General features: G+C 41.4%; 1 protein-coding gene across 4 annotated transcripts; it reads left to right on the forward strand.

Moving 5' to 3' along the window:
* Window positions 1-4667: 4667 nt before the first annotated feature.
* On the forward strand, window positions 4668-58902 carry pcdh19 (protocadherin 19). Of its 4 annotated transcripts, none has more exons than XM_044363987.1 (5): window positions 4668-7928; window positions 10479-10611; window positions 34100-34158; window positions 35943-36115; window positions 56220-58902. In XM_044363987.1, the coding sequence occupies exons 1-5, from the start codon at window positions 5782-5784 to the stop codon at window positions 56777-56779; spliced, it is 3072 nt and encodes a 1023-aa protein (XP_044219922.1). In that variant the 5' UTR covers window positions 4668-5781; the 3' UTR covers window positions 56780-58902. The 4 variants fall into 4 exon arrangements, with proteins under 4 accessions (XP_044219922.1, XP_044219923.1, XP_044219920.1 ...); XM_044363988.1 differs by having other exon boundaries at window positions 10497-10611; XM_044363985.1 differs by having other exon boundaries at window positions 4669-7928; window positions 10479-10824.
* The last annotated feature ends 2289 nt before the right edge of the window (window positions 58903-61191 follow it).

Consider the following 61191-nt stretch of genomic DNA (forward strand, 5'->3'; position numbering starts at 1 on the left):
ACAGTATGTGTCAATGAAGAAATATATTATCATTGTAAGGCTGGAGGCTGTTCCTCCTGAATATAAGCCTGTGCTTATGGACAATAGACACACAGAACATCTCACTGTGTATGGATTTCAAAAAATTTGCCACTCATCTATTTTTTTGACTCTTTATCATCAACAACAACTGGAGGTAGCCTGAACAGATAAGATCACAGTTTTTCAATATTTTTTCCTATAATTTTAACAGTGTTACTGTTGTGTTGAAAGTGCATTTTCTAATCTAATGTAATGGACATTAATTAGCACTTCCAAACTCCACTTGATATATATTGTATTGATCTTTTTATGTGATTACTTTATAGATTGCCACCATCTTCTTTGATGGTAGCTATAATGGTGAAGAAACGCTGGTGAAAAGCAGAAATCAAGCCAGGACACAAAGTGTGGTCATTCAAATGCTTGCAAGCTTGATTGGCTGACAGTTTAATGAATCAGCAGACAAGTAAACACTTCAGTTTTCCTCTTTCTTTCAGCATCCAAATGATGGCGGTGAAAATAAACACTGATGCTAAACAGTCAATGCGCCACTACTCACAACAGAAAATTTAAGGATTTTAACATAGTGGTAAAATCAATAAAGGACACAAAGGAACACCAACAGCAGGAAGTATATTGAGGTGGATTGTAGCTCATAAATGAAATATGCCACCACTCTCTCAGAGAAAGAAATACATTGTGGCTAAATTACTGCGCTATAGTATATGATCAGCCCGGCTGCTTGAGGCAGCACTGTTGCCTTTTTTTTCACCCTGCGCTGAACTGCAGGGGTAAGAACATCTGCAACATTTTTAACCCTCTTAGCCCTCACCATGCACTGTAGCACTCCAAATTGGACAGAAACTTTCAGTTCACAGTTAGCCAAAGGATATTTAACATTGTTTGGCTGCCATGAACCAACTCAGTGCCATAACCCCTTAAAAAAATATGATAAGACAAGAATATTCAAATATAAATGGTACAATAACAAAAGTCCATATACCTATTTATTTTATACTATTGCTCATACAAGCAGTGTAGTCTACTGCACATTCACAACATAATGTAACAATAATATCACATTTTAAAGTACATTGTTCAGTACTTAATTTAACACTGTTACCAGGGAAAACTTGCACCTGCTCAATTGTAAATTGAGCAGGCAATGCAAGGCTCTGTAAGATTATCTCAGGCTGATAAAGATGCAAAACGTACTGTGCACTGTGTCGTATATACGGCCATTAAAAAGCCCCGAGGAAAAAGATAGTCCCCTGCCATTGCCTACGGTTGTTTAACTCGCTGACATTAAGAATTTATGAGTTTAAAGATTCTTCTGGCGCTCTCTTTATGCGGCTGCAACATGTCTCGAAAAGTGTTATGGAAGAGCAAACAAGTTGCTTTGTTGATACTTGCTTGTTTGTCAAGACGTGATTGCATTATGCCAGAGAAAAGAAAATATTCTCACTTCAAGAATATCACATCAGAGGCATTTAGCAGAGATAGTGTGCCTTCCATAACAGTATTATTTTGAGACAGTATTGAGTAATTCTAAACTTTTAAGAGAAATCACTTCCCTTGCTCTTGCAACCTGTAAGATATAATCACATAAATTGTTCATATACATATATTCTTAATTATATTTACAATTTTCTATCTACTAATTCAATCAGTTACAATTCAGTGAAGCTGCTACACTCACTCTCAAGTATTTATTAAACTAAGTTTTTATAATAAATACATATATAAATAAATAAGGTATAAGGTATAAATAAGATACATGTCCATGTTCCACAACATGACCTTATTCTACTTTGCATATACAATTCAATCATACCTTAATGATTAACAATGATTGGATATGACTCAGTACTAATTCACCTCTTGGACAGCATATTAATTGTGGTCAAACTGCCGACTTCTATTTCAATATAAAGAGGAAATTGATTTGCCTGCGTGTTTCATTGTTATTCTCGTGGCACGCTGTTGTTTTTTCCAGTGGGGTGAAATGGACGAGCTGGAATAACAGAATCGAGCGGCTGCTGCGGACGCTAGGTGTCACCCTTGCGACTTTGAAATCGGCCTGCCCGCCACAGGATGTGATGGCGGCTGTGCGCGCGAATGGTGAGAGGCAGGCAGACTGGCTGCATGAGGAGGTGGAGGTGTGTGTGTGTGCGTGCGTGCGTGTGAGTGAGTGAGAGAGAGGAAGAGAGAGAGAGAGAGTCAGAGACAGAGATTGAATGAGAAGAGTGAGATTTCGGGGGGGTTGATGAGAGTGAGCAATATGTGCAGGAGCCGCCAGTGGAAGTTGATATTTACACTTTTCATTGTTAGAGTAGTTTTATTACTTTAGTTGGCTGACGTATGACAGGACAGGAGTGACTTGTTCGCATCATAAGGAGCCTAAATATGATGTCTGTCTGAGTTATATGGAGAGAACAGGGAAGGGACGCACTGAATAATAGCCAATCATTGATTCGGTGTTCCTTATGATGATTAGCGACAGATAATATTAACCTTTATAAATGTGGACTTTGTAACTGAAAAACACGTTACTTAATAACAGTGAAGAGAATTTAAATATTTTCTTGATGATAAAAATTATTTTCTCTATATGTAAACACAGCCCATCATAGGCTGACGTCTATTGGTGACGTGTTCATCCAAAAATACTTAAAATTCAAATCATTAGATGCCATTTATAGTAACCAGCCACGAAACAATCTTTGACTATTGGCTGTGACCTTAAATAAACTGAAATCAATTACTGACCAACACGTGCTCTTGACATTTTAAAGAATAGGCTATGACATAAAGTATTTAACTCAATGTGTGTGTTTTGTGTAATTGATGGTGGGCTCAAGGGGGTTATTTACTCGGAAAACCTTTTGGATTTGTATTTTCTTGACATCCATGAAAATAAATAAAATAAAAAAAAACGTGAGTTATTAAGTATTGATTTAGCCTATGGCAAGATTTCCTCCCAGCATGTTGCAACATGGAAACCATAATCTAATGTTTGTTCATTATGGGGAATTGCCTCACCATGCTGCCTGAGGCCACATGCATAAAACTCTGTGCAGATTAATGACTAAAACTGTGTGTACGCACAAAGCCAGAAATATGCATACGCGTTCTTTTCATCAAAATTATAAAGCCGTGCTACGCATGGTTCTGTTTTATAAATCTCAGTCATTGTGGAGCTGGGTGCACGTGCACAAGCTTCATTCCCACTCCCACAATTAGCCTTATATGGATGAAGACACGCCCTGAACCAGCTGTTTTCATATCAATTCGCAGCCTGCTCCACCAGTCTGTACACCTGTCAATGAAACAAACGGGAAAGCAGAAGTGCAGTTTCACAGATTGTGTTGCACCGACGAGAACAGCTGTCATTGCGCGCGACCATTACGCACGGCTGTGCGGCTCTTTATATCGTCCCTATCATTAAATCATTACATGGACCCGTAAACCATCGTCGGGAGTGATATCTCAGAAATGTAATCAATGATTAGTTTGTGGCTCTCATATCTAAACGGACTTTACATAGTGTGACAGAACTAATGATGAAGTAAAAAAGAATATTAACAGCAAAATATTTTTTGACTTCCATGTTAATTAAAAGAATGATAAAAATGAATCACACAAAAATGATTAATCATCATTATGGTTGTACATGACTATGTAATCGCTGTGTAAATGCAAACAATCACACAAGCAGTGCAGCTGGTTATCAAAACAAACAAACAAACAATATTTTACTAAAAGATTCCTCACCTTATATTTCATCTCCATCTCATCGCTTCAACCTCAGGTCGCTTTAGAAAAACATGTGTATGCCTGGTCTGAAGATGTGTGAGGTGAGCAGATTCTCACCACTCATTCTGTGTTTATAAATACCAGCTTGTGGTGTATGTATGGTTGTTGTGTGTACGCATCGTTTATGAATCTAGCCCCTGCTGTTGCTCAAGTATACAGTGCACAGTAGACGCAGGAGAGCCACGTTAGACTATCAGTGATGTGACATAATGCGTACAGTTGTAACGGCTCTATAGATCAACAGACTTGTCTTTCATATACAGTAGATTTTAACTGGAAATGCTATTAATTCTACAGGGATGGTATCTGCTCTGGCACAGAGGTTACCAAACTTTGACATGATACTGAGGTTCAAACAGTCCACTGACAAAACCTCAGAGAGATTTTGTCCTCATGATCCCGCTAAAGAGAGGACCTTAACTGTAAAATATGACTTGTTACATATAATTGGCTACTGTAGCTGAAGAGAAAACAAGGACAAATCCGTGAAAAGTTACCCGTAGCATCATTTCTCTTGATCTGCTGGGGGAAATTAGTCTACTACTCTCTTTTTTCTCTGTGGGACCCATGGGACCCCTCTCACAGACCCCCATGGGTCCCCAGACCCCACTTTTGGAACCGCTGCTCTAACGATCATCTAATACACAGCTCCATGTTTCAACTTGTACGCTGTAATTGCCCGTTGAGTCGCCCATCTGCAAGAGGACAGGTAGTTGGCCGTGTTTCATTGCTGTACTTTGCCCCACCCACCAGCAGCTCCCAGCCCTCCTGTGTAACCCCTGATTGGCTGAGGGGATTGCGGGTCCTGAGACTGAGCGCTCGGCTCGGAGCTGCGCGTCCGCCAGTGTGCACCAGTGAAGCGAGAGGAGCGCTTGGAGTCAACTGGCAACGAGTGGTGATTTCTTTTTTCTGCCTCAACCAGGCTGGATATAGGCTACTGTGCTTCTAGTTTGCTGCAGCCCAACATCAAATACGTTTTGTATATACAGTAGGCTCTTGCATCGTTTCCTCCCACTGGCTCTACATTTTCAACGGATTTTTTTGTGTTGCATGGACTAATTGTCGGGATATTTGCTGCCTTTTCCAAGTGAGATAAGGGGAAATTAATTAGTAAGTAAAAGCTTCAAGACTTGCGGAGGGGATGTAAGACTAAATCTGCTGGAAATAAAGAGGTAATCGGGACTTCAGTGATGTGATGAGACATTCCTGCAATTGCACCCCTGTTCTTTAGGCAAAGATATCCGGACTTAAGCTGTTGAATAATTTTATGACTGCAGATCCTTTTAGCTTTTTTCATCAGATGTGCAGTTTGAAAGCGTAAAGCTGCCGACCGAGGAGGAAATTTTATCACTACTTGTAATATATTACACAAAGAAAGATATTTATCCAAAATGCGACTTAAATATTTGCTGGCATCAAGGCGGAGAATTTAAAACGGACTTTTGAACCCCATTACTTCATCTGCACGGAAAATATACATTTTTGTGGACTTGCTCGCGGGAATTGTCATTTTGTGTCTATGCAGTCAGAGCATTTTTTCCTCCTTTGAGCTCACTTCAAAATGGACAGTTTCTCTTATGAGCCATGTGTAAGACCAGTTTGCCGCTTGATGAGAGCTGCACGGATTTACACGGCTAAATCACGGTTGTGAGAAGATTCAGCATGTTTTCACAAATCTGTCGTCCCCAATGTTTCGTGCGCCGCAGTAGACCGGAGGATGTGCTCTGCCTGAGAAGAGTAAAATAGGCTAAGGCACTTGTTAGAATTATAGCTTTCACACCATGATATAATTTGCATACACACGAGCTATTCGTCATCCAAACACTTTACTGGACATTTTAATGAAATGATTCATTTGGAACATTTTTCCTGTTTTCTATGACATGCATTATTGTGCGTAATTATCAAGGTCTTTATTAGGCAGAGAAAAACTCAACAGGTACAATGCAAACCAAGCAGATGGAATTAATACAATTAATTGCTGTGTTCCTCTTATTCTGTGTCGGGGCTGAGGCTGTTATCAACCTTAAATATGGAATAAACGAGGAGATGAAGCCCGGGTCAGTGATTGGAAACGTGACAAAGGACGCACTAAAGCAAGGATTTCAGATCGCACCGCAGCCCCCTTACTTACGGGTTATTTCCAATTCTGAACCACGATGGGTTGAACTCAGTCCAGCCGGAATCCTTACAACCCAAATGAAAATAGATCGGGATGTAGTTTGTCGACAGAACCCAAAGTGCATTATTTCCCTAGAAGTGATGTCAAACTCTATGGAGATCTGTGTCATCAAAGTTGAAATTGAGGATTTGAACGACAACGCACCCAGATTCCCAACGAGCCATATTGACATTGAAATTTCAGAGAATGCCTCCCCTGGTACCAGGTTTCCCCTAGAGGGGGCAAGCGATCCGGACTCGGGGATCTTTGGAGTGCAATCATATTCCATCACCCCAAATGAGCTGTTCGGACTAGAAATAAAGACCAGAGGAGATGGGTCCAAAATTGCTGAGCTTGTTGTGCAAAAATCGTTAGACAGAGAGACCCAGTCCCATTATACATATGAAATCAGCGCAGAAGATGGAGGAGACCCTCCAAAGATAGGCGCGGTCCAGTTAAATATCAAGGTAATTGATTCTAATGACAACAACCCTGTTTTTGACGAGCCCGTGTATACAGTTAATGTGATGGAGAATTCCCCTATCAATACATTAGTCATTGACTTGAATGCAACGGATCCTGACGAGGGCACTAATGGAGAGGTTGTGTACTCGTTCAACAGTTACGTCACCGAGAAAACGAGGGATGCTTTCAAAATTGACCCCAAAACCGGGATCATCACTGTCAACGGTGTTTTGGATTATGAAACAACGCAAATATATGAGATCGACGTCCAGGCCAAAGATCTAGGTCCCAACTCTATCCCAGCTCATTGCAAAGTCACAGTGAATGTGATGGATACGAACGATAACCCACCTGTCATCAGTTTACTCTCACTGAACACAGAGATGGTCGAAGTTAGTGAAAACGCGCAGCGTGGATATGTCATTGCATTAGTGAGGGTGTCTGATAAGGATTCTGGGGCAAACGGCAAAGTGCAGTGTAGGCTCCAGGGCAACGTACCGTTCAGACTTCAAGAATATGAGAGCTTCTCCACTATACTTGTTGATGGCAGGCTGGACAGAGAGCAAAAGGACACATATAACCTGACCATCCAAGCGGAGGACAGTGGCATCCCTCCTTTACGCGCCACAAAATCTTTGGTAGTCAAAGTCACAGATGAAAATGACAACCCTCCCCACTTCCTCAAGCCACACTATCAAGAAATGGTGATGGAAAACAACCTCCCGGGCTCATGTCTGCTCGCAGTCTCAGCAGAAGACCCGGACCTGGGGATGAATGGCACCGTTTCATACTCCATAGTCCCCGGTGAGATTAAGCACATGGATGTAAACACATATGTCAGCATAAACCCATCAGGCCGCATTTACTCCATGAGATCATTTGACCATGAATACACCAGGACTTTTGATTTCAAAGTGTTGGCCAGAGACAATGGCAATCCCTCTTTATCAAGTAACGCGACTGTGCGTATTGTGGTGTTGGATGTCAACGACAACACACCTGTTATGACAAACCCTCCCCTTGTTAATGGCACCGCGGAGGTTTCCATCCCAAGAAATGCTGGGTTGGGTTACATGGTAACCCAGGTAAAAGCAGACGACTATGACGAGGGGGAGAACGGTCGGCTGACTTACACCATCTCAGAGGGGGACAGGCCTTTCTTTGAAATCGACCAGGTGAACGGTGAGGTGCGCTCCACCAGGATGTTTGGAGAAAACGCCAAATCCACTTATGAGATCACAGTGGTGGCGAGAGACCACGGCAAGCCCTCCCTGTCCGCCTCGGCCTACATTGTGGTGTACCTCTCACCAGACCTGAACGCGCAGGAGTCTATTGGACCTGTCAACCTCTCCCTCATCTTCATCATTGCCCTGGGCTCTATCGCAGCTATCCTGTTTGTCACCATGATTTTTGTGGCGGTCAAATGCAAGAGGGACAACAAGGAGATCCGGACGTACAACTGCAGGTACTGACTAAATCTTGTGTGTGTGTGTGTGTGTGTGTGTGTGTGTGTGTGTGTGTGTGTGTGTGTGTGTGTGTGTGTGTGTGTGTGTGTGCGTGTGCGTGCGTGCGTGCGTCCGTGCGTCTGTGTCAGTGCATTGCTTTTGTCGTGCAGCATGTAGTAGAGGCCCGATTGTGAGGACTGCAGATGTTTCCACAGCTGAAACTGAGGTAGACGATAAACCTGACTGCTTTAAATCAGACTCGTTGTGCTGAGGCCCACTGTTCCGTGGTACGGAAACGTGATTGATTGGTTTAATCCTCCCATTGTAACCAATTGACTCATAAATATGACGGTTCAACTGTCATGTTCAATTTGCGGGCGTGTTGCCGGACAATTAACGTCCCACTGGTTCAATAGTAGTACCAGACATTTATTATTTAACGTCCACCATGGCTGATTGGCTGTTATCAACTTTAATCTTGTGTGATTATGGACAGTCATGCAGATGTACCTCTCTTTTATTCTACACCAAGAAATACTAGGAGCAACTACAAAACGATCAGATTAAATAAAAAAATAAAATAAAATAAATACATGTAAAATGTAGTTTAGATGATATAAAAACATGTAAGTAACATCATTAACCAGTTTCTTGGAAAGTAGCAGATTATTAATTTTTAGGGATCTTGCATTTAACATTCTGTTTTGTTCATCAATCTGAACATCAGCTCTGGCTTTGATTTCCCTGTGCCATATTACCACTATAAATTTACATATAGATTGGATTTGAGACTTTAACCTGAAGCTATAATCATATTTTGCTCCAAACATAATTTTGTTGATTTGAAGTTAAGTTGGGCAATTTTTCAAGCATGTAGTCATGAAAAATATTCTAAAACGGACAATATTGGTCTGATTTTTTTTCTCAATATAGATCAGAAATTCAGATTTTGTTTTAATTCTTGTGTAGTGTTTGGTTGAAATGATCACAACTTTTAAGTGTTTTTCAATATTTAGCAAATTGTAGAGCTTGGATATTGAAATTAATTCCTGTTCTCTTTTCTAGTAGCTCTGAGGAGGATTCTTCCACAAATCTACATCAGTTTAAATCGAGGCCTCAACTCTAGATTAACAAGAAGAACTTTCATCTCTTTTCAGCGTATGAACAGTTAAACGGCTATACATTTGTTTTAATTCAATACCATCTTCATCAAAACAGCTACTTCACACAATGTCATATTTTTAATGTAAGTTATACATTTTGTTCAAACATGAAACAATGATAGACAACAACAAATTCAAAATTCAAAACTGCTCTCAGTACTTTACTCTCCTAGTGTGAGCCACTCTCCCTGCTGGGTGCTTTAATCAGCACTGATGTGCTCTGCTTCTCAGTCACCACCTCGAAGATGAGGAGCAGTTATCTCCAATTTATTGCTTGTCTTCTGTCAGTTTGTCTGACTCTAAAGATTTCCCCTCCCAGATTTCAATTTGGGCACAGAGTAGAGAGACATGTTAAAATGATAAATGAAAAAGAGATGGAGTATTTTCTACCCTTGCAGCTGCCCATTTTCTTTCCTCTGAATCAAGGGGGAGCAGAATGGGGGCGGGAGCTGTTTTCAAGATGCAATCTAAAAGAAAAATGAAAAAGACAAACTACAATGGTGCTTCTTAGCCTGTGTGATTTTAGAAGCGACAGAGGATTAGAGCTGAATTTTAGTTAGGAGCAGAGGCCAGTGAGGGCTGGTATAGCAGAGACGTTCCAGACAAGACAAGAGACAGGAACAGACACATTCCAGATATTGCAATTTCATGTGTAACTATAGTTTTGTCGTACGCTTTAACAGGAAATAAACCATATGCTCCATGCTGTGAGGTTAAAAATGGCCTCTTTCAGAATTTGAAGTAATGCAGATGGTAAAAAAACATCACAAATTATATGGAATATGTCTAGCAAAGTTTGTAGTCATCACTATAGAGTACGTAGCATCTGTTCTCCTGTGGAAAACTGCAAGGCTGTGCGAAGGATGGATATTTCCCCCAGTCTGAGGATCCTTTGATAAAACATAGCTGTGTTGCTCATTTGCTCTTATTAAAGTCAAAATCCATGGTTCAAGTTCGCAGCAGCCACTGAGAGCAGCTAAATGAATTTGAATCTGCAGTTCTCCTGCACTCCGTATTGCTAGTGGGCTCTCTTGATAATGAAAGAAAAAATGGAATTAGTGTGGGTTGTGTGCTTTGAATATGTCTGCATATACCGGTAGTGCTGCTGAGTACCAGTGTGTTCTTTTGCTTTGCTTCTGTGGTTTTGGCATGTTTGCATTGTGTCTGCCTGTTTGTGACATGTCGATCGTTGAGCATGCAAATGCAAACAAACAAGGGATGACAGCTCCATTGCAAGCCAGGAGTGGAAAGTCACTTAAGTGTGCTGATCCACCCCTGGACACGGGCAATGAGACTTTGTCTGGCACCCATGGTCGAACAGCGCCCTAGCTGGCATGGCGGGAGAGCTTTTTGACCGTGTGGACAGGGGAGGGGAAGACAGAACACTGCTTTATTGAGTCTGTTCAGTTTCTTCTACTTGCGCAGGGTGGCGGAGTACTCATATGGCAACCAGAAGAAGTCCAGCAAGAAGAAGAAGCTGAGCAAGAACGACATCCGCCTGGTGCCACGTGACGTCGAGGAGACAGACAAGATGAATGTGGTGAGTTGCTCATCTCTCACCTCCTCGCTCAACTACTTCGACTACCACCAGCAGAGCCTGCCGCTGGGCTGCAGGCGCTCCGAGAGCACCTTCCTCAACGTGGAGAACCAGAACTCACGCAATGCAGCTCCCAACCATGGCTATCAGCACCCGTTCACCGGGCAGGGGCACCAGCAGCCAGACCTCATCATCAACGGCATGCCACTGCCAGAGGTGAGATACAATCCACTGTGATCTGTCCTAAATCCTTGGCTGGGCTGCTTTGGGCAAGAGGGGTTGAAGAAAAAAGGTGGGAAAGGTTTCAGTACCAGAGAAGAAACAGTCAGCTTGGTTTGATTTCCTTCATTATTAATGTTATTAATAAGTCTCCTTGATCGTGGTAAATATTAAGAGTGAAATGTTTACATTGTTTACCACATTTTAACACATCTCAAGGTCCAGTGATATTTAGCATTCCATCATAACAAAGATTATGGTGTCAATGAAATGTCTGTCTCTCATTAAGCTATTTGAAATGGCCCGTGTGACGTTATGTCAGTCAATATGAGTGGAATCCTTCAAGGCATTTCAAGAGACACTGAAGCCGACCTGTGACTGAGAGCGCTTTGCCAAGCAGAATTTGGAAGCCTGACAAAGTGGATTATTTGGCCTCTCTTACTCAACTTGTTTTTTTTTTTTTTAATTTGTGTGTGCTGAGCTATTGCAAAAAGAACAGGAGTCTGAGCACCTGCCAGATATATTGACCCAGCTAATCAGCTCCACCACACATTTTTCAGGTGCTAGCAGAAAGAATAATCATTGCTTAAATGCTTTATCTGTGTGTCGTCCATTTGGCTGCAGTGTTACAGCATGGCCACTCTGCACAGCCAGCCACTGAATTACCCTGACATACCATGCATGGCTCCAGCAGAGCAGTGAAGGTTGACTAGAAAGACTATTCAAGTTGACAGAGTGTATGCCGACCAGCTGATCTTTAGTTTATAGATTTTTGTATGTATGAACTGGTCTATTGGATTCCTTGGGCAACCTCCCTCTTTCTCTTCATAACGCACCTCTCCTTGATCCCATGGGGGGAAAGGGACATTTATGTTTGTGTGTGCAAGAGAGAGAAAATGTGCATCAGCGTTTGTGTTTGTGTAAGAATGCGTATCATCCTATAGACAGCAGCAAATAAGCTCCAGCTTCACATACGCACACACACACACACAAACGCAGACAGTTGTAATTGATGACTCCAATCTCCGTTTGACATTCAGTGAGAAGAAGGTGGGGTGAGGGGTTGGGATTGGGGGTCTTAAAACAAGAAACACAAGATGGATATTGATGTATTGACTGGATGATCCAGAGAGATCCAGGCACCGATGGATCCTGAGAGGTCAATGAGACCTACTTACAGGCATGCTGATTTACTAGGCCTGTCTGGGCCGTTTCAGAGTGAGCGTGTGTGTGAATAACACAGGTAGAGAGCATGAGACATGTTGTGGAGGGGGGGTTGTCCTTTGGTGTTATCCGGTCAGTAGGGGCAGATGTGTGGAATTCAGCAGGTACATGCAGTGACCCGTATGCTGTGATTGTGATTTGCTGGTAGGTAGTGATACGCAGGCCGTCACCTTTTCCTCAGCCAAAAAACGTGGGCTTGGACACACGTAGAAGTCAGCCGAAAAATGCAAAAGCTCCAGCAGCATCCGGTCTCTGTGGCTTAACCATCCAATAAAAGCACATTTGCCGCAGGATTAGGAGAGCCTTTATTTGTTTCAGCTAATGAAAAAGTGGAGAGGGAGACAAATAGGGTTGGAGATTGATTTTGATGATTCCATATGCAAAGCATGGCGTTGTCTTGATAGAGCTGTGTGAGGGCAGATAGAGAGATAAGGAGGGAAGAAGTGAGCACGGGTGAATGAGTCTTAGTGCCAGGTGTCTGAGCCCTGATCCACGTTTTCTCATCTTCTTAGAGGCAGTTGATTGGCTTGATAGAGGCTGGGCCTGTTTAGCATGCAGCTTCCATCGCTCTCCGCCTTGCACATGATGTTGACAAACATCCCTTTGACCCAGCCTTTGCATATTTTCCCTGGACTGAGAAAAGAGTGTGTGTGTATGAGAAACTAAGTGAGAAATAGTGGTAGCGAGAGCATGCCTTACCCCAGCGCCACAACAGTTGTCATTGTTTTCTTTCCTCCCCATTGTGACATTTGCAAAATACAGACGCCCTACAGTATGTACAAATGTTGCTCTTAAATAAAAAATGTTTTCAGTCTAATTACAATGCCATTTATAGCGCACACAAACAGCAGTGAAATGACTGATAATTGCTTTGCTACAATGAGCAAGCTCAGGCTTGAAACTACTTGACTCCACAAGTCCTCAATCCATATCCATTTGACTGGCTAGGACACACGAGTGGTGGCACTGTTGTGATTACTAAAGCTGCTTTGTCCCCAAAAAAAATGTTTTCATCCTGAGGACAACCTCATCAGGGCACAATGATGTCTCTGTGTTTGTTTATTTTCCAAACATGTAGTTTAAAATTATCACATCCATCAGAATGTGATGGGCTCGTGTCTATTTGTAATTAATGTGTTTGATCGATGCGAGGTTCTTCTCCATTGTTATTGTATGTGGGGCAGTGAGCATCCAGCTTATGTCAGAGCAGCCGGAGTAGAGCTTTTCCTGCTCCACACAACGCATGCTGGCACACGCACACACACACACACAAATACACAGACACACAAACAGATCAGACTTGGCCAAGATAACAGTGACAGGTCTCCCCAAAGGCCTCATACCTGCAATTGCATTGTGTATATTGTATTCTCCCTTGTGAGAATATGTACCAGTATGTACGTCCCTGAACATCCCTGTCCATTGTTTTGAAAAGCATCAGCTGTGAGATGTTTGTTAGACCTGCCTGTGGTAGCACTAATATGAACGCTCACAGGAGAATAGAGCTGTCTTCCATGGCTTAATTATAGTGAATCACTTGGTGGGGGAGACAATTATACAGTAAAGGAATGGCCTTTGGCTAGAATGTGTTTTTGAATTTGTAATGTGTACTAAGGCTTCTCACACCTGTGATTCCAGATAATGAGCATAGCAGGAAAAATAAGTTATCTTACTTTATCGATTAGCCTTATTCGGGTAAGAGATTGCAGGTTTTGCTTTTACACAGGTGATAAATGAATCAGAAAAAGGTGATAAATTAGATAGAAAGAAGAGGTTGGTCTTGGCACTACACGGTGTAAAATGTTCAGTATGCGGTGGTGAGCGCGCTTCACAAGTTTAGTTAATTGATAATCAATGCAATCATCCTCCAGATGCTCTCTGCACCGTTTCCTTAAAGATACTGTAGCTACACAGGTTTCATCGATATTGTATTGTGATGTATGCCACCATGTTCAGGTTTAGATCCTGACAAATGAGAAATGGATGTACGTTTTGTGTTTGTTTACTCAGCTCTCACAGTCAATCAAAGGACCTTAAATGAGAAAATGAAAATTGAAACAAAACAACTGACAAGGTATCTCAGTGCACCAGTCGTTCTGTTTTTCCCTGTTAGTAAGGAAGACGTTTTGATATTGATGTAGGAGAGACAACAGGGAGTGGTTCCAGCGAGGCTGCACATCCCTCGCTATCACTTCACATCAGGACAATATGCATGGGAGCATTCAAACGTGTCATATTGAGCATGCAAAGTAGATGTTATGCTGTCAGCGCATGCTACACGTGTTGAAACTGCCAATCTCCCCCCACACACGTACTCATGAATACACACGCACACACAATATTTCCTTTGGAGTGTCACATTTATTTGAAATATGGACTGTGACATTATCATTTACATCATTATGACCGACTCAGAAATCTCAGAGAAGGAGAAATGAGAGGCATAACCCAACATTTTCGATAATCAAACGTGATTTTGCATTGAAAGTACTCTCTTAATGTTGTTTTGATATTGTCATCATTTCCTGGTGTTTAAGATTTGGTTAGCTATAAAGGCTAATCATATTTCCTAAATAAAAGAGTTTCTTTCATTTGAGTGTTAGATTTTATAGGACAGTTCTAGTGTTATTTGGAAATTTACATCAGATTTTTTTCCTCAATGTAGGCTTTTCAGTATTTTCCATCATCTTAGCACCTTTTCAAATTAAATTAATTGTTAATTAATTGTAAAAATGATTTGAAGGTCAAGAGCATAATGCAGATCTTTTACAAATGTGTAAAACAAAGCTTCTCTTTCCATTTATATTCACAGACAATAGCTGGTAGGAGCATTTATCTTTGGTGTGTTAGTTGATCTGAAAAGGCTGTGATTGACAGAAAGTAACCATGGAGATCATCATCTGTTGGTTGAAAGGAAAATTGGGAAAAGACAACATGGAAAGCAAAGAAGCAGAGCGTGGAAATAAAACTCTTGTCTCGTCTCAGCTCTCACGTCATCGCTGAATGCACACATGAATACAATTGGAAACACTTGGCCGAGACTTATTTTAAAATGTAAAAGTTCATTGCCTGATATTAATTTTTGCAGTGTATGACTATTGGCTTTCTATTCACAGTTTTCAATGCCATTTGAAAGTGAATAGTAGTGAATGAGAATTTCAGCAAAAACTAATTGAAAAATGTCCTCCGTCAGAGTCTACACATTTAAAACATGGTGAGCATTAAAATGACATAAATGGGAGAAATCAAATTACACTTTTTGGGAGGAAGAGTAGCAGTTCAAACCAATCCCTATTTACTCCCAGAGTATAAGAGCCATAATCACACTTTATGGCTAGATACCAATTGTCTCTATATTAAATATAGGCTAATTGTAATGATTGAATAACCAGTTTAATCATTCTGTCTTAACTATACAGTAAAAGACGTTAAGGGGCATATAGCCAATGTCTTGATAATAAGCTTTATGCTCCGATGATACAGAAACTTCAGCTCTGTGTCAAAAACGTAGAAAAGATTAATCATGATGGGAAAGGCACAACAGCTACACAGATATTGTGCAATAAGGGAAGGGATACATGACTGTTTGAACTTAAAAGTCAGTGTTTTATTTATTTATATTTTGATGCGTCGGAAGAGTGGGGGAGGTGTATGTTGCATTCTTTAAAGTCTCCTCCTTTCAAAGGATTTTGAGAACGAATCGTTTCATCTCCAAAAGCTTCAGATGCGCACTGATTGAGTGGCAGATGAACCTGTTAATTATTTAGAGAGGTTATTCGTAAGGCAGAGACTTCAGAAATGCTCCACTCTTCAAGTGTCAGTGTTTATAAGGTGAAATAAAGCCTTGTCTGTCAGAAATAAATTAACAGTGTGACAGTGATGTACTCGGTGCCCTCTTATAACATCTCTCATTTGGTCCCTCCTGTCGTGTTTAACACTCAGAATTCGTGGAGCTGTAGGGTGATTTAGTGACATTACTCAACAAGATGGTTTTCACTTCATGCACAAACAGTGCTAGTTTTACACTTGGTTGGGTTTTTATAGCCTTGACCCTAACCCGCACCACCCCATCACTACATGTCAGTCTCGATGTTGCAGAGGTACAATGAAATGACATAACAACCCCAGGCAGCCAGTCAGAACTGTCCGAGCCCGCCGGGTTGCCACCCTCTTGTTGGGATCAGAGCATCCAGCCAAAGAGCTTAAGAGTCAAAACACATGAGTGACGATGTCTGACGTTCACATGTCACTGTATGTGTCCTAAACACATGTGACTGCTAAGGAGCATACAGAGGGAGTAATACTGTAGAGAAACGGCAGGGCCTGGAAAAACAAGGAGAGACAGAGAGGGAGAGAAGAGGGGAGAGAGGTCTATTTATAGAATGCCAATGATTTTCCACAACCTATCGCTACTGCCTGAAACATGTTATTTTTCTCTGTAAAATGTGGTGTTAAGATGAGGAAGGGATTTTATTGCACAAACCATATCAACCCCCACAGAAAGCAATAATGTCACTTTTCTATGTTAGCACAATATATTTTGTTCTTTCTGAAAAAACAAATATTATGAGTATTTCAATGTACCTGCAAACATGGATGGTGGTATTACCAAAAGACAGTGATTCAAGTATAAGTTTTGAGTTTTGCACCGACTTCATTTCCTTAAAATTGTCAAATGGTTGAGCAAACCTGAGAACGTCAGCAAATGAAATATGTTACAACATGGCATCTGTAAGCAGTTTTAAGCACAGATTGCAACAGTAAAATCTTATGGTACCAATCTACTTAATCATTCATCCAGAGATAATTATACTTGGTTCAAGACGACAGACCCGAAAAGGAGAATATATTTTACTTGCATTTAAAGCTGTATCATGCAGAAAGAATTTGAGATTAAACATCAAAGGAAGGGGATTTTATGTGGATAAGTCAAAGATAGTCACATAGTGGTCTTTCAGCACTTTATGTTAAAAGATTTTTTACTCGGCACGTACCTAAATGCAAAAATGGTATAATGGCATTGGCCTTAGGTTGATAGGTCCACCCGTAAATGGGAGAAGGCTAAATGGAGTGAGGGAAATGGACATAGTGATGATGTTTATCGCTTGGGAAGGGGACATCATTACGCACCTTGTTAAGCCCTGCAAGCATTGCTGCGTGGACGTAATTACCCATTTAAATGAGTTTCCAGTGGCATTGTTTTTTTATTTCTTGAATTAAGCTCTCTGACACAAATATGCCGCATTGTGTTTTCTTTCATGGAAATCCTTGGACTCTCTCAAGTCCTAACCAAGAGCAAGTTAATGTGTGGAAATATACCATCAAGCAAATGATGGTAAGGCATTTGAAACAACCATTTACAGCTGTTCACACTTTTTTTTTTTTTTTTTGCTAAATGTGTTTGTCAAATTCAAACAAACACAATTTTAGTAAGGAGCAAAGTAAGTTACTGTTTTTAAGTTGTCTAATAAGACCAAATAAGTCTCAAGAAAAGTTACTGTATGTCAAGGGAAGGCTCCGGGAGAAGAAGAAAAAATAACCTCATCTCTCATTAATGCAGAATTTGCTGCCCATGGTCGAAAATGCCTGTAGTTACATTAATATAGGATAGAAAAGGTCAGCCTACATATTAAAAAACACAAACCCCAAGACTTGTTATGGCCAGGAGAGAAATCTATTTGCAGTGGAAGCTCACAATACTATTTGCTCTGTCATATCCAGTGAGGAATGTGTCCATCCCTGCCCCTCTGGCTTAGTGAATATTAAAACAGAAGCATTTCTACAACGTGTATCAGCATTCACTGTAAGAAAACATTGACACTTCTTCAATATATTTGTCAGGTCTTGCAGATAAGAACATTACACAATCAGTCTTTTTTTTTTTCTTTTACCTTTTCTGATTTGTTATGGAACAACAATATTTTTCACCAAGTAAACCAAGTGAGAAAAAAGTAATTACAAAAATCCAGTAATGACCATTATGATTTGCATGCTAATGTTATCCAAATATGGAGAGAAGAAAGCTATTAATTAAAATTCATGGATATCAGACATTTTTAACTTCCCTGTCTTTGTTGAACCTTGGGTCACCCGACTTGTTGCCACATTGCTGAGAGAGTTCCCAGGGCTTTCTCCTGAGTGCTGATCCTATGCTTTTTTTTTTTTGAATGACAGGGAAATGGGGGAGGGATTCTGTGAAACAACAATACTCGCTGTGAACAGAAACTTTTCCAAGCAGCCAGCTCTGACACCAGGGAAGAATGACCTTTCCAAGTGTCCTGTTTTTTGCCTAAAACAAAGAGGAAGCAGGAGGATGTTAGTTAGCATTTCCCCCATCAGATTAAATGTCAGCTTCTGCATGCATAATTGTAGAATGAAAAGGAGGGAGACTTGAAGTGAACCAATTTGCTGGTGGATAGATGAATCCTGAGCTTAGCTGCATTGCAGATATGTCACAGTACTTTTGGCGCTGTCTGATTACACTTCACTGTTTTAATTGTCCTTATATTTGGATCTATATGTTAAGCGCTCCACTTGGCTACACAGTAATTGTAACATCGGGTGAAACTTAATTTAGCTGGGAAAAAAAAAGACTTATGACTGTGCCACATGTCTACTTTTTTAAAGAGCAGAGAAAAGGAATTTAAGGAAGGCAGAGCAGACAAAAGGGGGCAAACGTCATTGTATTACACACACAAATACTGCATTATACCTTTGTTTTGTTTGCTTCAGTGGTAGAGCAGCCTTTCCTGTTTCTCCCCTCCTTTCATTTGAGCAAATTCATACGGCGCTTTTGTTTCTAGACATAAACCTGGATTTGCATTAGGGAGTGCATGTATGGGATGTTTGATGAGCGCAGAGGCTGTTGGCAGGCAAGCCACTATAGCAGCAATATCGGTCGCCTCAGAGGCATGCAGTAGTACGGCTAGAAGAGCAGCAGGGTAGCGTAATTGTGCATTGTTCATCCACAGAACAGAGACAGAGCATGTAATGAGCTGTAGCATTTTCACCCAGCCAGCCTAATGGGCTATGACCGAGTATAGGCCTCTCAGAGCCCTCGCATTCCCTCTGCCCTGTATGGTCAGTGTCTTTTCTCCCATTCTCCCCTTTTTCTATGCATCAACCATTCCTTCACCCCTGTTATCCCCCTCCTTTATCTCTGCTCCCTTACCCATTGTCCCCCTGTCTGAAGAGATGGTGGGACCCCTAATGTGTTCAGTGTGTGGCTCCTTTTCTCATTCATGATGTCTGTAAAGCTCTAAGCAGTCAGTCTGATTCGGCCTGACATAAATCAGAATAGCTCATTGATGGAGCGCCGTATGCAGTGTGATTACATTAAAAATCCAAACACAGCATACAAATAAAAGTTCAGGAGGAGAATTTGCTGATGTTAGGTGTAGGGGATTTGTTGTTAGAAGTCTGCTCATTTTTCTATCAAAGACTGTTTTGCATTTTGATTATCTAGGTTTCCTGAAAGCAATTCAGGTAGGCATGTTTTGCTCGGGTTTGTTTTCCTGGGATTAGGGCTTTTCAGAAAGGACCCAGGCATATTATTTACACCCATATCTAGTTTCCAGGGGGGCGGGAAACCATTTCTTTACTTGAGTGATACCAGTTCAAGTTGGGAAGACAAGAATGTGTGCCAGGGAATAGATTAGATATCTACTCTGGGCTGTGCACAGAGGACAAAAACACTACTAATGATAATAGTTATGATTGCCTTGCAAGGGAATTGATAACGACTTCACTCATCTCTTTGTGCTCTCTTACGGCATCAGAAAACAATATTCAGGGTTCAGTCTGTGTCTGGCTGCGGAGCACAAAGGGACGTCAGTTTTGACTTTCCCCTCACGCCCACCATTTGACATACCACAGCACAGGCGGCCAAGTTAATGAATGAAAAGCACTTGGCCTCTGTAGGACTGTTCCAAGTGCAGTACTTTCTCCAGTAACCTCCTTAGTTCAAGATTACTCTCCTGCACTATTTGAGAGCTGTTCCCAGTTCAGTCTTATGGGGAGCCAGTGAGTAGGGGAGGTAGCATGTCTATACTTGTTAAAAGGGAGATTACTTATAATCTTTAATAACAGGGGTTGGCTGCTCCTTTGGTGAGCACAGCAGGAAGGTCACTGTGGAGCTGAGTTGGAGTACTCTTATGTATGTGTAGGGACTGTAACATCAAAGCAAGCTGTAAGGACTGTTACTAATGTATTGCCATATATAATACTGTACATGCAAGCACATGCATGCACACATGGAGACATGAAGACACAGTTTTAGTTAAAATCATTCTTTGGAACCTTTTTCGTGGATCATCAAAAGAATATTAGTGTAGTGCTATTAGTGTTAAAAATACAATGAGAAAATATTTTGGAAAATTACCTTATTTGCATTCTCAACGAGAATTTGAGGAGAAGATTGCTCTGCGATATGTTTAGTCTAGCTGAAAGCAGAGGGAACAGTTAGTTTCCTAAAATGGTTGAATATTCCCCTAAAACAAACAGTTGAAAATTTGTTTAAAGTTTTTTGTTTTTACACTTTGGTTTTTGTACGGATTAATCAAACAAAATATAACGTTATAATTAGTGAGCTTTATCGATGCTGGAATGTATGTTTTATTTACCTTTGGACCGAGACGGGCTAGCTGTTTCCAGTCTCTGTGCTAAGCTAAGCTAATGGGCTGCTGGCTGTAGCCTTATATTTTGCATACAGACATGACAGTGGTATCAATATTTTCATCTAACTCTCAGCAAGAAAGTGAAGAAGCATGTATCCCAAATGTCAAACTATTCATTTACCTTGTTGTTGTGTATATTTGTATTTAAATTGTCTAACCCAGAAAAAAAAAGGAGAATCCAGTCTCAGTGGTACCCAGCAGTCTATGTTTTTCATTCTGGCCAAAATATTACCATCCTAAATGTTAATGTGAGGCTGGCCTCGTTTTGTTTTTGTATGATAGGACAGCGGACAAAATACCAAGAGTGGTGGGGGAGAACGGACATGGGAGTGGTGTTCTGACTTTTCATTTGTTCGCAACCCAGTAATGATTATTTTAGCCTCTAAGCCCCAGATTTGGCCTTGTTTTGCTGTGGGAAGCAGTGTCAATGGGGACAGGGCAGCCTTGCCCTGGCTGAGAAGCTTGTCTGTGGCTAAGCTGGTTGGCAGAGAGAGTCAGGTACACAGCATGGAAGACATTTTGAGCTCAGTCACAGGAGGTCAGCTCGGAAGGAGAAAGAGGAGCGAAGGGCAGAATAATCAGTTTAGGTAGGAGCAGATAGAGTTTGGCTACTGCTTTACCGTGTTTGCTCGCGTGGTGGCTAAGTGAGAGCGTTTTCTAATTATAGACCTCCATCGTTTGCCTTGTTAGTAGCGCTGGTAACAAGCCAGTCCCCAGCTTGCATGAGCAACCGCAGAAAGCTGACTTTTGGTTTAATTTGGAGGACTAGCTATAATCCAGACTAAGTCTTTTAAAGCTGAAGCCCCCTCCCTCCTCCCACCACTGTTGGATTACGGGAGTGTCTTTAAAAGGATAAGGACCTGCTTATCACTGCTTCCCTCAACACTTGTTTGGGACTTCAGATGTGGGGGAGGATGGTTTGTCATCACCCAATGTGGCCAGTGTGGATATGAGTCATAGAGATTAGGCATCTGACAACTGAGATCAATGATAATCACAATTTACGGTTTTTAAACCCCCACAGTCACAAAGGCATATGGATCTAAGCATATGCCTCCACTCCCGCCCCAGTGAATTTCATCAGTAAGTTGAATCTAACTGAATAAAGCAGCTAAATCAGATGTCCAGCCGAGCTTTATGAGTGCAGTGCTTGCTGCCTTTAATCACTTTCACTCAGACATTTATTAACTGTTTGACACAATAGCTCTAGCCTTTGTTGCGGAAAAAATATGAATTTAAAACTGCCGGAACATCAGAAATCATCTGAGCATAACTGATCAAAGCTGCAATGAAAAGGAATGTGCGGATTTGCTTATATCTAACATTATTTCCACGTTTACTATTTTCCACAAAATAAAAATAGTATTTACTTTGTAGACAGCTTGTCTTCTTCTTCATAAATATGGGCCATGCCAATTTCTAGTGCCAGTTGTGCTGATATCTGCTCCTCTAATTATCACTGAAATACTATTACAGCATCAAACTGATGTTTTTGCATGTTTTTTCCCCAATATATTTATTTATTAGGAAGACTAGTTGGCCATTTTGGAGTCGTGTCCTCACTGTGAGGTTGCCAGGTAACCAGCGGAGACTCAAGCAAGTCTTAACCCCCCGAAAACCTCAACTTAGTTTTTTCTACAGATTAAACAAATGAGATATAACATGTTGATTAGTGAGATTCAGAGGTGGTGAAAGGCAGATTTTTCTTTTACCTCTGTATGCTAAACTAACTGTCTCCTGGATCCAGGTTAATATTTAATGGACAGATATGACAGTGGTATGGACTTTGTCTTTTAACCCTCGCCAAGAAGGGAAGCAAATAAGCCCCCAAAATGTTGAACCATTTCTTTAATGTTATACTGAAATGAATATAAACTGTGAGCTACCTAGAGGACAGGAAAGGGCATCTGAAAACAAACACAAAAAAGGGGGGGGCGGTTGTTAACAGTAATGTGCAGAGCTTAATTTGTAACAAATGAGCTAAAACATGCAAAACACTGGTGCAATCTGTTCTGTCACCATTGCGTTATTCAGGAGATATTGACAGAGACAGGAGCTATAGGAATGATTTATCCCAGTTTAGGGCTGTTTTGTATCACTCAATGCTAATGAAGTGTTGGTTGGTTGGAAGTTGTGGGAGAGGGGGGGGGGCAGGCATCAGTGTTGCAACAGGGAATAAAGACCAATCTAGCACACATAAGCATATGTGTTGTTTGCGATGCTATATTTGAGTGTGAGGCTGTTACTTATCTCATCGGGGTGTGATGGTGACTAGGTGAGGGAGTGCAGCAAATTCCTTGTGGATCCAGGCTGTGAACCCTGAGCTCTCAGCTTAGGAGCAGTCTGGGAGTTACAGAGAGAGCCAAACCACATGGGGGGAGCGTAGAAATAGAAGTACCTCAGTGTGAATACTTGTTTACCTCAGTGTCAACATTTTTGACTCAGCTCATTAACCTGTGCACTTGAGTGGAGCAACACTCTCTGTCTCACTCTTTCTGGCTTTCACAATTAATAACAATAACTAAGAGTAAGCATAAACACATTAAACTCAAGCTAATGAACAGACGAAACGACAGGGTGACGGGGAGGCTATCACACCTCAAAGGCAGCGAATCGATACGCAGTTCACAGATACACCCTGTAGCACTTTCCTCAAATCTAATCATGGATCCATTTAAACTATGTTAGTTGGGAGTCTACTTGCTGTTAAAATGGGTTTTCAGTTTCTATTATTTTGAGAGCATTGGTTGAAAATGAACCAAGTGCAGCGGCAAAGTAACAACCATACGTCTTGCATCTCTGAAAGATGGAAAAGAAGAGGAGTCTCCTCATTCATCCCAGCCCTCCCCTCTCTTTCCATTACCCATGCAGCCAGCATCCTCTCTAAATTGTTTTGCGTGACCTTTGCTACAGTAGCTCTAATTATTACCATCACACAGGCCCTGTAAGGCACACAGCTAATTATACTGGATTTATCTGAAGGGACATTGGTGCCATTCTTCATAGGCATGTCTTGGCTACCGTCAGTGCGGGTGATCTAAACCCAGAATAAGGTTAATTTGGGTAATACAGTAATAGTAATTAGAGTCACAATAATTACAAGCATAGCTGTAATAACAATGAAGACCAGGCTATTAGTAATCGGGATCCATATTAACTTGCTACATGTATGCACCTTATGTAATTGAGAAGAACAGCATTGCCAAAAAAAAGTGAGGGTGAGAAGTGCGGTGCAATATGCATAATGACATTATTACACAGGCAGATTGTTGCTGTTTCCTTTCCATTGCTCTGAATTGATGTTTGACACTGGTAGTTGAAAGATATATTTTCAAAGGCATTGTGGGATTACCTGTTAATGTAGGTACCAGGACCTCTAGTCATTGCATCTCATAAAGAGTTGTTACTAGAGGAAGCAATATTTTTCAAAGCTCCAACATGAATGAAGAGGGGCAGTTGGAGCCGTCTTTTGGCTGGCGGGCAACTCATGTAATGAGCCTAAGAGGGTTCCAATTATTCCACTTGCGATCAAAAAGGAGAAGGAGATTACTTCTCTTGCCTCTTTTTTCTTTGACATTTTACACAGTAACATCTTTTGATAGGGGCTGGGGGAGAGAAGGAAAAAACGATTGCTAGTGAGCGCCTGATTGTCTTGAACAGGCTCCAGTAGTACAGTCCTCTCTGTCGAGCAGAGACAAAGCAATGCTTTTGCAGCTCACACTTTTATGTTTTTTGGGTGGTTTGGATGTGTTTGTAATAAAACTACTTTTTCCAGTGCATGGTACATTAGCTTTCTCTCAGTCTCTGTCACCTGCACAAGACAAAAAGGAAGCTTTCATATGACCACAGGCTGTGGCTACATCAGACCTGATGGCTGATCACTGCCATATTTTTCCACAGAGCTATTGTAAATTGTGAGGACGCATGTTGGGTACTCACTCACTCACTGCAGTTGTTTTCCTCTTCTGCCTAACAATGTAAGTCGTGTTCCACAGAATACAAAAGGGAGTTGAATTATTCGATTGTGTACAGATTTTTTTTCTCTCCTTTTCATCTATTAAATTCCCAGATTACAAGTAAAAGCACATTAGATGCCTGGGGGTAACTAAAAGGATTTCTCCACTATAGGATATCAAACTATATCAGCCTAGGAGAAATAAATGATGAAAAAAACAAGACAAATAATATTATGTACCACTGCACCGAGACAAAGAGAACTCCTCCAATCTGCATCAGCCGAGATAAACATCCACCCCTAAGATATGTTCTTGGTAGATAACAGCTTAGTACACACACACATACACACAAACACACACACAAGTGTGCAGAGCTGTTGTTTATGGTGGCAGAACAAAAGGATTCAAGGTCTTCATTTGAAGAAATCAAGCTGTGGAAAGGTGGATGCAGAGTCGAAGATGTATTTTGATTGGATAGATTTGACTTTGTAATAGACATAACTATGGGGAAACAAGATATGTGCTCGATTGTGTGTATGTTTGTGTGTATGTGTGCCTGCGGTCTGGGAATACAGTGCCTTGCCTTCCCCTGTGGATCCACTGCAGGGGTAGGAGGCAGAGATCCACCGTCTGTTGCTGTTTTCCGTGACCCCGTATATCCCCCCACAGTGAAAAACGATGTTTGCCCCCAAAGACGGCCCTAATACAAATTAAATTAAATGAAGTCAGTGCGGCTAATCCCTGTGTGTTTCAGCTGCTGAACACCCCCCCCTCACGAATGAGTGGGTCAAGCCCGCTGCATCTGGCCCCCTCTTCACTAGTCCTGCTCTCAAGCTGCTAGGCTCCCAGTCCCCGACGGAGACGACAGCAGGCCCCGCTCCGACTTTTCTGCCCCACTGCGATTGCATGTGTGTGTTTGTGTATGAACACGTGTGTTTCACTGTAAATTTATGCTGCGCTGTTCCCTCTCCGACTCCCCGGGAATGCACAGTGTTTATTCCCCTTTGCTTGTTTTGCATTTGTGACTGTGTGTCTGCATGTGTGCATTTCTTCAAGAGAGATGTATCATTGTTTGTGACTGGCTTACACATTTCACACATTTCTTGCTGTTGTTGAAGGTTCGATTTTTTTTTTCTAAATTTCCAGTTGAACATGAGATATAAAAGATTCACATGTTCATATACAGTATGTCAGATAATGTACTAAACAGTAGTGTAACAGAAGGATCGGACCACATAGCGCTGGATGTTGATTTGTTCTTCCTGTGCCCCGATGGCAGCCTGTCACAGTCCTGTTAACAAGCTGGATTTACAGATGCAGTGGTGATGTGCAAGCAGCTAATACTCTCCTGTCAATCCCAGTGCTGACAGCTGCCTAGAAAGACCATCCCAAATATTAGCACCAGATGTGCTTCACATTGAAGCACCAGCAAACAGGATCAAAAAGCAAACTAGACTTCCATAGCTGGATCACTGATAGGCGTAGCCTTGTTGTGACGTGAGCTAAAGATCTCGTCTGCCCATCTGTTTAATAAAAAGCCCCTTTCTATGATACGTACTTTGGCATCAAGCCCGATCGTCCAAGCCTGATTTGAGCACCAGCTCTGATTTGTGAGACAAAGTGCATCAACTGAGTTTTAGCAGCTGGTGCACACAGATATTGTGTTTAGGGGGTTGTGGGTTTGGAGGGCGGGCAGGTTTTGATGAGCTTGAGTCTGGAGTACATGTTTGTATGTGTGTGTGTGTGTGTGTGTGTGGTGACAGTATGCTCATTTGTGTGTGTGTGTGTGTGCGTTGCGGATCTGAGCACCTGCACACATGCCCTTTGAAAAGCTCCATCACCCCTCCATCCAGCCAACACACAGTGTAAACATGGTTTGTTTGAGCGAGTGGCCTGGGGTAGTTGGATTAATGAGCGCTGATGAAGTTCCACTTGTATCCTGGGTGCTGCCTCCCTATTTGCTGGAGTGGCTGTGATGTGGTAGTGTGTCTGGAGGCGGTGACTCATTCCCTTTACCCAGTGTCAGATTAAGGAATGTCAATAAACAGACCCACTCAATCCATCTCCGAGTGACTGCATCCGCTCACAGAGCCTCCCAGTCTGTAATGAGCTGCTGCAAATCTCCATCCAACTAAAATGTCTGGAAAGATGCCTTGTCACAGTGAGCGAGAGAAAAAGAGAGAGGGAGGGAGGAAGAGAGAGAGACAGAGAGACTACAGCAGCACCGATGTGACTGGCAGCCACCTTTAAGCTGCTAAGAGAAAATTTATGAAGCCGCGCTCTACCATGTTGTAGACTGCAAGTTGATCAGTTTTCATCACAGATGCACAGATTTCTAATTTCTGTCGTCCTCATGTGCATTGAGTTAATTAAAAATTAATTTGATTTGAGTCACTTTTGAATTGCTGAATTCAAAAGTTATGCTGTTTATTCAGTCACCGCTCTCATGTAAGCATTTATGGGGAATGTGTTTACATAATCTGCAGTGCTTCTGAATGTTTATTTTTAAGGCCCAGCCCAGGGGAGGTGGGAGAAACCTTTGGGAATTCCTTGTGCACTAAATTAGTGTGCCTCCCTTCTCCCTCTACATTGGCTAATATAGGGCACAACTGAGAAGAGAAAATGCTATCTAGTAATTCTCTCAGAAAAAAAAAAATTGACTGCTAAAAACATACGTTTGTAATGCTTGTCCCCAGATAGCCCGGAAACCACAAAATCTACCTAGATTAGATGTTTCCCCTGAATGTCTCCGGAGTCTGTTCAGAAAATCACCACCTACCTCACTCATGTGGTGCCATACACACATTAACGGATTTCTGGATGAGAGGAGTGTGAAAACTTTTTGGTCTGACATCCAAATTAAAGAAAATCCCTCAAGACTTGCCCAAAGGGGAAGTTCCTGCTTTTTGAGTTTGATTAGGCTCCACAGGCTTTAAGAAAAGTAAGCGGATTTCTTTTAGGAAACAGCGTAGATAGTCAAGTCTTTTTCCGCCCTCCCCCCTTTTTACTATGTAAAACCATAAATCTTAATCTCATAGAGATACTCAGGTTTTCTTTCTGACTTGAAGAGAGAATAAGTCTGAAAGCACATGCAGACATAAGCACTGAACAGGTGTTAAATGAAACCTTATCCAGCCTTATGTGTTTGGTGACGCGGTAGACCCCTATTCATTGACACAGTCTGAGTGGACACTATAACTCCATCTGAAAGGCTTAAAAGCACCAGCTATGTCTCTTAAGACAAAGACAAAACAAAAACACCGACCCAGGAAGCCACATGGCCACCAAAGTTTTCAAACATGTTGGGTCAGAGCAGTGATTCCCTGGTAAGACAACAGCTCTGACTTAAGCCTCTTAAGCGTCAGTTGACTACACTGGAATGCAGACGTCTGCAAAGGGCCTATTATTTAAAATCTTTTCATCATGCTGAAAGGGAGGGAAATAGCTTTGACGTTGAGAAGCTCATGAATAATGAATGTTGTTTCTATCAATGTATGTATAATTAATCACATCTCTACTAAGTGGACTTCTGTGGAGCCTGTAGGCCTGAGTGACATGGAGACTGGTCTGGACTATTGTCTCTGTTTCAGAATAAAAAGACATCCGCACAATCTGCAGTTTCCTATGTGGGGGTGATACACAGGTGGAACAAGGCAATAGCCCAAGCACTTTGGCCTTTTTCCTGACTTTATGAGGGTAAGGGGTGATTGTTTTGGTCCGAATGGGCAAATATTTGCTCGATTTCACACGGGAAGGCAAGAAAAATGAAAAGGAAACACAAGCAGGAAGTGGTGTTGTGTTTACGTATCTGTTTCATTGTGTTTGAGAGAGGCTGTTATTTAGTTTGCTTGAACAATACTTGACACGTAAAACATATGGTCAAGGAAACAAGTGACCTAACAATAGCAGTTTACTTCTTTTTTTTTTTCTTTCTGTCCTGCACAAAACACGAGAGCACATCCAGTCACAAAGACAGCAGAAGTGTACAAATTACAGTGAAGCAAGGAAGCTTTTTAAAACATTCTCTCCCCGGAATCATTCACTTTCGTGACGTGATTGATCGGGTTTGGGTTGAATTGATGGAGGATGAAGTAAAATGATGCAGAGAATGTGGCAGGTTATTTGTCACATGTGTACCCCTCTGTCACAATTGATTGTGTATAATTTGAGTTTGCAGGGGAGCCAGTTGATATTAAATGGTAACAACTCTCTGTATTCATCACGGCAGGCCCCCTTTAGCAGGCAGAAATAGAAAATGTAATCTCATCCACAACCATAGCTGTGCCTCAGGCACTCTTTCACCCTTTTTACCACTGATCCTCCCTTAGGGGCCCTGCCCTCTCTAAAGGAAGAGGGAAATCTATAATCTAGCAGATGGCAGAGGATCTATGGAAAATTCTATAATCGGGAAGACAGTGGTGATGATGGTCGTTGGGGTAGAGGGCAGAGGGGTGGTGGTGGTGGAGGGTTATGGCAGCAGAGTGGAAGATGGTCTCTTCCCTTGTGCAAGGTAAAGAAATACAGTGTAAACTCCGAACAAGTGCGTTGGTGGTCTGTGTCTTTGTCATGGGCGTCACACAAACTGAACGTTAGCTGCTTAGAGGTGCCGCTGGGTGCCGACCCAGAGGCGAGGCGAGGTGGTTGGCTGCCAGCACATCCCTGCAAGTCAGGGAATGTCAAAGCACTGTTTTCTGAGAAAAGCAGAGAGTCTGTGTTTGCAAAAATGTAAATGTGCAAGGGGCTCAAAGTGAAGCATTTCTTTTCATAGTCACAGTGTATAGGATGAAAAAGTCTCCTGCAGCCCCGTCTTACCCACACACACACACACACACACATACAGTCCTCTGCGTCACTGCAAAATTACATGAGGGGAATACATTCATCTGTAAACAGGCAGTTTTAGACACTGACCATCCTTCAGCCGCTGGAGTTTTTACTCCAATTTCCTCCTCTCTCTTCCCTTTTTCCCCATCACTACTCTTATAGCTTCGTCACAACCAAATCTCACTGGATTTTATTCCTTAATTGCTGTTGGCTTGCCCTGTAAACCCCCCGGATCTCTTTCTCCCCATCCCTTCCTTTAGCAATGGGATATCAATAACAAGGAACATTATGTGTAACATTTCCTTCCGGGACCAAGGAGAGTCCATGGGCAAGCTGCAGCAACAATAAACAACAATAAACAAAGACTGAGACTCAGGCTGCTCAAACACAGAATGAAGCAGCAAAATTTGATGTGACAATTTTAATTGATTCTGTCTAGTCTTTTGTTCTGTATGTTTAAAGTGTGCATTTTAGTGAAGCAGTACAACCATTTTATGTCCAAAACAAGCGTGACTGGATGTTTTTTGTCAGCTAAATTGACGACATTAAAGAGTTGCATCCATGACAGACATGAAACACTCACTTCTCTAATTGATAATTGATTCCTCTTTTAGATGCTCGGTTTTTTGAGACACAACCTGCCCCACCCTGATTAAATATCTTCTATTTTAAAGCAATTTCACTCATTTTAAATAGATGCACTTTATTTAAAAAATGTAGCTTTTCTTTAAAAGATTGATCACATGCATCTGTGTTTAAGCAAAGTTTAATCTTGTCATTTGATCAATGGCAATCTTTAAATATGTTAACATTTTTTTCAGACAAAAATACAGCCTGGTAAAGGACTTTTTTTTATCAACATCACAGTATTCTGATTTCCTGTCAGTCCTATTTTTAAGCTGTAATTTGTCATTTGACAACGGGAACAACAGATCTCATTACCTATCAATTTAATTGTTGAACAGATTGATGATGACGCTATTTTATGCATCCTTTTTTTTCAAAATAGCATCTTATTTATGCATGTTGCTGCATCTACCCATATTTCCTTTTCTTGCTTCCCTGCTTAAATGTTGTACTTTGCTGTATCAGCCTCGAGAATACATACAGTGGGGCAGCTGTGTGACATTTTTTCTCTCTCTTTTTCTCTCCTATCTGTGTGACATCTGCTGAACTTGTCGGGTGTTTACTGGTGTAACAACTGGTGTCTCCACTCCCCCACCCCTCCTCTTCTCTGTGGTGCTCCCCATGCCCCCACACAATGAATACACTTGCATCCAGACTACAGAACCAATTGTCACGCTGGGAGGAAGGCAAATCAAATCTTACAGCAGCAACTAGGCGAGGAGATTGCTTTTCCTCTCAGTGGCAGAGGAGCGAGCCCATCGTCCCTGTGCCTCAGGTTTTACTGGAGAGAAAGAAGCAAAGGGTGAAAAGGGGAAAGCTACTGGGCTGCAGCTGGACCGCAAGACTCAGGTCAAGTCTTACCCATTTCCTCCCATCTTCACCCTCTCTTTCCACTTCCCTCCCCACTCATCCTGACACTACCTATCAGTCACTCTGCAACACCAGGGACTACATTCCTCCCTCCAGTCCTCCAGATGAAACGGAACAATAATTATGGGGATAGAGTGGCTCTGGCCGCCAAACTGGGGCCGCTCAGATCACAACAACACATTGTCCAACCTGATTAAGTAGCCATTTGTGGCGTCCTCGCTGTAGTTAAGCAGTCCTCATCCTCTTGCTTGAAACTTGACCTCCCAGCAAGATATATTGACATGTCCTACAATTTGAGGTTGGTCAGAAAAGTGGAGACATTACATTTCTTTACAGGAAACCAGGGCTAATGCATCCGATTCTTCCTCAGAATACGCACTCTTGAGTGACTCATCAGTGCCCAAGGTTATACCTTCTATTGATGGTTGTTTGTTTATTTCCATTGGCAATTTGATAAATAGGGGAAATGTGGTCATCTCCTCCGTATCATTTGATTTATAAGTAACCACTGTTGAAGATGGAGTGGGATAGATGGTGAAGTAAAAACACTGCATGGTTGAATACTATGAAGGGTCTCCTTTGCTTCTGCCTACTACACACTTAAGGGGCTCTATGTAAAAACCTTGAGAGAATTGCATTATGGAAAGTACAGTTCCATTTCAGGACTGGAACAGCTTGAGAGCTGGGGCACGCTGCCTTCCTCTCCAGGCCATGCTCACACAGAACCTGCCATCCAAACCAATTATAGGCTGCAGCAAGAGTGACATTCACAAGAAATTTTCTATCTTGTCTTTTAAATGAAGTTTTCCCCTTGTTACTCATGCCTTGCATTTTCATTAGTCTCTCACTGGATGCGCAGCTACTGTAGAAGATGAGGCAGTTTAATTTGTGTTCACTGGGACCAAAGTGGAGCACAGGTAGAACACAAAACATATGCATATGCAGCAGATGTTTATAATAGTATAGAAACATTATTGATCTGTAATTCTGTAAAGGTTAAGATATTAACCTTTGATAAAACACCGCATTCTAGAATGTGGCATAATTTATAAATTCATTAAATGATATGTTAATATTTAATTTATGATTAATCTGAGTTGCATTGCCTGTGCCGTTACCTTTGATACTGTATTTAATGGAGTCAAGCTGAACAGGAACAAAAGGAGTCAGGGGTGACACAAGAGAACAAACATGGTGTGCTCCAAATTAAGGGCTAATAATAAAATGTTAATTAAATTCCTTTTCATGAATTATCTCCTCTATAGTAATGAGTTAAAGTTTAATTAGGGGTAAATGGTAAAAAGGAGACAGAATGATGCTAACCTTCAGCGCAAACACATTGCATCATAATTTAGCAAACCCCAATCAGAGGCCTGGCCTTGCATTGTTGCTTATCGTTATATAATTTTCCTGCAAAAATAATTAGGATTAAAAGAGGTGAGATGGCAAACAACAGTTTATCTCCTGAAGATTGAAGGAAGACCTATGCCCTTTTGAGAATACTGGAAGATAACTACATTTCTGAGACACACTCAAGTTCTTTAAAGTTTACAGAAACAAAAGATACAAGAACAGCGACAGCATCAGTCAGATGATGCTGCACAGTGTATATGCAATGCAAGGGCATGCATTTGGTAGCATTAATGAGTTATTACATTTTTGATAGCCTGCAAACAGTTAATGGGAGCTATTTGTTGGAGGTAAACTCCACACATTGGCTGTCTGATCTGCCAGCAGCACTTTTATTTATTCATGTATTTATTTCAAAAAAAAGATCCAAGAAGACTGGAACTAATATTTGACATTTCCTCTCTGTCCTCACTGCTCAGATTCCTCAGCATTATGGTTTCACTTCCATGCAGACATTGAAGGAGTTCAAAATGTTCAACTCCATTAACATCTAATAAGGAGAGTGTGCGCACAGTCACACACTATGTTTTAATCCAAATCTGTTTGGTCACCATGTATGACAGCTGTGCAGGGCTGCTGCTACCTCAACAGCAGGGCTGTGTCAAATGTGTAGCTCACTTAATAATCAGCAACTGTGCTCCAGCGCCTGCATTAACCTTTCTTATCATACGGGTGACTTTTTTTCAACAGGGCTTTGATATTGGTATTGTAGACTTCCCTCGGAAGTCAGCCATTGACTCACAGCTTTTATCAAGATACAGTATCTGCGTACTGGAATTTTAAGTGAGGGCTCTGCTTTCTCTCTGCAGAAAACACCTGCATCTTATCAAACTTTGTCGAAAGGGTCGTATCCTGGCTTTTCGCAGGACTGGGAAAGTCCTTTGAGAGGCTTTGATACCCTTTGGCCCGCTGACAACTTACCTAGTGTGAGTAGATGCTTGGCAGATGCAGGAGGGGCTACCTGCTCAGTGTACATTGACTCCTCTGTCCATGTGCTCTTACTCGTCAGACATTCTCCTTGCTAAATAAATGTTGAAAAAAATGAATGTAGGATGCCTTTGAACTGTGTTCTCTAATGTGGGTCAGAGATCTATCGTATGCATATTCTGAAAGTCTTTTCATCTGCAATTGCGGAGTTAAGATTCCCCTGGTACACTCTTAATTTCATCTACTTCTCTTGCAGTTATTTATTTAATATTTCTACATTAATGTCTTCTCAAACATGGTAAAAGTGAAGAGTTCAGAGAAGAAAAAAGGGAAACTTTTCTTCTCCCTCTGTCTGCATGATAGTCCGTCCTCCCTAATGACTCCATTTTAAAGACGGTGGGCTGACTGGCAGTGGAGGGAGGGTGCAAAGGATCGAGAGCGGGAGGGTGAAGAAGAGAAGAGAGGCTGCGCTCACTGCAGCACTCTCCTCAGCTCTCAACTCCCAGTCAGCCTCTCTGTGTGTGTGCTTTGAAAGAGAATAGGATTCAGCCCTTTGAAAGCTGAGGCTGCTCACCGGGGCCTTTGTGTAAAATAACATTTCTACTGAAAGCCAATTACTGCTAACATTATTTTGGTTGCTTCAGTTATTAAAAGTACCTCTCTCTGTTGCCCCCCCATCATCCCTCAACCACAACCCCCACCCCACCCATTCACCCTCCAACCCCCACCTCCCTTCCCCCCTGCATCGCTCTGTTACAGACGGAGAATTATTCCATTGACTCCAGTTATGTGAACAGCAGAGCCCACCTCATTAAAAGGTATGTCTTGATTAGAAATTGTTACCAGCGCCTTGTTACCATTGTTATCTGTAATTGTTTTATCTAATGAGAGCACAGCTACCTTTGCAGCAGTTTGCATGTATTCTTGCATGCTAGTGTAATTGCGATGGGAGGATAGAATTTAGGGGATAAAAAGCATTACTCCAAAATGCATTTAGTAGACACTTGTTGAAATGAGCCGCAAAATCATACTTTCAGATAATTAGATTAAACAGAGCAACAGAATCTGCAAGTAATTATTTTCATATTTACAGGTAATCTTATTACTCATCTGTAATTCAATTCATTAGGAACACATGTGGCTCGAATTGCATCAGGTTATGGTTTAAAACAACTATACAATGATTAAATTATATCTCCAACTGTTTTTCTTAAACTGTTTTTCAAGACAAATGTTTCATGAGATGTCAATAATTGTGTTCGTTATTTTAGTGTGGCCAAAGAAGTGAAAAAAAATGTTTTCATTGTGTAGATGAAGGTTATTGGGTGTTTCAGTCCACCTGGATATTAGATAGGGTTGTGAGAATGCAGGGTTAAGGGGTGGGATGGGGGTCATATAATAATTCCCTCCAGCCATAGCGGTTTTTGGAACCAGGCTTACTTCGAAACTACAATCCTCCCTTTTTACCTGGAGCAGTGGAACATTCTGGGCTTTCTTTTGTTTGAGGCCATCCTGGCCTTTTGAAAACCCATTATGGCAATTTCCCCCCAAAAGATTCCCTGCATTAATGTAAACAAAGAGCATTCAAGTGTGGGCCTCTGCAGCACACTACAAAGAAATCCCCTCAGGAGCCAGTGAGCCTATGGTCTGGGACAGGTGCAATTACAGTGATAACATCAGAGAGCCAGCATTACCCTCCACTGCAGTCCTCTCTCCCAGGCTGGAGAATGTTAGGCCGGGGTTGGGAGAATGCAGCTACCTTGTACTGTCCTTCACTTCTTCTACCTTTCTTTTTGTTTGCACACTTTTCTTTACTCTCATCTCCTCTTAAGTGTATTCTTTCTCCTCTCTCTAACCTCTTTTCTCCCCTTACAAGAGCTCATTCATATATATTCCTCTCCTGCAAGAACACATGTTCATATATTCACCCCTATTTAGTCTTGTTTGTGAAGCGGAATTTGTTCCAGTGGGATGGAAATCAAATGAAGGGAAATCACGCTGTTACTGTGCAGCTGTTGATTGTGCCCCCCACCCCACCCTCTTTATTGACTGTGAGCCCCAGACAAGACAGATGCTCAGTTTGTATGCTTCCAGCATTTCCTACATCCATCTTCCTTCCAGGAATTCCTGATTACTGCAGTATTTGTTTGATTGTAGTGAGTGAGTGCCTCCTGTTTGTTCAATGCGATGTCCTTGAAGTCAGTGCATCCAAAAATGTCCCTGTCTGAAACACCCCATAGCTGCCGTGCTATCTGTAAAGTTGAAACATGTCTATATAAACCAAAAGGGCTTTCAATTTGCTATTTATTTCATGTTTACCGCAAGCATAGAGGCTGGAGTGAGACTTTGCTCCTTCCAAAAGTGTAGTGTTTAACTAAGATTTGGCTTAAAACAAATGACTATTCATTTGTCCTGAACACAGCAAAATGGACCACATAAAAAGGCAAAGAATACACTGGAAGGACATGAAAAGGGACAGAGAGAGAAAGACAGACAGCTCGTCACAAACCATCAGAGACAAGCAAAGAAGGAGAGCGTGTGAGAGAAGGTGATGTGACAGTTAATCAACATTTCCCTCTCCTCCCTCCTGGCCCCCATGTAGCACATCGACATTCAAAGACCTGGAGGGGAACAGTCTGAAGGACAGTGGCCACGAGGAGAGCGACCAGACCGACAGTGAACATGATGTCCAGAGAGGACACTATGTTGACACGGCTGTCAATGACGTGCTGAACATGACTGTCCCTCCCAATGTTTGCCAGCTGCCTGACCAAGGTAAGACAGTGTGTGCTTGTGTGTGTGTCCTGTGTTGTGTTTTGCCAGTTTCAAGATAAGACCAATGTGTATTTGAGTGTGTGCCTGAGTCTGTTAGAGCATCTTTTAAGGTGCATTATGCCCATTGCAGGCTTCAGATGTGCAAGTATGAATAACATAACAGTTTTTTTTTGTCTTTGATGTCCTGCTAGAGCAGCTAATGTGAGGGATCTGTGACAGCTAAGGCTACCCTTTGATACAGGCTTAGGCAACATTATTGACTGATAGTAGCTATGTCTGTTCTTGATGGCAGGCTGACTTAAGATGTGCTTGAATGGCAGCAATTAGGCTCAAAAAGGTAGAAGGTGGAAATCTACATATCTCCACGTGCCCTCATCCATTATTCAGTGGGATCATTTAGCAGGGAATTAATGTTGATGTTTCATTTCTGACTCACCGTTTAAAAAGACATCCACTTGGTTGGCAGAAGTCAGTGTAAGGGTCATGTTCATTCTTAACTACTGCCAGTCAGACTGAGGAGAGAGTGGGTCAGTACAAGGGAGAGAGAGAGAGAGAGAGAGAGAGAGAGAGAGAGAGCAGGATAAAGCTGTTTGGAGCAGACCTGAATGTTATATGCACCTGAGGGTATTTACAAAGCTCTGAGGAAACACTGCATGCACAGGTGCAACGGCTCAGTAGAGCACGAGCATCTCTGTGTGTGTGCGTGCGTGTGTGTGAAAATCACAAACATTTTAAGATGAGTCACATTAGCAATTTTTATTCTGAGTCAGGAGGAAACACTGGACATTTCACTTTGCAAGCACACTCTTGAGAACGGCACTTAACAATATCACTCGCAGTTTACATTTGCCCTGTGCTCCAGTTTGGGAACTTGTGCCAAATTTAGGTTTTTCTTCCCTCAGTTAACATCGACATTATTTTGGTCCCTTTTTACTAACGCTGCCCTAGTAAGGCTGTCTACTTTCTCACCACTCTACTTTTTTTCCTCCTCAGCTCATATAGGAAAGAAATTTTAATGAGTAAGAGATGAGGAAAATGAATCCTACTTTATAAAAATGCATGAAGGAATGATGTGTGTGATTTTTTTTTTTTTAATTATTTATCCACTTATTCTTATCAGTGGACTGTGAAGTGTGTGTGTGGTTGAAGAAGCAGTAATAGATGTGTGTGGGTCCTTACTTGTCTGTTCCTCGGAATATTTAGCTAACCTCACTTGGAGAAATTTTGTTGTAGATGTTGTTTGACTGGGGAATGATAACATGACAACATATACTTCATGTTATTAGAGAGTAAAGTCGTACAAATGGATCCGCCTCTATGGCCAGTAGCCCGTTGTAATAACGTGGCTGAGAAGGGTCAGGAAGTATGGTGACCATTAGAATCAACTTGTACTGGGTGTCCTCTTTGTGGCATCAGACGATAATGAACAATGAAAAGCGGATTTGCTGACTATTGGCTGCCAGCTGTAATTACCGCGCAACCCGCAAAAATTCCTGTACCGCTAAAAAATGCATGCTGACAGGTCGTCTAGTAGTGGGATCTCATTATTGGAGACAATTAGAAATGATGTACATGAAGAATATTACAAGTGGGAAGAGCTCTCTGAGGCAGTTCTTTTTTCATTAACACCACCAATGATTGTATCTGTTTCAGCAAAATGGATGCATGCCTCCTGAATGTGTAATGCAGCACCACAATGCTGGTAAACAGAACAAGAGGCTATTTCACAGTTTTGTCCGTTCTTTTGACCAGAACGAATAGATGATAACAAAGTATCTGTTTGGAATTACAATTAGGTGGTTTGTTATTGGCTTTTTAAAAAATTATTATTAATACTGTGGTCGTCTCCAGACCCACTTTTGGGCAACAATTTTCTTCACAAAATAAAATGGCTTCACTGAAATTTCTCCTCCCTTTGTTTAGAAAGTCAGTCAGCAGCAGTGGTCACACCAGAGAGTAATTATTAAATGAATTGACCAAAGATCCTTACACATGCAGAAATGTAATGGGATAGCAAATGAAATCGTCCCTCTATTACCATCTCAACAGTCTAATTACATAGTTAAAGGGCATGGTGGGCTGATAGAGATGGGCAGATTCAGCATGACACAGTTGAATCTGTCTCTCCCGTTGTATAAGAATTTTACATCGTCAATTTTTTTTTTTTTTTTTTTTTTTTTTGTGGCTCCTCTGGAGAACACTAGCTTCCTCATTTCCCTGCTTCATTTTCCTCTGTGCAAACTGACTTGAGCACAAAGGCAGAAATAGAACAGTTGAGGTTGATATAATATGAGAGCCACAGTGGTTACAGTCATGTGATGATGTGGTTTTACTTTGAGCTCATCTGTCTTAATTGACAAAAATGGACACTCTGCGCTTGTTATATTGAGTGAATGGAGGGAATTGTCAGAAAACGAATAGGCATGTTCGCTAAACACCCTGCTGCTCGGATGTCTTCTGGGAGTAACTCTGTTGTATGGTGTGCCTCTCCTGCCAGCTAAAGCAGAAAACAAGTTGAGAGACTGCAATTGCCAAAGGACAACAACACACGCAAGCCGAGGATAGAAGAGCCTTGTTTTTTGTGTGTTTTTATTGTTCTGTTTTCTTGTGTTGATAACTGCTGAGAACAAAAGGAAGCTGGAAGGAGGAAAGAGGAAGGGTTAAACTCTTGGGCTTTTACAGTGCAAATGTTTACCCTTCCCAGTGCCATGTAAAGGTGTTGTTTGCCCAGGAGACAAGCTGTTACCTTTACACAAAGACCCTGCGTCCCCATCATCTTGCAGGCTTTCATGTGGGAATTCATTTGTGTGACAAGATTCAGCTGCTAACTAACCCGGCTCTGTATTACAGTGGGCATTTTCTTCTTTCTGTTTCAATTTAGGAGTTTGATATTTGGCTTTTGTCCATGACTGTTTTATGCATTCATTAATCCTGCTCCAGCCACGACCAAGGTAACTTTCAGCGAAGTGCCTGTGAAAAGATTTTAGACTTAAATCTGAGCGAATGCCTCTGTTTTGGATCCCTGCCAAGAATCTAAAGAGGAGTGTGTGCTCTTTTTGAGAACCTGACCTGAAATATCCTCACCCACTGGATTAGATTAGAGAAGTATCTGAAGAACAAATTACATTAAATCTCTTAAAATCTATAAAGGAAGGGCTATCTTTAACATGTAATGGCTCCCTCATATCTGCCAATAGAATATGAATGGATGATATCGCTGTAACTATAAACTGAGAAGAAGAGCTATATAAAATGAATTCTTCTTTATCTTTATAGGCATGTCTGTGAAGTTAGGGGGATTTGGTGGAAATGTGCGACATGCTAGCTTTGCCTCTGTAGAACCATTAGTGTCAAGGGAGAAGGAAGGGAACAGACTCCGAGGGGGCTGGTGACAAAGGGAGCTAAATCTATTTTTTTCAACTTCCTTTGATTGTCATAGCTCACATTTAATTCCTCCCGGATATGGATGAGCCATGGTTTTTAAGGATTAAGATTCATGTATTGTTAAATCGCTCGAGTTATCTCCGCAGGAGGGGATGAGAGAGCATGATGTCTTTTTACAGTGTCCGATTTGTGGGTTTAGAGGTTCATGGTCTTGGTTTTGGAATTATTTTCAGGTCAATGTGTAAGTGTTCATCAAAAAAAAAGCCTTTCCTCTTGGCTTATTAGACTCAAAGGGATCCAAGACTGCTCAATTAGCTAGAGCAGGGAACAGGCCTCTTTTATTTCTGACATTCCTTGGCTTCCACCTCTGGAGAATATATCTCATCTATCTGTTAGCTCCCTATGGGTGTGTGCCTGAAGCTGGAGCCCAGGAATGGAAGCCCCCTCCGTGGGCCACAGACTTCTCCATATTCCCTTCTTCCATCAGCAGATCCGCAGGGTTTCACTGTTCCTAATTGATTTCAGCTCCCCCTCCCACCCACCTCTTCTCTCTCTTTCTCACTCTCTCCATATGTCTTGCTTGTTCTGTCTCTCCTCTCTGTTCCCATCTACTGACTGAAACATCTCCACCCCACATCTCCAACTCTCTAACTTTGTGCCAGTCAAGCAGTTCCCTTCCCCTGTTGAATTAAAGAAAGAGTAAAAGCACCTTACATGTTTCTGCTGCAAACTTGCCCTAAATTCAACACGGGAACATTTCTAGTTTGCAGTTCTCTGATCTACTAACGAAAATGCTGACAGGTGTCAGAATCAGGAAGGCAACAGGAACAGGGCTGTGCTGACAACACAAGAGGGGGAGAGCGAGTCTGTGTGTGAGGGAGACAGAGATGGAGAGATGAGCCGAGAGTCTAGTAAGCAGTCTTAGTGAGGGAAAATAAAAAGAGGAAACAATCTCTCTGACAGGTAGGAGTGATTCTTTTTTTTTCTTTCTCTCACTCATAGATAACTCTGTGAATGTGCCAGAGGATTTGACTGATTCTCAAACAACATTTGATTGAATTAAGCATCAAAACTCGTCTTGTGATTCGGGCTGGCAACAACACGTGTTGCGTTATGATATTTTATGATTAGATTAACATACAAACTCTATACTGGGACCATCCATTTTGATTTGGATTTGCCTAATCTAATGTGGAACCCGTGGAGGTAAAATGGCTGACAGTGACAAAGAGCTCAGTGCAATACAAGCATTAAGGAAGATAGAGTGCACACACTGCATGCTCAAACACACCAGAGAGTGCTTGCAAGCAGGTGTAGTGAAATCTCTAATGAACAACCAAGATACAGATTTTGCCTCCGAGATGTGAGGAAATTTAAGGAAATAAAATGTCATTTCAAGCTGTGTCCATCTGTGCCCATCTTTTTTATCGTGCTTACATTGCTGAATTAAATCGCGTGAGTCAGTGAGGTCTCTGGCTCGATCTTATTGAAATTACACCTAATATAATAAAACAGAGCTGACCAATATTGATTTTGCCCTTGCTAAAATAGATGAGACCACTATCACTTAAAGGGAAGATGTGATTTTTTTTTCACACTGTGTGAAGCAAGTCTGTACACTGATTTTTATGTGTGCTCTAATTTTTTTAAAATTGGCTGTGGTCTCTCGGTAGTATTTGTTTGCAGTACTCTCATAATAAAACAACAGATTCTTTAAAACTCGTGTGTGAGCCCGTCCCTTTAGATCTGTACTTAATTCCAAGAGGGAATAAGTTAGGAGATGTGAAGAAGGATTTAAACAAACTTGACATGTTTTGATTCTCTGTTAAGTTTTTACAAGCAGCTCCTCTAGCTGCTCTTTCTCAACCGCTTGCGCAGACACAAACAAAAACACAGGCAAAAGGGCTTCATCTTCAGCCAAGATGCAAAACGTATAGTAATGTTAATACTATAATGGCATCCCCTGAACCCTCATTCTGCCAAAGCTCTCCTGAATATACCCCGTGTATTTAATCAGCTCAAGAGGGGACTGCTTATCTCTCTGCACTTGTCATGGATAGCGTATTGAACATATCAGAGAGAGAAATGGGAATAGTTCATTATTTTCTAGGGCTCACTATGAGCCTGATGTATCTCATTGCAGGCCCTCCACTGACAGCTCATTTTCTAGACAATCCTGGCATTCAGTTCACAACGCGGCAGGGCAAGAGCGAGGGAGAGAGAGGCAGAGGGAGAGGGAGGAAACACAGAGAATGAGAGAAAATAGGGCTCCGGATCTCCATTGCTTATTCATGACGCTGTGGCATGCTAGGTGTGTTAATAATCTCCGCAGAAACCAAGTGAATCACAGTTGTTTGTTGAACACCTAGAAAAGCTGGGCCCCAATCGACAGCAGATGGGAAAACAGGGGGATCAGGATGATCCCAGACAGAGGGAGGGAGATTAAGAACAGGTAATGTGCTGAAGTTGATGGGGGCCGAGTATGTATTAAAGAGAGAGGAAAGGAGAGAGTACCTGAATTTTAAATCTGTCTGAGAGTGTGTATACTCTATATGGAATGTGTGTGTGTGTGTGTGTGTGTGTGCGCGCGTGTGCGTGTGTCTTTAAAGGTTAATCAGCGATGGGGGTGGGGGGTGGGGGTGGGGATACTATGGGCAGGGTGAAATAGAGTGAAATTCAAGAAGCAGAGCCATGGCATTCTCCAGGCTACCAGCCTATTGTGGCTCCAATTGATTCTAGTTGTTGTCTGAGGAACTGAGGCAGCAGCCATTTTTCCTAAACGCACCATTGTGTTTTTAATTCTTTGAGGCCACTGCGTGGGCACAACCCTTTCTCCACTGCAATATACAGCAAACAGTAATAAGACTGTGGGGTAAAACAGAGGGCTTCAGGCTGGAGGGACTGCAGCCTCATTTGTACTTGTATCACACACGTTTAATAGACCTGTGTTAGGAAAGTTACCCAGAAAAGGTAACATTACTAATTACTGATTAGTCTTAATAATGAGATTATTTTACTCGCTAATTAAGGAGGGACATGGTCACACTTAACAGTTACCCTCTAGAAGTCCCTGTTCTGTTCTGTCCACGGACCACAGGCACAAATTATTTCCTACACTACATCACCACCCCCCTGTGATACTTGCTGCCCACTTTCTCACAGATTTATCTTTGCCTAGCAGGGGTTGAGACATTTTGACCATCACTGTATCTATAATGGGACAAGGTTCTTGTGCCACCAGCTTGCTGCTGTGGACAGGCGATTCTAATCTCAACACAATTTACATTTGCAATGATAATCTTATCTTCATGTGATGTAAATTCAACATAATGAGAGGTTAACAAAGTAGCCTCTGCCATGGCGTTCTTTATTTACCTCCCACCCACAAACAGAGCAGAGCTTTCTGCACGCACCTGTATTGTGACATTGACAGAGACAATAAGCCTAACCAAATTATTTTTCCTTCAGAGATATGGCTACAGGTTTTAATTCAGTGAATTGTAGCCAGTAACTATAATACTGTATAATAAAAATGACACAGTTGTCTGTTGCGTTACTGTTCCTGGGAACAGTAATGTCTTGACACTAAAATGGTATCTCTCCTGACATTCTAATCCAAAGAGTTTTGTAGACTGAATGTAATTATTAACTTCACTCATTCTCTGTTCTCTTGATAACTGCAGATCATCTGAGAGGATGATTGTTGTGGCACTCCCGGGGGAATGCATCCCCAACTGATTAGCCATTGTTGTCCATCATGTCAGGCATGGAATTTATGTGCATAACAGTAAAGTTGACCACCTGCCCTCAGGAAAGAAAACAGCAAAATGTTGAACTCCAGACAAGATCCAGATCATCTGTTGATGACTTAAGTTCCTCTCAAGAGTCCGTAACACACCTTTACAATAAAATGATATACCACAGCCTTGTTACTGAAATGGTACGACTCTACTGATACCATGAGGAGTAAACAACCTGATGAGGACATACTATACACATAGACTAACTCAAAGGAGACTCAGTGTGTGGCTGGAAGTGGGCAGGATAGTCACAGAGTGACTGCCAAAGCAAAGCAAGGCTTGTATTACAGGGATCCCAGGATATCAGACACCAGGCGGCTTGTGCTCCCTCCAGGCAGGGCAGAGTCTGGCAGCTGGCCCGAAGCCCAGATAGCTATAATCAGCTCCATTACCTGTAGCACCGACTCCCATTTAGGAGCCCTCATAGTGGAACCATGGCTATACTGCGAGGATTCAGAACGCTGTGGAATTTATGAAAGGTACAAATAGCACGCAGTTGCACATGCTATAGTTACACCTGCTGCAGAAACATAGATTGTACACACAGGAGCACTTTCATAGCTGCACGCCACACTAGCGTATAGTGAATGGGGAGAGATTTTCTGGGCATTATGTGTCTTGGCACAAGGCATTTGTTTTATCTTCTCCCTCAGTGAAAGGAAAGATTAAGAATATACTCTGCTCTGTTTAAGGGGAAAATCAGCTGTCTTCTGACAAGTACATTGTAGCCCGCAGTTTTCTGTCCAGAATACAAAGAGACATTTATCACTGCAGCTGGGGTAAGGGAGGAAGAGAAAGAGGGGGGGGGGGGGTCTCCTGTGCTGCGGCAATGTGCATTTATTTTAACCCCTATTACTTCCTTTCTGTGGGAAAACACTATACCTCCATCCTCTTTAATCCATTTGAGATTTCCTACGTTCTATTTTTGTTTCATTTGACTGTCTTTGCCGATGCCTTTGTCATCTCCATCCTGGTTTTTATCTTGGTTCTCATCACCTTGTTTCGCATGACAACATTACAACTCAGATGGAGGATGTAGAAGGAATATGTTAAGTTATGTCGTCCTCCTCAGTTGTGGCAACAAAAGGTTACTACCTCAGGCATACTGCTATAATATTTCCATATTTTGCTCTTCTCATGTATATTCAGCAAGAATGATTTATTCTCTTAACATTTTATTGCAGTTGAAATGCAGATTTTTTTTTTCTCACAGAGACCTTGCATATACTGTAAAACACAGCATGACAGAACTTGTGCTTTGGATTTCTACTCAGCAGAACTTTAACAGAGGTTAAAGAGAAGTCATCCAAACCACGTCTATCATTACTATCTTTCATTCACCAATTAGTGTTAGTGTTACCCTCGCTGTCCCCTAGATGACCTTGCAGAGATGAGCTCACTATGTTGTAATTCAACATTTTGAGTAGGTCTCAATAGTGGGAGGCTGCTAGTGACCCAGATTATAAACTATTGATGAGAGAGTGAAGGCATAGTAACAGAGAAGAGGGACCCGCAGAGGTTTATGTGGACCCAGGGAGACCATCCCTGACCTTTTCTTGGCCACCAGTCTCTGGATTTTGTCTCTCAACACGTCTTTATTTTCAAGAGCCTCACAGACTTTTATGTAAACCTGTGAGCTCATTTTTCTCTCATTCAGTGAATTAGCATGCATGGCAAAACATATTGCTTCTGAGCATAACATGATTATCTTAGATTCAATTAAGTTATTGAATTGATCAGAATTGTCAGAATTGTAATCTGAGCACCACCTAGATCACCAGTCATTCTGAATCGCTGTGCCATACTCACTGTAGTCATATTTCTGTCTGTTCATGTGTGGAAAAGGTCAACGGCTGAACAGGAAGCAGAGTGGTGTTTCTACATTTGGCGTGGCTGGCGGTGGTGGATAATCAAATTAAAGTACATTCATCAACATTAAAAACATTATTCACAAAGGCCTGCTGTTTTTGTATTGCACTACTAATAAGATGTTTCCTTTAGGCTATCACAAATCTTTCTGGGCATTAACCTAATTATCATATCACATTAACATATTATGTAAAATCAAGTTAATGTGAACCATGTAAATACTACAGTAACTGTAGCATTAATCTGGTTATTTACAAAATTAGGTTTATAGCATATAAAAAAATACTTATGCTACATTCCAGGAGGCTCTGTTGTTGTTCCTTTCATGTACATTTGACTGAGAGACACAATTCACTCAATAGATGCATCTTGACAGCCAAATGTGACTTTTCAAACCCCGTCGTCCCCTACCTCCTTAAAGGCGAGGATAAAAGGTAATGGGAGAGGTCGGCTGTTAAGTTTTATGGCAGACAGGAAAGTCTCTGAATGGCTCTTTTTAATGATGTGCCTGTTCTCATGCAGTCCTCGTTAAAGATGAGGCCAGAATGCATGCGGAGGACAGGGAGGGAACTGTGGCCAGACTGCGCACTACCCCCAACATCTAGGATCTGCAGTGGGGGTCTCGGGCTCTTTTGTGTGTTCTCTAGCACATCATAGAAACCCTGTGTTCCTTCTGTATTCAGCTCACATTAGCATCAGAAAATAAATAAAGCAAGCAATCAGGCCGTGACCTCTTATATCCACAGTGCTTCCAATCCCCCCCCCCAACCTGCCCTCCTCCTCCTCTTCCTTCACTGCACTCTACATACAGTAGGTTTAACTAGCTTGGATTTGAAAATGAATGTCAAGATTGGTGTTTGGCTGTACCACGGGGCAGGTTGTTCCTCAGCTGTCTCCAGAGAAAAGGAATTCAAGAATCTAGAGGAGCGAGGGAATTGGATCTTTGACACCTGTCACTTCCACTCTGCTGCACCTTGCTCCCTTGCCACACATAAGGACTTTTCATGTCACAGCTCAGCATGTTATCATGAGTGGGCACAGGGCCTGAGAAATCCAATTACTACCACTGTGTCAGACCCCTGCCATCATCCTTATGTATGCTATAGTCATGTTCCTCAAATCAGAAAAGATGTGCCTATTAGTTCCTTCTCCTTTCCTTTCTCCATTTCAATCTGTGTGTCTTAGATACAAGCTGTAGCTCTTCTCATGGACTTGCTCACTGCTGACAATCCCCTATATAGTGTAGCACTGGCTGGTGGGTGGCTAATGCTACACACATTGGTTCTGACTGTCTGATATTAAGTGGTATCATGGTGCAGGCCTCACTGTGGTGAATAATGGAGAACCTGGGAGAGAATCAAAATGCCTTCCAGATGCCAAACAGAATGGCCTTTGTGACAGGGAAATATATAGTGTTAGAAAGGCCTCCATCTTACTTTTCCTCTGCCCAGTAGGTGTAAATCTAATGCATCTTCACACAGCATGGGCCTCGCTGTTTTTTCCTTGTTTCTTTTATTTGCTGCTCGTTCCTGAGTGACATTGCCAGTCTGGTTCAGTAGGAAACAAGGGGACTGTCTTTTCAAACCATGATCCGTGTCCCAGTTGGCCCACCCCCTCTTATTGTATATATCTCTGCATGCTGAGCTTAACCTGCCCCTCATACTTCATACCACCACAATCACCATGTTACAGTGTCCTACTTCCAGAGGTTGTTAAAATTGTCGGGGAAAGGGACAAGTGGAATTTCTTTTTCAAATGAAGAAAAAAAAAAAAACAGACGAAAGAGAGAAATGAGAGAAAGTAAGAACCATGCTGGTGCTTTTGCGACAAGATAAAATGGAATATAAAACGCATAGTCCTGCCTGACACAAAGTGAACATGACTGAATGAGAAGGCACATTATATTAATTATGTAAGGCCACTCTTTTGAGGCAAAGCTGAAGCTCAGAGAGGGAAAGGAAATCCTAAGATATTGGTATGTTGCCCCAGTGTGCCGTCTCCAGTTATTTGAACATAGACACATTGACAGACGTTGAAGTATTGTGTTTATTTCATACAGCTAATAGAAATATCACTTGAGAGAAGGAAAAAAATATTCAAAAAGGAAAAACTATGAGAAATGTCTCTTGATGGCAAGTATGTGAGGATAAAATGATTTCTTATTATTTATGGATTATGCATTATAGATTGTTCAAAACCATTAAATCACAAATTAATTTCCCCAAACATGATCATCTGTGTTTTCTGACTACAGGGAAGAATACATGGGTTGACAAATAGAAATCCTGGTGACAGTGAACCATATTTAATTGGCTTCCTAATTGTTTGGAATTCTTATTTATTATCCATACAAAGACTCCACTGTTTTCTCCATCATTAGGTGTTAGGCGTTAGTTTCTCTGACATTTTGTATTTTCTCTCATTCCCATTAGAATTGCTGAAACCCTTACAGTTGCAGAATAGTGATTTATTTTAGTCGATAACACACCCATAGATTGAATTTAGGAATGTCTACTTGTCACTCATGGTTTAGGAATTAGATAAATTGACCTGAGCAACTCACTTCACATAAGCAATGTTTTTTTCTCACAGTTTTTTCATCAGTGATCTTGCCACCATCCCCAATCCAAAACTCTTTTCCTCTTTATCCCCACTCCCTTTATAGCTTTCATCTACCCCCCACAACCCCATTCACAGATGTAATTTAAGAGTCTGTTTCTGTCCCCCTTGCTTCTCTCAGACTCAAGGGTTTAGGAGCAAATTAGCTTGCTAGCTCGGTCAAGCTTAAACACAGAAATGCTGCATTTGTTCCAGTGTATTTAAAGATGTCCTCTGCCGATGCATTGTGGAGGAAACGAGCCAAGCAGACAGAGGCAGGCGGTTTGGCTGGCTGGCATGGCGGAGTGGGCAGGTCTGCACCTGGGACGCCAGCAGCCTGCTGTGCTGAGTTTTGGGAGCGCATTGTACTATTGTTGTGGGCCTGCAGTGCCAGAACACAGGTTAATTTGAAGCCCATCATTAGAAGGGCAATTTGGAAGCTGGGAATTGACAAGGGTGACATTTGCTGTGTCATTATGGTGAAGCAGATCACAGTACAACACAATACTTGAACTACTACCTTGATCAAATACTAATACAAAGCTGGAAAGTTAGTAGTAGGTGCTGAATTAAATTTAGCACCTGCTACTTATTGTTGTTTTTGTTTTGACATTTACTATCCCGGACCATTTTATATCTGTGTCTCACAGATAGTAACTGCACACCATGAAACCCCAATTCAAACTAATGAATTCAGTCAAATAAAATTGCCATTCTCTCCCATTTGTCTTTTGAATGATTCCTCCCTGCATGATGTTTCACCACAATGTCCTATTTTAACTGGAAATACATCAAATTATGTGATGATCTCAAGTTACAGTCTCATTCTGACTTTAATTGCATTATTTTTTTATTCTGTGTCTTCAATATTTTGGGATAATTATCTCTTTAAAACAACTCAAAAATGAATTTCATCAGATGAAATTCATTACAGAATTACATGCCTGATTAGTTTGTCTCAGAAATGTTATATATGGTCACAGAATTATCTAATTTATTGAAATTATTTCTGGTTCCTCTGACAGTAATATGATGCTCACCATTATCTCATAGCAGAAGGAAGCACAGATATATTAGAAGTTCTTTGAACAAAGCACACTTAATGACCTCCTCTCATCATCATAACACATTGGCTCAAAAAATATATGTTATTACCAATACCATTTACTCAGTGGTTTTTGGTCATTTATGTAGATATGTCTTGACATCTCATGCCAACATTACATGTGAAATAAAAGTGTAACTTGAGCAATTTGTAACCCAAATGCTTCATTTTTGATAGTTACACAGCATACAACAACCAGCTGCATAGCCATATCACTGTAAAATAACTTAAAATGCTCTCTTTGTGGACAGAATGGTACAAAAATTATGCAGGCAACAATATATGTAGTTTACTCAGCATAGTGGAATCACACCTGAACAGAATCTGTTTATTTCCATCAACATGATCTGTATTACAGTGTCCAATAAGGGAGGAATGGTTTCTCTCCAAAGTCTCTGCATGTTGCTTCATTGGCAGTGTGGTTGAACAGTTGAGTTCTGTTCAGGCAGATATGATACCCATCCAAGGATGCCTTCCCAGAGGCTTCCTGGTATCTTGTGGACTCATACATGTGTTGTATTGGTACTGTTGCGTATTTGGAACCTCTTTTAACCTCCTTTTTTTTTTGTTTGACCCAGCTTAGCCCCTTATCAGTCATACTTGTCTGTCTAGGTTAAATCAGTTCAGAGTTTTTTGAGAGAGCTAACAAGGTCATGTAATGTATGAACACCATAGCATGAATTATGGTTTTTGGCTGGTCTAAAAAACCTACAGATCACACAGTCATCGTTCAAGGAACATCATTCTAGGAACAATTGTTCCTAGAGGTGGAAAAGACTACTGCTGAGGCATTGCGACCTCTAGGTGACACAGATGGTAGGAGCAGGGCACAATAAGGTGAGAGAATCCTCTCAGCAAAATAGTATTTGTTGCCAGGGCAATGAAACCAGCCCACCCACGTATGTCATCATGACAAGCAGCTCGCATCGTTTCCACTACATCAAGCAGTCCATTGGCTAGTGGTCCTGGTTTTGAGCAAAACAGAGCTCTGCGATGACATAGTGATTTATAAAACAGCATAGCGATTGCTTTTTTTCCTCCCGCTGCTGTTACACAGCTGTTAAACAGATGCTGTTTGTACCAATTTAGAAGCTAGTGCATTGTTTGTCAACACCAGTTTGGAAATTCATTCTTTATACCAGGACCTGCTATAGAATGCTCACGCTGGGCTGGACGGGCCAGCAGCGAGGGAGGGAGCAGAGACAGTGGAAGAAAATATTTGCTGAATGTGCCTTGAACTGTTGTAATCTTTTAAAACAATGACAAGATCATGTATAGAATAGCAAGTGTAAGACTAGCGCAAAATTAAGTTAACGTGACATTTTGTATTAGCTTTTGGGAGGACACAGGCAGGCATGGTGGAAGTGACAAGCTGTCAGACACTCTCTCCAGTGCTGGATGGATTAGACAGTGAATCCGTCCATTCTTGATAAATTGACTGGTACTAATGCTCAGAAATAGAACGAGGGCCACATGAACCCCTGGCTTCACCAGCCGTATGACAGTACTAACAAGGCCACCCAGTGAGTCTAATTTCCTTTAAAATTAATATTTGACTGTAGAAGTGTAGAAGGAATTCTGGTCAGATGAGGCAGAAATGAGAGGAAGAGATTTTTAGGTGAAGGATTTATTTAATTACACCAATGTACGTGAGACAGAAGTACTGATGAGATGAAAGAGGACAGAAGGAGGAGAAGCATAAAGGATGGGCCTTCGCAGAGAGCTGCAAGGGATGAATCGGGGGGTGTCGTGGGGGGGGGATAGCTTGATGTGACTGAACCAGATGCTGTGGGGAGAAGGAGAGGACTCTGTGCTCTGCAGAGAAGGATGGCTTGCGTGGCGCAGTAAGGGTGCCCCTCTACTGTTTGTAAAAACAAGACCATCACACTCCATCTTGCCGCTCCCGCAGGAGCCAGGCCTCCAGGCTGATTTATGGCCCTCAGACTGAATTGGCTGGCTGGGATGACAGCAGTGCTTGGACTCTCCCTAGTGAGTAGCGTAGGAGGCTGCTTGGCCAAGCCTCAGCCTCAGCTGGCCATAGAATTGTCCTCTACTGTAGTTAGGGCAGGCTAGATGTTAAGCCCCATCCCCAGTGTTAGGATCAGGCAGGGACAAGCCTGTTAGGTCTCCAGCATGCATTGGATTCAGAGCACCAACCAACCACAGACATCCACCCTCTATTCTGCTGGTGCCATATTTTCTGAATTTTCCTCCCATGTGATACTTCCATCAGCTTCTGCATCACAGGCTCCATCAAGACCCTGTAGTAACAATTTAGATTTAATCAATCTTTGCCATGTGACTGCCAGGATGGAAAATTAATATGGAGAGCAATTAGAAAACAGCCATTTCACTGTCAAAGATACGATGGAATACCAAGATGAGAGCAGAAAGTGGATGGCATTTAGCTGTAAAGCAGTCCTTCTGTACTCCACTCAGACATGGCAGGGAGTGTTGGCTCCAAGGCTGTCCTCAAAACCGGTCAGCAGGACTGCGGTCACATTAATTTCACTTTCTGAAGATTTAATACTTTAGAATTTTACACCAGTCCAAAGCACCAATGGAAAGAGACACAAAGCATATTGACAGAGCTGCTGTTTTCTCCCTCAATCACCGGAGTTGAGTAATTGGCTTTTCACAGGCTATATTTGATAGCTTTGTCACAGCATTTTGATGGGGTTTAATATCAAAGACAGTGAACAAGAACAGGGAAGTAGGGGAAATCAAAGGGAATCATTAAAGTCTATGCAGGCCACAAGTAAAGTGTATATCAAGGTTTAAATTGCTCTAAATGATTTCCTTTCATAACAGCTACATCACAGTAACATCTACATTACACTGTCTGGCTGTCTGTTCAGGAATATCTATTTTCATATGACAAACAGAATCAGGACATTTATTGTTACCACTACAACAAAAATGTGAGCATACAGAGGAAATACAAAAAAGTAGTTTAAGTCAAAAGTGGCAGACATTCTTTATAAAATGATTTATCATACCACACTGCTGTTCCATATTCGTTTTAGGGTTTATCATGCTGTGAAACCAAACTGACTGAATTGTGTCATACTGCAAGTCCCCATCGTCTTGTGGCTCCAGTTATACTAAGATATACAGAATGAAGACTTTGTCACCTGAATCTGGGTTCACATCGACTCAACCCCATGTCTGGCCCTCCAATCTGGCCCTGTGTTTCTTGTGCCTGCTTACACACATTTTATAGGATTACATCATTGTTTTCAACCTTGAGGCTGTGTGCACTACTTTGGGAAGGAAAAGCGCCTGTGTTTTCCAAGCAAGGCTCCATGTGTTAGCCAAACATGACACGAAATAGTTGGCAAAAGCTCAGGGATTTTTTGGGGGGAGTTGCTTCTTTCAGTGAACACATCTCTTCCCTTGTGTGTCAGGGGATTTTAGTCTTTTGCTGATTCCTCATTTTTGCTACATTAGCAACAAACAAATAGCACCTCCAGCTGTATAAAATGAAGGGATCATTATATACAGTGCACAGGGGTAAATTGAGCAATGAGCTTGTCAGGTTGTGGGATCCCCATGCTGAAGCAGAAGATCTGTATGCCATAACTTGAAGTTAAGACACCTTCATCTGATTGAGGGAAAGAGACGGAATTGAATCTGCTGCTGGCAGACTGCAGATACTAGATGAAATGGCAGGGGACGTGTGGGTTTTCTCCCCTCGCTGATGCAAAGTGGTGCTATTCCAGGTAACTACAAACAGCAAAACATGGCCAGCACTATCAGGAGAATTTTGCTTTTGCATTTGAAGTGTCAATATTTATTATTTTCCAATGCATGCACATCAGTACCTGCATATTCAAAGTGCTCTCCAGTGCTTATGCCAGTCTTTGGACCTTAATTCAGCATTAAAGTGCAGTATGTCTGATTTGATAGCAGCTCTGTGCTACTTGACATATTTGATACATGGATTTTTTTGCCTCCACTACTATTAGACTGTTTGTATTTTCAATGTGGACTACTAAAAAACACAAGCAGCCTCCCTCCCTCCCCCTCCAATGGAGCTCCTTCAGTAATTAATAGGTATTAAATAGTGGATAGGAAATGTTCCAAATGACATCCTGCTCTGTACTGTACTTTAAGTCTGTTCCTGGAACTGATTGGCAAGCTTATTTTCCTGATGACTTTGAATACACATTCACAGCAGGAGGTGCTTTTACTCTCTTCTATTCTGTACTTGTTGACTTCCAAACCTGCAACAAAGGCCATTAATTCATCTCTTACCATCACAGTTTGCTCTTCTTCTTTTTTTTGGAATAGGAGGAGATTGTGTTTTGTTGGAGGTTGATGGCCTGCCACTTTTTTATTTAAATTTTGTCTCTTCCATTCTTTGTGGGTCTTTTAGAGCAACATCTGCGTTTTATGAAGCTCTAAGCAGAGGCAGGATGTGTGAGTGTTAATGGCACTTGGCTTTCCTGACAATGTCATTTGCAACCCAGTTGCTCTCCCAAAGACCCCTAAAGGAAAGGAGCAAAAAAACAGTTTTCACTGCATATGCATGCACTGCTAAGTAGTGAGCATACAACTTGTGTATATTTCTTTGTGCCTCAAGGCTTTTCATGCTTTAGAAAATGCTTCGGGCTATAGAGAAAAGCACAAGAGGAAATTGCATTCATTAACAAGATGCTTGTAAATCTTTAATCAGTGGAGAAAAAGATCTACTTTGTCAAACATGTCAAACAAGATTTTGGGAGAAATTTCAGATGACTAAATATAGAGCTGAAGTCTAGCATACAACCATATGTGTAGGCTACAAGATTGAAATATATATTACAATTTTACATTACATATTACATATTATACAGTTGTTCATTGCCTGCACTTACTGAAACATAATCTTTTCAAATATAGACTCCCCCCAAAAAAACGACAGAATAATTTCACCAAGTGCCCCAAAACAACATGTTCAGGAGCCCTCTGGAACCATCGATTTGTCACATCATAAAACATATTTATTTTTTAACAGTGATTTGTAATGGTTTTGGAAGGCACACACAAATAACCAATAACTCCCAATAGGGGCGTCAGATCAGAAAACAGTTCTACAGTATGTGTCCTTGTGTAGTTAAAGGACCAACAAAATATGTTGTCATTTAAATCATTTGTCATTGGAGGAAAAATATACTATGCATTGCATAGGCTATTAATATCTGTCAAAGAAAAGGCAGCAAAGCACTAAATTCAGTCAGTACAGTTAAAGACAAAGCAAAAGGATTAAAAAAGAACATGGGGTTTGAAACGGCTTTTAAAAATACCATGGCAGTGGACAATCTAATCTAGGTGTGTAGGCATGTTTTTTTTTGTGTGTGTGTGTGTGTGTGTGTGTGTGTGTGTGTGTGTGTGTGTGTGTGTGTGCGTGTGTTTTATTATTCATCGCCCTCCATTATGTTCCTAGTACCTGGTAAAGACTTTCTGTTGTGATTACATTATTACATTCTGATTGGATCCCTTTTCTTTTCAACAAAACCCCCAGCTTCATGCCTTTTGTCTCCTTGATTGCCTCCGGTGCAGTTTCTTGGACCAATCAGCATTCATGCAAATGTATATATATACATATATATATATATATATATATGTTTGCAACTAGTGAAAAATATACTTATTTCTCTTATTTCTCTTAGTCTTGGTTTTTAGCTTTATGAAAAGATTTTTATGCTACGCTTTCAATAAAATTACCTATTCTTGCTTCAGTATGGATGATGGATATAATAGTATATGTTATAATTTAATATTTTTACAATGAACAAAATTCTGTAAGATGTTAACTTGAATGTTTTGAGATCACAACACAGTCCCTTGTGAGCAAGGAGATGTCTGAATCTGCATTTACTGGGGAGAATGCCATGTCTGTGTGCGTGTGTGTGTGTGTGTCTGTGTGTGTCTGTGTGAACGTTCGTGTGTATCTAGACACACATATGATCAAAGGAAACTAATTCTGTGCTGCCACTGTCTCACTTTGGGGCATTCATGTGGACTTTGGTCACTAATGATCTGCATTCTTGGTGCTGGTGTTCATGTTTTCTGCCTACAGGCAAGATGATTATTCCAGAACTTCAATTCCCATATTTGGATTCAAACAGCCCATGATACCCTTTACTCATTTATTCAGTCATTTAGTCACTGTGTTATCTGTCAGTCTCATCAGATTATACTTTATGAGAGACAGCTCTGGCATATCTGCCCCTGAAAACCCTGTCTCCAATCTTTAAATATCGATCCCCAGGGCCTAAGCAGAGGTGCCTCTCATGAGTGCAGGAAAGAAGGGAGAAAAACAGATCATTAGTGATTTTAATTAGGTGATCTGTCAAGCTGCGATTGCCAGATGTAAGCGTATGCATTTGGGTCGATGGCAATCCCTCTCACAATCCCCTCTTGTCACCTTGGGCCTCTGGAATGGAGGATGCTCTTGCTCAGATAGAGGGAAGCAGTCGGGGAGCTCAGAAATGTGTCATTGCATATGTCTGTGGCAGGTCCTTTCATAAGACTGGAGCTGGTAGAAAGAACACTACAGCACAGCGGAATAGAGGGTTTTTGGAAAACGAATTGTTATGTTTTCTGGTGCTCAATCATTTTGAAAGTCTTTAAGAACGTCTTTATTATTATGATCAACATTTTTCATCAAATCTACAGAGGAGAATAATTGTATGCATTCTTAATATTTCAAGCATCAAATTATAGCATTTCAGTTCGAGGACGAGGGCATGGCACTTTTTTTGTTATTTTAATGATGCAAAACTGTTTTGAAAGTCCTTCCCTCAAACACAACAAAAGACCGAAAGAGTGCAGTTATACAGACTCAGAAAAATCTTTTTTTCACTCCAGTGTTAAACATCATTACATATTTATAACTCGGCGCCAGATGACAGAGGCAGAGAGGGAGAGAGAGATGAACCAGGCAGGCAACAACACCGCAACTCGTCTGGTGTCTCTCTCTCTGTGAGATATCTGATTGCACTGTTTAAACCTGCCTTTCATCAAGTGTTGCTACAGAAAACTTAATTATACAAGAGCTGCAAATGGACTTTTGATTTAAAATTCCATAATTTAATTGGCGTATTAGAAGAGCCCCAAACATTCAGCTATAGTTAGCAGTTAGCAATGTTAACGGGACTGCAGCAGATGCAGGGATGAAGTGCAAGTGAAAGCAAATCATTCTGAAATCTTTGGTTGTTTTAATAGTAACAAGTTTCAGCATTGTTTTTAATTTATTTACTCTATTCATTCATGACTGATTTGGCATACTTAGAAGGTGAAAATAAAGTTGGTTTAACAGACAAATCTAACAATCAGGTTTTCTGTGTTTTTTCACCCACAGATCCCGGTGAAGGCTTTCACTGCCAGGACGAGTGTCGCATCCTAGGCCACTCTGACCGCTGTTGGATGCCTCGTGTCTCTATCCCGGCACGTGCCAAATCACCTGAGCATGCCCGCAACGTCATCGCTTTGTCTATTGAGGCCACCACAGTGGATGTGCCCCACTATGAGGATGGCACCACCAAGAGGACTTTTGCCACCTTCGGCAAGGATGGGCCTGAGGACGTGGAACGGGGAGAGATTAAGGGAAAGCGGACTCAGGAGTCTCAGGTGTGTAGCCCCAAGGCCAATGGAGGGGCTGTCCGTGAAGCTGGCAACGGGCGCGAGGCAGCCAGCCCCATTACGTCCCCTGTGCACCTGAAGAGCCCAGTGTCCAAGCCATCATCTGCCTACAACACACTGAAATGCCGCGACGCAGAACGAATCGCCAACCACAGCCTGCTGCGGCAGCCGGAGGGGAAGGACAGTGAGCCGGCTGTCAGGGAGATCAACACGCTTCTCCACGATGGCCGAGACAAGGAATCCCCCAGCAGCAAGCGCCTGAAGGACATTGTGCTTTAGCGAGCTTCTCTATGACACACACCAACATGCTTACACACATACAGTGTAAACTCACCTATATATACCCCGCAATAGCTGTGTGTACACAGAAGAAAGTAAGGCTGTGGAAGTAGAGAGACACACCCATTTGCAGTATACAATATTCAAGAACCAGCTTGGGCTGACGATGATGAACTGTAGTATGCTGCAGCTAGTTGTGTGCTCATGCAGAGGTAGTGGATGTGGCTTTGTTGTAGTCGCAGTACTTTCTCCTTGTTTGCTTTTTGTTCAGTTTTCTTTCTATCAGTCTGCAATGAGTGGACAGGCAGGTTACTGTTGACTGCATGGACATGGCCAGTGGAGGTCTCCAGCCCTTGCGCCAAAGCAGGACACTACGTGTTTGGACACCTGAGGTGCCAGTTCATAAGTACAGTTATGCCTTTTAAACTACTTTTGTATCACAAACTGATATTTGCCTTCTTTGGTTTTGCAGTTTGTTCTAGCTGCCAAAATCGCTCTGTGTTCCTTTGTATAGTGAGCTCCGTCAATGTAATAAACGACAACAGACATACACAGGATTCATCTAAAAATATCCTCAATTTACTCCTTCAACAATTTTCAGTGCATTCAGGAGAAGGAAAGGGAGGCCTCTCAGTCTCATCTGCCCCTCTCCCTGACTAATAAGAGAAACTTTCTCTGCATATCCCTGAGGACATCCTAGTGTCATCAGACTGTGAGGTCTTTACAGTATTTATATTTTATCACGGATGGAGCTAAATGAACTCTCGCTATCTGCCCAGCCGCTCTGAACACTGGAAGTGGGACAGACAGATCCTTGTGTTCAAATTGAGTTGTATGAAAAAAGACTTACTGCTTTTGAAATCTCCTGTGCCCAACCTTGATTGTAGCCAGTGGAGCACAAATTAGAACTTTGTGCTCTGGTCTTGTACTTTTTTTGACTTTTGACTATGGGGCTAGGATAGAAGGGATCGTCACTCATGTCTTGCTATGTGAAACTCTGTATAGGGTTTACTATTATCATTTTTAATAACCTGTTGTTATGTGACAATCCCTTTAATGTTTTGTTTCAAGAGAAAAAAACAAATAAACATTGGTGTTCAACTGAAGCTACAGTAGCGTTTGTTACACAAACACAAAAATGAAAAAAAACATATATGCCAAAATATATTTTATAAATAATTTAAAAATGTATAATGAGAATATTTAATGATGTGTAGTTATTTTATGAGTAAGTTATACTTGAAATTAACTTGCTTTTGTTCATTTGTCCTTTGCTTTTATATTGAACCTGATTTGTTTTTTATTTTCAAAATGAACTTGGATTATTTTTTTGTTTACTGTGTGACCCCTGGCAACTGTTGACTTGCAGTCTACCTTGTTGTAAAGAGTTTCTTATTGGTCAGTTCTTGTGCCATCAAGTTTCTGTGTGGGCTACTAGAAAATGTAAAAAGACAAAAAAAAAATACAACAAAAAAAGCGATTTCAGCACCAACATTAGTGTGTCAGTTCAATGAGCTTAGAGTGAGATAGCAAAAGAAACCAAAAAAGATGCAAACAAAACCTTAAAGATTGCAGGATGTTGCTTAATCTTAGTATCTAAGGAGGAGAAAGGATGGCTCCGAGTGTTTTTCAAGCTGGTAACAGGGTTTCACCTATATTATCTGTCTAACGAGTCAGCTTTCCTTTTGGGCCCAATCAAGTTTAAACAAGACTTTTTCAGCATCAGCTGAGGGTACTCGGACATGCAGACTAGCTTTGCTCAGCACTGCTGATACACTGTGCCATCTGTGTTCAGTTAATCTCAAAGATAAGGTTGAGACCAGAGTGGTATAAACAGGGCTCTCCCCTCCTACGAGCACCACACAACAGACTGGGTGGAATCGTGTTTGAATGAACTAAGGTCTTGGGAGAACCGTGTTGCACATCAGCAATGTGGTTTTATGTTGCTTTGCAGTAAACTATGTACAATGTGGAAAATATGAATGAAAATGGACAAATTGCATACAACAAACTAGATCTTGTAGCTGAATGTTTTGCTGGTCTCACCCATGGCTTCTGGCAACATGAAAATCGGAATAATCACTGAATGTATACAGCAGCTTATAATTAAACTATTAAATGTTCTCTGCTTTGTTTCCTTGTCTTTACTCAACATAAGTCTGTTTTAAAGTCTGACTAAAATTTGAATTCTCCTCACTTTTTGTGTGAGGAAGTATACACTATAATGGTACTGCAGCTATTGTGCATATTTTTCCATTTTTCATAAGAGAGAAAGACATTTTTGACTATTTGGTGGAAACAACGTCTATGGCTGTTTCCCTTGGCAACACTTAACTCACATCTGAGGACTGGCTTTCGCACCATGAACTTCTGTGGTCTGCTACTGAGTGGAGCACGTCATAGCCCTCTATAGCCTACAAACATTAATACAAAAGCAAGCTCACATAGCATCATGCATTTTAGCAATTTAAACAGTCTGTTCTTTTACAGCATTTAACATCATGCTAATAAGTTTGTATTCCACTCGGAAAGTAGAAGTAAGCAAGCAAGGGTAACTAGCTTCCACTGGGAAAATGGAAGCTAGTTAGCCTAGCTTAACTAACTTTGGCAGTGATTCGCAGTATATGTTGCTTTGTGTTTATTTTATTTTAACACCTGCTGAGTCATCGACAGCTTCTGCACACTCAGTGTGTGTCCCACATCATACAAAAGAAAAAGGTATAGCGCGTATCAGCTGCTTTTTCATGGGTACAGTTGATGGCAAATGAGTAGTCTGTCAAAACTCACAGCAACAGGTAGTCCTGTAACCTCAGCACTCAGTACCAAGTGATTTTAATCATGATACGGAGTAACTATGTGTGGAATCACTGAGTAAAATTGAGTAAGCAACTGCTAACAATGTCAAGCCTCCCAGCCGGTTAACTACCTGTGTGACTGTAAGAACTGAAGTGATATTAAAAGCTATTTTTTGTTATTTTTAGTGCCCTCCCACACAGAGTACATACACTACAAGTACTAACATTGTCAGTCAGACCCAAAAATCCCTCCCCTCTAAGAGAACACTACTGAAGGGGGGTGATTTCACTGCAGAAGAAGAAAAAAAAAAACCTAAGTGCAAAAGTCAAATCAAACTCCAAGGACATATAGCTATACCAATGTCTTAGCAAAAATAAATTTAAATTTTAGTCTGACATCAACAATTGAGTTTAATTTGCTTTGAAATGACAATTAATTAACTTAGATAATCTATAAGCCAACCAATGATGTGAGTGTGTGCTATGCATTGAGTTTTGGATATAGCCTTGCCACAATTAGTTTACAATCTGTAATATGATGTGAATGTCTGAGAACTGCTCTTGGAAACAGCATGATAACACATGAAGCAATGTCCATTCTATTTGTCATGATAAAATGGAAATTAACAGTTTGAGTTGAGGCGAGCTCCAATTCTGCATTAATATTCCATGCATTCACTGTTGCTCTTTCCCATTATTTCCAAAGCAGACCTTTGGGAATGTTCCAGCAAGTGAGGTAAGTGTGTGCTAGTGTCTGTTTCTGATGGTAGTGCTCTTTTAATTTGCTAGAGTGGGTCACACATGCCATTTCTGAGACATTTAACATCGCTAAATGTCTCTCAAAAGCCTACAATACAGACACCAACCAGGCAACCCAGTTCAAGGCAGTTCGTGAAACAGTTGAGAAATTTGATCTATAGATTTGTGTTCACGGACACAGATTTTCCATTTTGTTCATGACACTCAGCATGACTTTCAAATTAATGTATTTCAGTTAGAAGTATCTTTCATGCCTGCACCATGTACAACGCTGTGAGCATCAGTCTGGTGGGCAGAATGGAAGATGGAAAGTATTTTCCTCACTGTCAATTCCCATGATAGGTTTTTCTTTAATGATATCTTCAACATTTCTCAACACAAAAACACAGAAGTGTCCTTGATAACTCAACAGTACGACAGGTTAATGTTATGGCCATCCATTTTAACTATTTCTCCTTTGATTCTGAGAAATCATGTTTGTTTGTTTTTTGTCAGTTTTGGATAGCGGAAGGCTACATTACCCATGATCCTCAGCCACCATTGCTATGGAGACAAAGAGTCTGCTTTGCTACCCGTTACAAAACTTTTATTTACTATTATATCTATTATTTACTTTTAATTACTGACTTTATTCCAAACTGATTAAGATTTTATGTGTGTTCATGAAGCCCCCCCCCTTGACAAACAACAGAGATAGCGTCTTTTGGATTCGCATAGTTGTGATTGCAGCCGACCAGTGGCAATTTGAAATTTAATGAAGCCCACCCACGGCAGACAACCAGAATAGGAGTTGAACACGCCAAATCCACCCACAACACAATGCTCTTCCCTAATTCTAACCTGCTTTTGCACTAAATT

The sequence above is a fragment of the Thunnus albacares genome, chromosome 10 (genome assembly GCF_914725855.1).
Source record: "Thunnus albacares chromosome 10, fThuAlb1.1, whole genome shotgun sequence".
NCBI classification, from domain to species: domain Eukaryota; kingdom Metazoa; phylum Chordata; class Actinopteri; order Scombriformes; family Scombridae; genus Thunnus; species Thunnus albacares.

Bases quoted from the DNA above. Each gene is read 5' to 3' on its own strand.
- pcdh19 (XM_044363985.1), top strand. From the start codon at position 5,782: ATGCAAACCAAGCAGATGGAATTAATACAATTAATTGCTGTGTTCCTC. The intron at 7,929-10,478 runs GTACTGACTAAA...GAGTCTGTTCAG, and splicing joins ATCCGGACGTACAACTGCAG to TTTCTTCTACTTGCGCAGGG. The intron at 36,116-56,219 runs GTAAGACAGTGT...TTTCACCCACAG, and splicing joins TTGCCAGCTGCCTGACCAAG to ATCCCGGTGAAGGCTTTCAC.